The sequence below is a fragment of the Ostrea edulis genome, chromosome 5 (assembly GCF_947568905.1).
Source record: "Ostrea edulis chromosome 5, xbOstEdul1.1, whole genome shotgun sequence".
NCBI lineage: Eukaryota > Metazoa > Mollusca > Bivalvia > Ostreida > Ostreidae > Ostrea > Ostrea edulis.
Window position 1 is genome coordinate 84,483,398 of NC_079168.1, and position 65,623 is coordinate 84,549,020.

At 35.8% G+C, this 65,623-nt stretch overlaps 3 protein-coding genes across 7 annotated transcripts in view; 2 read left to right on the top strand and 1 right to left on the bottom strand.

Moving 5' to 3' along the window:
* Positions 1 to 1,039: 1,039 nt before the first annotated feature.
* On the bottom strand, positions 1,040 to 10,547 carry LOC125651609 (testis-expressed protein 45-like). Of its 2 annotated transcripts, XM_048880292.2 has the most exons (8): positions 10,387 to 10,547; positions 8,869 to 9,431; positions 8,655 to 8,761; positions 8,020 to 8,251; positions 6,104 to 6,222; positions 4,080 to 4,281; positions 3,909 to 3,997; positions 1,040 to 2,219 (listed from the first exon to the last, which is right to left on the bottom strand). In XM_048880292.2, the coding sequence occupies exons 2-8, from the start codon at positions 9,425 to 9,427 to the stop codon at positions 2,061 to 2,063; spliced, it is 1,467 nt and encodes a 488-aa protein (XP_048736249.2). In that variant the 5' UTR covers positions 9,428 to 9,431; positions 10,387 to 10,547; the 3' UTR covers positions 1,040 to 2,060. The 2 variants fall into 2 exon arrangements, with proteins under 2 accessions (XP_048736249.2, XP_056022547.1); XM_056166572.1 differs by lacking the exon at positions 10,387 to 10,547 and having other exon boundaries at positions 8,869 to 9,759.
* Positions 10,548 to 10,679: 132 nt separating this feature from the next.
* On the top strand, positions 10,680 to 37,539 carry LOC125651618 (vesicle transport protein USE1-like). 3 transcript variants are annotated; one of them, XM_048880304.2, is made up of 6 exons: positions 10,680 to 10,815; positions 20,278 to 20,330; positions 20,590 to 20,668; positions 23,415 to 23,538; positions 35,115 to 35,281; positions 35,675 to 37,539. In XM_048880304.2, the coding sequence occupies exons 1-6, from the start codon at positions 10,720 to 10,722 to the stop codon at positions 35,855 to 35,857; spliced, it is 702 nt and encodes a 233-aa protein (XP_048736261.1). In that variant the 5' UTR covers positions 10,680 to 10,719; the 3' UTR covers positions 35,858 to 37,539. The 3 variants fall into 3 exon arrangements, with proteins under 3 accessions (XP_048736261.1, XP_048736260.1, XP_048736262.2); XM_048880303.2 differs by having other exon boundaries at positions 10,681 to 10,815; positions 23,412 to 23,538; XM_048880305.2 differs by lacking the exon at positions 10,680 to 10,815 and adding an exon at positions 15,904 to 15,936 and having other exon boundaries at positions 23,412 to 23,538.
* An 11,050-nt stretch (positions 37,540 to 48,589) lies between these two features.
* LOC125651601 (zinc finger protein 608-like) overlaps positions 48,590 to 65,623 on the top strand; it is a 19,535-nt gene continuing 2,501 nt past the window's right edge. For both annotated transcript variants that reach the window (XR_007361287.2, XM_048880275.2), the window contains exons 1-5: positions 48,590 to 48,771; positions 56,751 to 57,308; positions 58,284 to 58,434; positions 59,751 to 59,838; positions 62,496 to 65,623. The exon at positions 62,496 to 65,623 is cut by the window's right edge and continues 57 nt beyond it. Coding sequence is in view for 1 of the 2 variants with exons in the window: in XM_048880275.2 (XP_048736232.2) it covers positions 56,856 to 57,308; positions 58,284 to 58,434; positions 59,751 to 59,838; positions 62,496 to 65,623 (3,820 nt within the window). In the remaining variant the exon portion in view is untranslated. The remainder of the gene's footprint in view (positions 48,772 to 56,750; positions 57,309 to 58,283; positions 58,435 to 59,750; positions 59,839 to 62,495) is intronic.

Here is a 65,623-nt window from a genome sequence, read left to right on the forward strand (position 1 = left end):
GTTACTGGGGTAGTGAGAAACCAAATATGTAATCTAGAGAAACCTTTGCATGGTGGAAAAGTGACAGTTTGGGGTGCTTTAACGGGGGTGATCGGATCTTCTTTGAAACAAAGATGACAATACACTGACAGTGAACAGCATTCGTTACCGTGAAGTTCTAAAGAAAAAATTCCTTCCGATTTTAATCAGAAAAGGCATACGTCCAAAGGAAATCTGGTTTCAACAGAATGGATCAAACATTTGATGAAAACTGCATTTCTTTCAAAACCCCAAATATATGGCACCCTCAATCGCCTGACCTGAACCCTCTAGATTTCTTTTATAAAACTATCTGAAAGATCGAATATACAATCCACAGTCAGACACTGTAGCAGAACTCAAATTTTCAATCCGGAAAGATATGCAGAGGATTTCAGCTGAGACGCGCCCTGCTATTGTCCGGAATTTCACACACCGACTGGACATTGTTACTGCTAAAAAAAAGGGCGACATTGTTACTGCTAAAAAAGGGCGACATTGTTGCTGCTAAAAAAGGGCGACATTGTTACTGCTCAAAATAGGGCGACATTGTTACTGCTCAAAAAAGGGCGACATTATTACTGCTCAAAAAAGGACGACATTGTTACTGCTCAAAAAGGGCGACATTATTACTGCTCAAAAAAGGGCGACATTGTTACTGGTCAAAAAGGGCGACATTGTTACTGCTCAAAAAAGGGCAACATTGTTACTGCTCAAAAAAGGGCGACATTTAGAGCATATTCTGTGAATTGGATAAGATTTTTAAAATATCGCTGACTCTGTAATTAACACATGTATGTTTTTGAGTTTTTCTATGCATAAAATTTACATTATATAAATTCATAAAAATGTATTTATTTTGCTGTTTGGAAAACCTATTCAAAAGTTAATCAAAAAGAGGAAATGGTATAAGATATCTGGGACATCCTGCACATTCAGAAGGGATTCAATCTGACAGTTGTGGATCAGGACTGACTGATAATCTGAAACACTGGTTCCTCTGAAGAGACAAGACAAAGACGTCAATGAAATATAATTTAATTAATTATATACGCTTAACGCCAAGGTGAACACGCAACAAACATATTGTATAACAATTAACAGCTCAGGACAATATTTCAAATTGGTAAAGGCAAGGTAAAAAAAAAAAAATTGAGACTTTAAAAATCTATGCCAAACGATTAAAGGAAAGATCAAAATGTTTCTTATCACAAGCTCATTACATTTCAATTGTATGTATATTTTGCGTGGAAGAAAAAAATAAACAAAACAAAAAAAATTCACAGAAATCAGCAACAACACACGGCACTTTTTTTTATTCATTAAACAAATAACAATCTTCCATAATACTGCTACGGTTTATATTATGCATATATATAATTTCAGCAATAATGATACAATGTCATTTGACAGTTTTAGCACGTATATGTTAAAAATCATAATTAATACTGATATTTTACGAATAAAATTGTGGTGTCAAATATGTTGTCTGGCAAGAGGTCTGTCTGTAATACTGTGGTGGGTAAATAGTCATATAGAAAATATGCAACATAAATGAACGTACCGCGTTTTATTTTTTTTAATTAAACTTGTAGGTCAAAACATTCAACTTCTATTCAATTTCAATTTATTACAACAATAATTGTAATGTTGATAGATAGGCTACGGAATTTCGAGTGCTATACAGAAAAGATCATATCCATTAGCCTAGTCGATAAAAGAAAAATCAAAGAATGTTTTTTAGTATACTTAATTTGCTTAAATCTTGCTATATTTGATTTCAATTAGATAAGAATTTTATGAATACATACTTTAAAATTTCAATAAACATCTAACATTAATTTTTTGAGAAGCGGCGTTTCATCGGATAAATGGGTGAATATTTTTTCCTCGCTATTTTTAACAAGATAGATAATATGCAAGTGTTAATCAAATAAATCTGAAGGTGTAAATGCTCAATTTTTCGACTTAATGCTAGATCATATACATCTGACAGCTGACATTTGTAGACTCGTCTACAAATTCACAAAGATAGACAACTCCTAGACAATTTTCATCGTTCCCAGGGGCACGGAACTCTTCTGAAGCCTTTGAGGGTCGTAAACATATTTTTCTGACGTCTTTGGAGTAAACATCACCTGGTGGGTGGTATTGTGGAGTTGAGACCCTCCGAGAGGGGGTAGAATGTGGGACATCTTTAACTGAAATTAGAACTTGTCACATCACTCAATGTAAACCCCCAAAAAGGTATTCATGCTATTCCCATTGGTTAATCCCACCATTTTAAACACTAAGTAAAGGGAAATTTCATTTTTGAAAAGGCATGAACTGGCGTGAAGTGTTGCTGTTCATACTTTTATGTATTTTCAGAGATGAAATTTATTATTTACATCTCACTTTCATTTCTGTTGGAATATTCCTACCCGTAAAAATTGTGGTACTACATTTATCAAGATTCATACGCATATTGAACACATCCACCAGAAAATGGTTGTCATTTCAATTGGTAAAGATATCTAAAGTTAAAACATGGGAAATGTAAATATTCTTGGATATCGACGTCGAAATAAAAAACAAGAGGCCCATGGGCCACATCGCTCACCTGAGTAACCTTGGTCCATATCAGAAGACTTTCCATATATATTTGCATGTAAAACCGTAGTCCCTATTATGGCCCAACCTACCCCTGGAGACCATGGTTTTTGCAAACTTGAATCTACACTATGTCAGAAAGCTTTCATGTAAATGTGAACTTCTTTGGCCCAATGGTTCTTGAGAACAAGATTTTTAAAGATTTTTCCTATATATTTGTATGTAAAACTTTGATCCCCCTTGTAGCCCCATCCTACCCCCAGGGGTTTGATTTTGATTTGAACAAACTTGAATCTACACTATGTCAGAAAGCTTTCATGCAAATATCAGCTTTTCTGGCTCAGTGGTTCTTGAGAAGAAGATTTTTAAAGATTTTCCCTATATATTTGTATGTAAAACTTTGATCCCCTATTGTGGCCCCATCCGACCCCCGGGGGCCATCGTTTTAACAAACTTGAATCTGCACTATATCAGGAAGCTTTCATGTAAATATCAGCTTTTCTGGCTCAGTGGTACTTGAGAAGAAGATTTTAAAAGATTTTCCCTATATATTTGTATGTAAAACTTTGATCCCCCTTGTGGCCCCATCCGACCCCCGGGGGCCATGATTTTAACAAACTTGAATCTGCACTATGTCAGAAAGCTTTCATGTAAATCTCAGCTTTTCTGGCTCAGTGGTTCTTGAGAAGAAGATTTTTAAAGATTTTCCCTATATATTTGTATGTAAAACTTTGATCCCCTATTGTGGCCCCATCCGACCCCGGGGGCCAGGATTTTAACAATTTAGAATTTGCACTATATCAGGAAGCTTTCATATAAATATCAGCTTTTCTGGCTCAGTGGTTCTTGAGAAGAAGATTTTTAAAGATTTTTCCTGTATATTTGTATGTAAAACTTTGATCCCCTATTGTGGCCCCATCCGACCCCCGGGGGCCATGATTTTAACAATTTAGAATCTGCACTACCTAATAAAGCTTATCTATAAATTTAATCTTTCTGGCCTAGTGGTTCTTGAGAAGAAGATTTTTTAATGACCCTACTCTATTTTTACCTTTTCTTGATTATCTCCCCTTGGAAGGTGGCCTGGCCCTTTATTTTAACAATTTAGAATTCCCTTTACCTAAGGATGCTTTGAGCCAACTTTGGTTGAAATTGGCCCAGTGGTTTTTGAGAAGAAGTCAAAAATGTTAAAAGTTTACAGACGGACGGACGCCGGAATACGGGTGATCAGAAAAGCTCACTTGAGCATTTAGCTCAGGTGAGCTAAAAAATGTTTCAAGATATAAGTGTGATCTTACATTTTCCAAAGCGGGTTTGTGCATGTTTATTCTCCCGATACGGGGGTCTTTGTAGTCAGAAAAGGATGACGTGTGTTTCACCTCGTTCTCTGAAATAAACAGCGAATTTTATTGAAAGGATCTATGAAAACACGAAAACCATCAAGTGACAGTCTCTTCAATGATACCCACTGTCGTAATAATCCATAGGTATATTGGTCTCCGTGTGGAACTTGGTCCGATCATACGTGTAGGGGACGTCCGCGGGCTGGTACGTGCTGTGAGTGGTAGCATTGTAGAACGTTTTTGTCAATGGTGGCTCCTCAAACTGGACGTTGCTCTTTGTCCTTAAATTGGCGCCCGAGATAATCCTATTGTGAAGCCCCAAGGGTGGCTGAAGTTACAAAATTGAAAATACTTACTACGCCCCCATATTTAAACGGAATATCCATATGAATTGTCAAAATATATCAACTGCGTTGATATTGAAGATTGTTTATGCAAAACACTCAGGAACAAACATCATTGGTAACTGCGGAGAATAGTTGCTTTAGGCTTAAATGTCAGTCGATGTTATTCAGTCAAACACACCTATGGCGAAGTGCTGGGGAGGAACAGTTCTTATTCGTTATTATAAACGTAATTCGTTATTTCCAATAAGTTCATAACATGTTATAAAACTACAGGGAATAAAAATCACTTCGCTGTAAGCGTCAATTCATTATAAGCGTGTTCGTTGTAACCGTGTTTTACTGTATATGCATTCTATTCTACAATTACACTATCTACTTGCTATAGCCCTTAACCATTACAAAATTGCAATGTTTAATTAACAAAAAAGAAATGAACACGAACTGGTTCAAAATGATGCATGAACCGACAATAAAATACAGTGTTAGTAAATTTTTTAACATAGAGAATAGAGGAACTCCTTCATCGGGATCGGAGTACAACTATCATCTGTCAGGACCGTATATCACACAAATAGAATTGTAGGAAGGGACACTCTGATTGGTTGCAACCAAACTCCAACATCGCACTTTTATTACTTTGATTCTTTGATCTTACACCTATTTTTTGATACCTAACTAATTAGGTGATTATTTTCAATGTGCATATATATATATATATATATATATATATATATATATATATATATATATATTCACAAACATGACTAAGTAACATTTGCTTTGTTCTTTGTACTCCGATATGATTGAATAATTCCTCAATTCTGAAAAGAAATCACAGCTAAACTAAAAATAGAAGTCTGCATACTTGCCATTCATAAGTACAGTCCTCTAGCACAATACTTGAAGCATATATATATATTTGATATTCTTTCTATAAGATAACCTGTCCTCGATTGAGCCCCTGGGTTGCAGACTCAAGTACTCGATGACAAATCAGAGTGGGACTTCCCACCATGTCTAAATCTATGGTAAGTAATGGAACTAGTGAACTATAAGATACAGTTTTCTAGGTGAAAGAGGTACTTACGGCATGAGGTGATGACATGCTGTAATACATTATTCAATGAACAAAATATATCAATTAAAGCAATCTACACGCCGGTAAGCTTGCCTGAAAATGAATAGATTTGTTTCCTCGCAAATTCTCTGCATTCTTCAAATTGACACGAAGATGTTCAGTCAATGGGTATAGACATGGAATGACATATACGGTGTGATTATAGGTTGCAGATAAATCAATTGTTATAAAAGGAGTCAAAATCATTGACTGAGAATGTTAAAAACTGTAAGTACTTGTATATACTTGAAAAACCATCCCAACAAAAATACATGTACATGTAGTAAAGAAAGGCCGGTTGACGCATATTGGGTTATGATGAAGAAGACGAGTTTGAGTTTACTCAGATTAACTGAACTACTACATGTGTAAAATGATTATAGGTACTTAGTAATCAAGTTACTCTTTGCTCAACGGGAATTTAGCTATAAACCATAGACATATTCATACTGGTAGAATACTGAGTACCTTAATCTTCACGTTTTGTTTGATTGTAAAAAACATTACTCCGCAACACAGTTTAACGTACATTCTTATTTCTAATATTTTTTTTCTTCTCAATTTTGTTTTACCAAATACCAGTAAAATTTGCCGAAGATAGCAAAATATTGCAGATCACACCATTCTTTCAGCCACATCAGACAAAGCATGCAATATATCCTATATCCTGCCATCTCTGTACTTACGTTGCCATGGTAAAATCGCGACGTCGTCATGTTGACCCGATCTGTGACCCTGGATTCATCCAAGTCACCCTCTGGGAAATCGCTGTGGTTACGATGTTTTCCTGGACGGAATTTCTCAACTGCATTGTATGAATAAAAATTGTTTATGAAGAACTATTTAATGAATAAACAGTCCGCTTTCAATAATTTCTTATAGACACAAAGTATATAATGTATAGTATACACTCAAAAATGGAGGTTTCTACATTGACCGTGTACAATAGTTTGCATGGGGTATCCCCCTACATGCATTGTATATCTTATTTCAGCTTAATCTTACAATGACACATCTGAATGTAAAATCCAAGGGAAAAAACAACAGCAGTAAATTTATTGGATTGTAATGTCTTGATCTTCCGTGTAACCATTATTATTTACGTGCACTCCGTTTTCCCTTACTAACTGAAAATAAATTTCAAAAGTTTTTGTGCCGTATCAAATAGTATTTTGTTTAATGTTAAAAACTAGACCAGTATAATAAACTATAAAAAAAATAATACGATTTGACAATTTCGACAAATTATATACGGGTATCAAAGGAATACTGGTCTACTGAATGTAAGGAGAAAATTTTCTAGTGCATATTCATGAAGGAGTAACGTTTATGGTGGCTATGCGAATGCGCGTGAGAAAAATATTATTAGAAACATCATGGGAGTTACGGTATATAATCGTAGTGAATAGTGATTTCATGTTAAACATAAAATCTAACTCCCATTTTATTTATCTTTGTGGTTTTCTCTACCCTGTTTAATTCCCTCTGACTGTCTGTATCGCTAAATGTGTCCCGTCAACAGCCTGCAGGCCGCACATTTTTTCACGTTGTCGTGTAAATATTTACTTTCGAAATTCTGCGAACAACGATACGTGATCATAAATATTTCGAAAAAATTCCTCATTGTCGCCAGCATTGTAGGGAAATTCATTGTCGCCAGCATTGTAGGGAAATTCATTGTCGCCAGCATTGTAGGGAAATTCATTGTCGCCAGCATTGTAGGAAAATTCATTGTCGCCAGCATTGTAGGAATATTCATTGTCGCCAGCATTGTAGGAAAATCGAAGGACACCTATACGTGATCATTCGCTAATACATTTTCCAGAAAATTTACAGTCAAATTTATTTATTTTCTTATTTTGGACTTTTCAAAAATTTTATTTACTTTTTTATACTTAAAACAGCAAATAGATATTTTAGATCTAAGAAAATTGACACCTACACCTGTCGTTTTCTACACGTTCGTCCGACCGGATATAAACGGGAAACTTCACTACATAGTGGATATTAAGGGGAAATAAATATGTTGAATTTAAATATGATATCATAGTTTGATATGTATTTATACACATAGTTGAATTCCGATATCTCGAACACCATGGATATGTCGAAGTGAGTTGGAAATCCCATTGCTACAACATTTTCTTTACGTATTTTAAGAATCATATCTATAACTGTCGGATATCTCGAAGTTTTTATCGACCCCATTGAGATTGAGATCTATATGGTTTGACTGTATATGTCATTTTTGTTTTCATTTTATTTCCTCATATTAATATTGATATTAGTCTATCGTTCTCAAAATTGTGTTGTTGGTCATGTGTATACATGATGTCATCCGAGTTTGTTTTTATCTTTATTGTATATTTTTTAAAAATATCACATCAATCATATTTTTTACTTATATTTTTAGTATGTATATCATTGTTCGTTTTTATTTGTTTTGTTTTAAAATATGATATCAAAATTATTCTCTTGTTTGTATATACATACATTGGTTGGGGAAGGGGGCGGGGCTCTCAAATCTACATAATTGGAATACTTCTACATGTTTGGCAAACAACACTACTATACTATTCATCAAAGTACTGAGAATACTCACACGTGGTTGACCCTGGCTGGAATGAAACACTAGCAGTACTCAGGTAGTCATTGTACTTTCCATGTCCGTCCTTCTCTTTGAAGTTGGTTTTACCTAGGTAAGCGCTGACCGCGGATTTGGAATACGGCTTGACGTCACTCTTGTCGCTGATATAGGGGAAGGTAGCCTGCATGGTGGTGTTGTTAATTGTCACTTTGTCGGGATCCCCCACAGGTATATTGTATCCGTATGGCTGCAATAAGGTTCAGAACTACATGTACTACAATATCACAATTTACCAAAATAAAATAAAAACTATTATCACGGCAAAATTTGATTATCAAGATGCATGTAGACATTTAGTGGTAGCATAAAAGAAAGCTGAATTTAAATGTCATCGGGTTCGAAGAATGACCCTAAATGCATCTCTTGGTAATGGGTGCTTTCTTTAAATCAAAATTAAAGTAAACTGGCTCAAGTAAATATCGATATGTGATATCTTTAACACTTTAAAATGAAAAAGTGAAGAAAAAAATAAATGGGAAAAAAAGTTTGAAGTGGGGGTATTTTTATCGAGTCCGTCGAATAGGTGAAAAAACATTTCTACTTAGGCATAATACTTAAGTCATTAACTTAAGCAAACCAACAATACCCACAGCTGGCAATGTCTGCACCGGCTTCTCCCATGTCCCCTGGAACTGATCGCCGTGAGAAGTGTTAAAGTTTGTCAAGCGATCGTCTCCCTTTACTGTGGGCGGCCCACCTACAAAATAAAGTTACTCCTGGAATATTGAAGATGTTTATGACGGCCATATGATCTTAGGTTTTAATTAACCCTAGTTCTAAAATGGGGGGGTTGCAAAAACTGACCTTCATGCATTGATGGTGCTCTGCGTGTCACGTGTATTGATGTATCGTGACCCATAAACCTGTCGCGGTAGTCGGAACACGGCTCGTGTGCTTTCTGGGGATCTCCCTGCGGAATATGACTGACAGATGTGGTTGTCGCCGGTTCCACACGCTGGAAGGAGGGGGTTATCTTGGGTTTGAAATATGAGGTGTGCATGGTCTCAAAAACATTTACTTTGTTCACATCAGTGTCCATCTTGAAGTTAGTTGATCGTAATTTTTGATGGATGTCATCTAAAGCAACCGGTTTCGGTAGATAGCGGTACTCAAATGCTCGCACTGTTTCAGAGGCTTTATCACTGAAGAATTTATCGTCCCTCGTCATTACCTCGCCCAGTTTCGGTCGTTCGGACTCTTTCTCGCGGCCATAGTGTGGATAGGACGGATAGTCTCTCTTGAAGATACTCTGCATTGATTCATCCAATACCGACATGTCCTGGGCCACTTTAAAGTTAGTGGAGGCCAGAAAATCTGTCCCCGTTTTGGGGTTTGTCAAGGGAGTCGCAACGGCCTGCGACATGTTTCTGAAATGCAACAATATGCATTTGAACATCATCCACATAAGGCTCCTTTTCCGATTTTGTCAGGGAATAGACTTGAAGATATATTGTATTTGTGTAATTATAATTATTCGAGGACTGTATGTAAACCGATTTCAAACACTGGATTGATAAATACGTTCCAAGTGATTGAAACAAGAGGGTTTAGGATTTATCATACATGATAATATACAATTTATTCATGAATAGTAAAAATACGCTTTCAATTTAATCAAAATTAGATCTTTTGATTGCAGCGGAACAAAAGATCTAATTTAAATTGCCCTTGATTTGAAACTTCAAAAAAAAAAAAAAAAAAAAAAAAAAAAAAGACTACATATAATTTTGTAAGGATGTCAGGATGAATACCAACTTTTCATTGCTGAATGTAAGAGCAGTCCTAACTGTAAATCTAAGTAATTAAGAAAAATTCAAAAAAGCTTTCACGCATTAGAATAAATTTATCGAATTTACTTTTAAAATCGATGGCATAGAGGGAAACGTGTATACATAATTAAATTAATAAAGCCCTATAAGATGAGAAGACAGGTGGGACACCCCCCCCCCAAACACACACACTTTCTATGACTATAAATATTCTATCCATGTCGTCATAAGATGTAAGCATAGGTTTCAAGTTTCACACTGACTTGTGAAGCAACAACAACAACAACAACAAAAAAATACTGCGAGATAAAGTACAATAGATGAATAATACAATGTTTCATAGTTTAATTCAGATCTCTATCTTGTCCAAAATATCTTACATATTCTTGTCTGCTTTCATGTTTTGAATGATTTTATTTTAGAGCACCGACTTGACTGTGATTAGAAAAAACGATAAAATTTAAGTGCAAATAAACGTTTTACAGTTCGATTCATGTTGGCCACATTCAAATATTGATTTTGTTCTTGTAGAATTTGTAAACAAAACTTTTACCTTTTAAATCTCTCTCTCAATAAACGGACATATTCAGGAGAGGATCTATGGCAAGTGGGAGTTTTTGTATATAATTTCCATAGCTACATTCTACTTCCGGAGAGTCGATCATAGACAGTGCTTTCGAGAATTCCTTTCTCTGCAATGACTAATGTTCGAATTCAGCTTTTTATCAAGAAAAACGATTTTTTGGAATTTTATCAGGAAATGCACTAGATTATAAAATCATTCATAGAAGGCAGAAGCTGTCGAGTAGCTATAGAATTCTACGTACGATTTACTACCGTAAAGCTGGGTAACTCTTTTGCATTGAAAAGCACAAAATTTTCCAATATGGCGTCAAGAACTGAATTAAATTTTAAGAAATTGTTAATTAGGTGCGAAACGATGGCAAAAGACAGAAGTTCTGGGGATTGGAGGTTTGAGAAGGTAGATATATATATACTTCTGAGAAAGGGTTTGTTTATCCTTGATTTATTTATGGTATATCCGTAAATTTCTTTATGAGTACCGTGGCATATGTTCTACAGGATGGGAACACTTCCCTATAGCGAGCTTTTCACGACAAAACGCGATTATCTCTCTTTACTTATGCCTATGCTCGGCGCTTACGGCCTTTGAGCAAGGAAGGATTTTTATCGTGCTACAGCTGCTGTGACACGGGGCCTCGGTTTTTGTGGTCTCTGACAGGTCCAGTCCAAAGACTATTTCTACCTACGTAGCTACTTATAGCTACCTAGGTATTTAAACCTACTCCAAGTAGTTATTTTTACCTACTTTTTCCTTAACTTGCATTTCGTGCCCAAACGCAGGGACGGCACAATATAGTGTGTACCAAATTTCTTGATTCACTTACACCGACGATGAATACCACAAAAATATTGGACAAAAAAATGATTACTTTCTAACCTTTCAAATTTTCATCAATAACTACACCCAGTCCCATTTTCTAGGAGCCTAGGATCAAAGCTATGTGATAAGAAGTCTAGAATATCTTACAAATCTGTTTTAATGTTAAAGTTTACCTTCATGCATTTTTACATGATACATAAAACGACTGACCTGTTTATAAGATGCGCCTTAATTATGATTTATTTATATTTTTAAAAACAGGTAAAAGTAGCTACTTTAAGTAGGTTTATATACCTAGGTAGCTATTAATAGCTACGTAGGTAGAAATAGTCTTTGGACTGGACCTGTCTGACTTTCATCTGAAGGACCGCACCATTTAATTGCCTCTTATAACAAGCAAGGGGTATTGAGGACCTATTCTAACCCAGATCCCCATATGACATATATCTCTTTTATGTACTGTCCAGGGTCGCTAAATGCGAGTAAAATTTTGTGTGGGCACCAAAATTTGCTGTTTCGCTCGCCCACATGGCGAGTGATTTCTATGAACAGGAATCAATAATTGTATCAGGTTCAGTAATCAGTATATCTTTAGCAACCAGACGCTTGCACGAATTTTACCCAAGTCGATTGGCAAGATCACTGATGCCAAAAGAGCAGAAGTTTTTGAGCTTGCTGGAAAAAAAGAACATGATTGCAGTCTTCATGACGATTATGACATAGAGATATGAAAAATTAAAAAGCTACTGTTAGTACAAAGAAAGCAGCGTTGTTGTCAGAACAAATGGAAACAAATATTGGAGTTGGAATTTACAAATAATTTAATAATGAATGTTTTTGTGGTAGAGTATATTTATGCATTGTAGCGGTCAGCCGGGTTTGATCGCCGGTGGCCATTTAGCTCACTCAGTTGGTAGAGCATCTGACTAGAGATTCAGGGGGCCCGGGTTCGAATCCCAGTCTGGTCCATTGCATTTTCTCCCTTCCTGTTACATTTGGTGCCATGACTAGCCCCTGGAACTGACAGGTGAAAATGCCTGCCAGGGGATAAAGATCCTGGGTTGATGTCTTCAGGTGTGAAGACATTTAAGGAGGAAGGGGTGTAGCAGTCAGCCGGGTTCGATCACTGGTGGCCAGTAAGCTCAGTTGGTAGAGCACCTGACTAGAGATTCAAGGGGCCTGGTTTCGAATCTCTTCCTGTTACAGCGTATTATATGAAATAAAAAAGTTTGGAAACCTATTATCAACTCCTCGAAATATTACTAATATTACTATGCATTCAAATGGTATAATGAAACAAACGAGCACAAAATACATGATCCATTAACATGTCTCATGGATTCCTTGCATTTTATTCATCAGATGTGGGCTAGCATGTTTTGTTGTGGGCTCCCAGAAATAACATTTCAGGAGCCCACTTGGCTCCTGGACATTTTAGTTAAGTTTCAACTCTGCTGTAACATCACAAGCCAGGGCATTAAAAAAAACACCTGGTGCTTGTATCATTTCTGTTAGTAGTGTAACAGGAAGGGAAAAAATGCAGTTTAAATGTGCATTGAACGGTAACCCAAGGCAACAACGGGAGATTCTTACATATGATTTTCGAGTTCAACCATTGTGCCAATGTGGAATCCATTTACATAGGTAATAAAAATATTCTAAGTACCTGAAGCGGGCAGGGGGTGTTTAAGACATGGTAGATGTCATTCCTTGGGATGTTGATAGTATATCTATATTAATATATGGGACAAGTCCCTATGTATGAACTGTAGTATTTTGGATGATTCGGTACTAAGACATTTTGGCACCTGGTAGGACATTTCAGCCTTAAAGACAGTTTGGCATTATGGATGTTTCGGCACCTATTGTTAGATATATTTCAACACCTGTTTTTTTAACGTAGGTCGCGGGTTCACCTTTTTTCTCACTCGAAAAACCCACCTGAAAATTTGACCGATGTATCTTGACAATGTATATACTAGTTTGTGAAAATTGTTTTTCATTCAACAGCACAGCTGTTTTTAGTAATTACATCTTCAACATATCATTGCTTTAACAGTAGCGACACTGTTTTCCATTGAATTATATAGAAAATTATAGTGATTAACTTAGTTTATTCATTGCATAATTCAACAAAATAGACAGAATTTGGTGCTGTTCATCTTGATAATATTGATATCAAAGCGAAACAAAACATTTTGAAAAATATTTATGAAAAAAAATTATGGGGTAATCGAGTTCGTTTTTTAAAGAAAAAGATGTCAAGGTTTGATAAAAACCATCAACGCAGCAGTTTTTAACAAATAACGTTGCAAATATTAGCAACGTCATTCAACAACGTTATTCATTTATTTTTTAATATGCATCACTTCAAAAAGAACTCAAAATAAAGCTATTGATTCCTGGTTTTGAAGGGGAAATCAAATATTTATGGGCAAAATAATCAATTATTTACAATATATATTGCAAAATTTCTTAATACAGTATATATAAACATGTACATTTATTGCTATATATCTTAATCATGTTGCACAACTAATAATTGAAATTCTTTTCTTCTTTTGCTATCACATGATTGCAGTAACAATGAATAAACTAATATAATAATAGTATAGTTGTATTTTTTTAATCCCATTAAGGTTAAATTCTTTTTTTCATATAGTTTAATTATGTCTTAAAGCTGTATGACCCGTTCATGTTCATGTATTATATTTGTACATAATTACTTTAAAGCAGATTAATTACTTTACAAAGTTATCAACTTTCCCTTAATTACATGCTTGAAAACATCTGCATGTAAAAGAAAACAGTGAGAATATTATTTAGAAAGTAAATATAGTGTGGTACATATATAAATCATCCGGAAAACCTCAGGCCTTTCACCCAAAGCAAGGTGTATTCAATGAAAGACCCAAGGTGTTCCGGATAACGCATAAATTATACAGTGTTAGACGTCTATAAATAGCCCCACGCACGTCAGGGGAATCCCAACAAGATGTATTAATTAGCTCAGACGCAAATGTCTAGTTTTAAGGCTGAAAGAGGGTAAAGCAACGAATTACCAAGATGTATTTGATATTTTTATTTCTATTAAACTTATGGCACGGTACTGTTGTAACAAAATACACAGCTTTACACAGATAAGACCACCTATGATCTGAACGTTTGAACTGCACATGTGACTGTCATTTGAAATGGCAGAGTGACGCAGTGGTTTGTAAACACCGATTTAGAATTAAATAATTTTGGTTAAAACAGGTGAAATAATGTATGACATGTCATACAGCATCATAACTACATACCTGCGATGATTTAATAGTGTTTTTACGAGATGGAAAAAAAATGTTGTAATTCGGACCATACAACTTTAATATTCTAACCAGAAAAACATTAAAAAGTTGTTTCTATTTTATAATATATTTATGTTTATTTAACACCCCTCCCTCCCTCACAAACACGTAGAAATGCTCACTTTCCCAAGCCAAATAACCCCTCGAAAACATCTACGTGGTTTAAAACTATGATTATTTTTAACTTGTATTGCTGATTCACCTAAAACGTCTGCTACTTTATTTAATTTTCGACCAACTTCACTCTCTTGTTCATTTTAGATTTAGAGTCTTTAGCCCATTACAGGGTTTGAAATAACCACGCGCCTGACTGCCCGAGACGATAAATTTTGCCACGGGCAAATAAATTTTTTGGCATAGAGGTCCGACGGGATGTGATGAAATATCCTCTAAATAAAATTTTGATGAATCAAATTCATTATTGTACCTGTAACAAAGTGGACAGACCTCGTCAATTTAGTACATTTTACTGCATATTCTACCACAATTCAATGAAATATAATGAACTAGTCTAACGAATTAGATCAATCGTACTTCATTAGAAGATTGATACATGTACTAGTAATACATGTAAAAGTAATTTCCTTAGGGCTAGTAGGTCTTTGGCAGGGCTAGCAACTTTTACAAGCAGTCAGCCCTGCATGTCTAGCTAATTTTACAGCAAGTTTCAAACACTCAAAGAAGTTCAACTTTGCTAGAATACATGTAGGGTCTATTTTTTACTTGCTGTTCCCCAGGAAGACATAAACAAAATTAAGCGATTTGGAGTAAATTCTACTTTGATAATAACTATTGGTAATATCTGTGATATCGGTAAAGTGTATTACGTTCTTTATATTCAGTCAGTGACCCATGTATACTTTATTCAGACAACTGTTACGTCACAATTGAATGTGCACGTAAAAGGACGTTGAGTCATAGGATTTGCATACCCGAAAAGCAAACCCATGACCTACGTTAAAGTGCATTCATTGGAATTGGATGTTTGTATGACAGTTTTTCGAAATTAGTTTGAATGGTTGCATACATGTGATATATCCCAGATTGATTTAAGGCTTCTGAAATTGAGCAGGCATAACATGTTTCCTGTTAGGAGAATCTTCGGGATTAAAACTGCAATTCAAAATGATGAAAATAAAGTCATTCTCTTGGAAACTGACCCCAGTGTTATTTCTGATGAAAGCAATTTCCACATAGATACATGTAAATCTTTAACATAATTTTCCTTGTTTTCAGTTCCAAAAGTGAAAATTGGGGTTGAAAATGGCTTTATTTGTCAAAAAAAAATGTCATTAAAAAATCTCCAATAAATGACCCCCAATCTCCTAGAATGGATCCAACACTGCATGTATGTAATTGTTTGTAGATCGTGAAACTTGTTTATAAAATGCTCGTTCGTTCTGTTGCTATACCTTGCTTCATATAACAGAGGATAATATTCAAACTCCAAACATGTTTTTATACAGCTTTTTCCAATAATTAGAATGATTCCTGCAGATATCCTAATCCTTTAAGAATTTTGTTTCTCTGAATTTAAGGTAACTCACTGCATGTTGAAAGAGTTTCAAATCAGCACAAAATGTTTTAATCATGAAAGATATGATGATATGTAATAAGTACATATCGTATGTCAAAAAGGCAGAAAATATGCAATTCTGGATAACTAATTAACATGATTTTCAATAATTCATTTAAATTAATTTGAACAAAAGACTCGGGGGGCATTTGAACTCGGGATCTGCAGACCCTAACCTGGTACTTTATCCACTAAGCTACAATGATAGACAAATAAATCAGTTAATACAAATAATTTAACAAAACATTTAAATTCCCATCTTGTGACATAGTGTCATAAAAGGTTTGCATCATTGTATATAATGAGCTACCTTAATCGGGTTTTTTTTTTCAAGGGTATAAATTTTAAATTTACATCATACTGATATCATTAAAAATATGTCCGCCTTCAAGTGGAATTTTCATGAACACTGAACAATATTGCATATATTGTTATTACTGAGCCATTAACATGCAAACAAATATTAAGTAAGACACATGTTTTGTAGAATCTAATATCTTATACACATGTAATCAGTTCTTTGAATTCATTATTTTATGGACCCTTCTTATCTGAAATGTTGGCATGGGGTGTTATCCATTTATTTTTAACATTCTCTTGGATGGAAAAGTTTATAATGTCCATTCAAATACAAATTAAATTCCTGAAAATTCATATCATTCCTTACACACAACACTAGAAATGTTGAAGGTAATTGATTCTATAGTTATAATTTTGCAATGCATCAATCCATAATCATAAAATTTTGATGTTTACATCTGCATGTTTTTTTGATGTTACATAACATTTTTCATCATTTATTTTGGTGGCTGATTTTAAATTACATTTATTTCACAAGATTGTGCTATATATACCTCTATCTTGACATCATAAACATGATAAATCATGTACATAAAAACGTGATTGATCTCCCAGCAATTATCTACATGGGTCACTTATTATGTTATGTAATGTTGCATGCTTTGCTCACTCCAGGTGATATTTTTCACACATAGAGATAACAATGTGACATAAAAGCCATATACATGTATATAGAGCCACACTCTGTCATACCATGATCAGTTTTATTCATTGTATTAAACATCAATCCCAAGCACCATCTTGAATGTTGCATTTTTATTCAAATTGATGGCAAATTCTAGATTAAGCTGTGATGTGTAAGAAATTTTAGAAATACCATAATGTTTCATTTTAATATTAATTATGATACAGAATGTTCTATGTGCTAAAACATTTTAAATCAGGTGCAGAAACATCTTAAATCAGGTGCTGAAACATCTTAAATCAGGTGCAGATCGAAGCATCTAAAATCAGGTGCAGAAACATCTAAAATCAGGTGCAGAAACATCTTAAATCAGGTGCAGAAACATCTTAAATCAGGTGCAGATCGAAGCATCTAAAATCAGGTGCAGAAACATCTAAAATCAGGTGCAGAAACATCTTAAAGGGACTGATATTTTGTTTTTCATTTTTATTAAATTATCAAAATCTACTGTCTAATGCATTTGAAAGGGCTTACAAAAACATTGAGGTTAGTTCAATTTAGAGAGTTTATTATTTGTTTTGTAAACAAAGACTGCAGTATGTTATTGTTTACGAAGATTTCAAAAGAAATGAAAATCAATCTGAGTTTATTATGTCTATCACATTTCAAGTAATCTTTAGGGAAAATGTGTCGTCTAAAAGTTAAATTGGTAACCGTGTAAAATTAAGATGCTTTAAATTACAAAATTAACATCTCAATGGTTGTTTGTAAACATAAAAAGATTCCAGTCTTTGTTTACATAACACATAGTTTAGGCTAAAATATTACTCTTATCCTTGTATTCAGAAGGTCACAACTTTGGTCAACATTAAATGGGTTATATTTTTGATATTTAACATCAAAACTGAAAAATATTTTGTTAAAAAAATCGTGAACCAGTCCGTTTAAATCAGATGCAGAAAATCTAAGTGTTGATCGAAGCATATCTTAATGCTGAAATGTCCTGTGTTCCATTAGTGCTGAAAGGTTGTGCACCTGAACTGTAAACTAGCATTTGAAGGATCCGGACTACTAAAGAATTGTTGACTTTCAAATACGCTCTAACATTTCCCATACATTACTTGTGTATACTAGGAAGGATAGACAAAAATGTGCTCAGTTTGTGTTGGAACACTATCCAATGTAATTGTACAGTAAATAATCAAGATTATGTGTGTCATTTTGGTTTTCAGGTTTCATGTACTGGTATAAGAAATGTGGCATATCGTTAAAAAAAAAATTATAAGTTCAAAGAATGAATTGTTTTTGTACATTATATTCCCATATGACTATTATTTATAAAAAAAACAACCCTGGTATTTGGAGATATTTTATCTGGATGCTGAGAACATGTGAATTTTAGAAAAAGGTCACATGGGATAAACAAAGTTTATGTAATTTATATTTGCTGCTGAGCACTCAAAATTTCCTCTCCATGCACATATTTGTCAGTGGAGGTTACTTTGCAAGCCCTCCATTGAGTTAAAAATGTGCTCACTGTAAGTGACAAAGCATTTGATATTGTAAACACATGATAAACAAATAACATTGTCTTTGCTGAACAATATGGTATACTCACATTGTTATCTGTTTTCAAACTTCCTTTTTTTTTTTGATAAAGCTAATACAAGCATTGTCAGACATTGAATTGAAATCAGCTTTCTATCAGACCTAGCCAGAAGGCAGTTGACAGGAAAGAGGAGTTGATAACTATAGAAGTAGCATTCAGAGACGGCCTATTGCTAGGGTGATTATTAATTGACTTAAGAACCAATAAACCAATTTCTCAATTATTCACTTGCTTATAAATGATCAATACAGTATCTATGGATGTTGTATTAGTTACAAGTAATGTGAAACTTGAATCATCCACATGGTTGTACAGTTACAATTTTGTGAGTTTGGGTCACATATCTACAAATATTTATATTTCCAATGTTTGTGCCTTCAGTATATCTTTACAAATTGTAATCATATGATAGTTATTTCCTCATGAACGTGCTGTGAATGTAAACAATCTACGTATGAATCAGGATAAATATAGTACATCTATTTCAACGGTTGGGAATTCCGACAGAAATGAAAGTAGAATATAAAAAATATATATTGTTAATGAATGTGATACAGATGTGAATAATGTGTGTATGAATTTCGATTATCGTACTATTTTAGAAGCTGGTAATTCTGACAGAATTAAGATTGTATTGTAAATATAAAAAAATAAACTTCATTTTTGAAAGTACATGAGGGTATGAGCTGCGACACTTCACGTCAGCGTACTTTTTGTGAGTTAACGATTCACGATTCATGAGGTATGTACCAGCTGTGAAATCTTGCAGTTCATAATGTATTTTCAGAAATGAGATTTATTTCTTATATGTACGACATTTAGGGACTAACTATTATCTCATTTGTTATTTGTGACCATATATTAAAGCTCACTGAATAGTTGTGAACTTGAGCTTCACCGGTGACTGTGTCAGTAGAGTCAGTAAAATGGAGGTTTGCGATTGTTCACTCTGCATTAAGAGTCGTAAATAACAAATCTGATGATGGTTATTCCCTTTCTAAAGCAATTTCACAGTTTGCTTGATGTTTACATTTTATTTGTTAAGTTTTTCCTTTTTATATCTTAAATACGTACATTACAAATTATTTATGTTTGCCATTATATTTTTGCGTCATTCTATTATGACATCACAATGGAAAGCTTTCAATCTGTCTTGTTAGTGATCATATAACTGCCTTAAACATCAGTGCATTAGCCAATCAGAATGCAAATTACTATGCAAACAGTTTCATTAGCATTTATCTTTAAAAAGTAATTCGTAATAAAAATCGTAAAAAAAAAAAAAAAAAGTTACGTGTAATCATGCGGTGACAGTTGACCAAGAGATTCACTGCTGTGGAATGCGTTTATGCTTGTGAAACAGACAGAGTGTGTTAGCAAACTGAGAAATTTTTGACCCAAAAAACCTGTTTTACCTGTGAATGAATTAATCCTTGAAAACATTTTTGTAAGTCTCTATGATGAATAGAATAAATTAAATGTCTTCTGTTTTAAAATGCATAATGCTTTGTTTTTTCAGTATGTGGAAACTCTGCAAGATTTATTAGGTGAAATGAAAAGGTCTCGTGTCAGGTATGGAACTGAAAGTGAAGATTTCATCTCAACAAAGTGCAGAAAAACTGGATTAATCATGTTTTTTATAATTGTTTTATGTTGATTTTTTTGTGTTGATATGATTGTACAATGTACCAAACAGTATGAAATTAGTATGACAGACATAGATGTATCTTTAGTCAAAAACAAATGAATAGTATGGTCCAATTTCTCATGATATGCTTTAAGAATTTCAACAATGTCATCTGATTTGATGATAATCATTTCAAACTTTTAGTCGTCCTCCTCAGGAAAGTTTAGATGAGTACAGCGAGAAAGTGAAAAATCTGAGGGAGATGATGGAGTCTGACAAAGGGGTAGGTCCATTAGTCATCTGTTTACCAGACATTGTACTAAAGCAGTATTGTAGAACCAAGAATTATCTGTTTACCAGACATTGTACTAAAGCAGTATTGTAGAACCAAGAATTATGTTTACCAGACATTGAACTAAACCAGCATTGTAGAACTAGGATCTGTTTTTAAATCATTGTTTATATTTATATAAAGTAATAGATGAAATTAAATGATGAGTGATTTATTTTGGGATTGCAGACGATTCCCCGTACATAGTTTATTGAGACAGACATGCTATAGTATCACAGTTGGAGAACTCTGTGACATGTATTCCTTTTTCAAGTTAAAAAAAGATTCAGTTGACTGAAATGTTATTAATCCAAACTGCCGAGAATGTTAAAATCTCATGTAATACTGTAGATTCCTAAATATACGCGAGGACTTTATTATTGCATAACTTCACGAGAGGCATCACTCGCTTAATAAGATTATTCACTTTTATTTTTCTGATGTTAAAATATATATGTAAGAGCTCTTGATTAACAGGCCAAATGGAAATTCATTTTCATGCAATTTGATGTTTACAAGTCATTTTGCCATATTAAGTCCTTGTGTAAAATTATGAATCTACAGCATACATCTGATGTACATGTAATACACTTAATTACTGCCCTGATGTACATGTAATACACTTAATTACTGCCCTGATGTACATGTAATACACTTAATTACTGCCCTGATGTACATGTAATACACTTAATTACTGCCCTGATGTACATGTAATACACTTAATTACTGCCCTGATGTACATGTAATACACTTAATTACTGCCCTGATGTACATGTAATACATTTAATTACTGCCCTGATGTACATGTAAATACACTTAATTACTGCCCTGATGTACATGTAATACACTTAATGCCCTGATGTACATGTAATACACTTAATTACTGCCCTGATGTACATGTAATACACTTAATTACTGCCCTGATGTACATGTAATACACTTAATTAATGCCGTGATGTACATGTAATACACTTAATTAATGCCCTGATGTACATGTAATACACTTAATGCCCTGATAAACATGTAATACACTTAATTACTGCCCTGATGTACATGTAATACACTTAATTAATGTCCTGATGTACATGTAATACACTTAATTACTGCCCTGATGTACATGTAATACACTTAATTAATGTCCTGATATACATGTAATACACTTAATTAATGCCCTGATGTACATGTAATACACTTAATTAATGCCCTGATGTACATGAAATACACTTAATTAATGCCCTGATGTACATGTAATATACTTAATTAATGCCCTGATGTACATGTAATACACTTAATTACTGCCCTGATGTACATGTAATACACTTAATTAATGCCCTGATGTACATGTAATACACTTAATTAATGCCCTGATGTACATGTAATACACTTAATTAATGCCCTGATATACACATAATATAGTTAATTAATGTCCTGGTGTACATGTAATACACTTAATTAGTGCCCTGATGTACATGTAATACACTTAATTACTGCCCTGATGTACATGTAATACACTTAATTAATGTCCTGGTGTACATGTAATACACTTAATTAATGCCCTGATATACACATAATATAGTTAATTACTGCCCTGATGTACATGTAATACACTTAATTACTGCCCTGATGCAGGGTTCGAAATTAACTTTTTCAAGCACTAGTCCGTACGGACTAGTCACTGTTGATGTTCACTAGTCCGCAAAGCATTTCACTTGTCCGTCCAGTACATCATATTAAATGATCTTCATTTTATTCAACAATATTTAATGAAACCAAACACATCACAGTTGCAATCAATTTAATTTCTGACATGTACAGAAGAAAGAGACCACCATATTTTATTTCGCATTCAAGATCTTCAAAAGCATACAATATTAACCTCCGAGTTAATCCTTTTATAAACATCCATAAGTGCGTTCGGGATCGACATTCCTGTTGTTTTCGTGCTCAGATCTTAGAGCCACAGGAGTTCGAAATTTTATCAATAAAGTCAATAAAATTCACTCGATTGACCAAGTCATGAGCTATAGTGTTGTGAACTACTGTGTTAGAGTCGCGAATGACGAGAACATGTGCGCACAAACGTGCATGTTCTCAGACCACACTACTTGCAATTCTTGCACCTAGAATATGTTCTTTTGATGTGTACTCGGCGTTCGGAATCGGCAGGAATTTGACAATTTGTGCACGTTCGAAGAACGGCGGTCTCGAATGCACTCCATGTGTTTGGAAGCTCAGGATGTCATAGTCACACAAACACTTAACCTTGCAGGTAATTAATCGACCATAAGTTCAAACATCTAAGAGACTCTGACAAATCTTGCTAAAAATCTTTACCATATTCAAGATTGATTTCCGGATTTCACTAGTCCGTACGGACTAGTGCTATAGAGAGTTCACTAGTCCGACACGTTTTTTTACTAGTCTCGGACTTACGGACATGAGTTAATTTCGAACCCTGTGATGTACATGTAATACACTTAATTAGTGCCCTGATGTACATGTAATACACTTAATTAGTGCCCTGATGTACATGTAATACACTTAATTAATGCCCTGATATACATGTAATACACTTAATTAGTGCCCTGATGTACATGTAATACACTTAATTAATGCCCTGATATACATGTAATACACTTAATTAGTGCCCTGATGTACATGTAATACAGTTAATTAATGCCACATTTTTCTTCAGAAGACTTTAGCCATGGATAAAAAGTTGCCAGAGGAACGACAAAGTAACTCCCGACTGTCGCTTGTCCAAGACCAGGCACGGTACCACCGCGACGAAAGGGAAGAACTCTTGGGAGGAAAACAAATGGGTAATTATCATAATATTCATCTCTATACACAACCTGTAGTTGGTTAATGCTGACATTGTACGTTTGTAAATGGATAATAGGAACTATCATATTGTAAAGGGATAATGCTAATCATGTTCATCAGTGAAATACAGACAGTGTGACAACTGACAACTATGACATCAGTGAAATACAGACAGTGTGACAACTGACAACTGTGACATCAGTGAAATACAGTGTGACAACTGTGACATCAGTGAAATACAGACTGACAACTGTGACATCAGTGAAATACAGATAGTGTGACATCAGTGAAATACAGACAGTGTGACAACTGTGACATCAGTGAAATACAGTGTGACAACTGACAACTGTGACATCAATGAAATACAGATAATGTGACATCAGTGAAATACAGACAGTGTGACAACTGTGACATCAGTGAAATACAGACAATGTGACAATTGACAACTGTGACATTATTATACCCCCCGCAACAAGTTGTGGGGGGGGTATACTGGAATCAGGTTGTACGTCTGTCTGTCCGTCCGTCCGTCTGTAGACGCAATGGTTTCCGGGCTCTAAAGCATTATCCTTTCCACCTACCGTCACCATATCATACATATGGACTACCCATGGGATGAAGATGTTCCCTATCGATTTTGGAGTCAAAAGGTCAAAGGTCATGCGCACTGGACATCGAAGTAGCAATATGGTTTCCGGGCTCTAAAGCGTTATCCTTTCCACCTACCGTCACCATATCATACATATGGACTATCCATGGGATGAAGATGTTCCCTATCGATTTTGGGGTCAAAAGGTCAAAGGTCACGTGCACTGGACATCGAAGTAGCAATATGGTTTCCGGGCTCTAAAGCGTTATCCTTTCCACTTACAGTCACCATATCATACATATGGACTACCCATGGGATGAAGATGTTCCCTATCAATTTTGGGGTCAAAAGGTCAAAGGTCACGTGCACTGGACATCGAAGTAGCAATATGGTTTCCGGGCTCTAAAACGTTATCCTTTCCACCTACAGTCACCATATCATACATATGGACTACCCATGGGGTGAACATGTTCCCTATCAATTTTGGGGTCAAAAGGTCAAAGGTCACGCGCACTGGACATCGAAGTAGCAATATGGTTCGGTTTGTCATGCCATTTGTTTTTTACACTCAGAAAAGAGGTAGTTTATACCTATTACCAACACCCTTTGGGAGATTGGGGTAAGCGGGGGGTATTCTTAGTGAGCATTGCTCACAGTACCTCTTGTTTGGAAACTGTGATCACTTTGACGTGATAAGAAAACAGTCATATTACTGTGATGTTATGTGATTAAGTTTTTTAGACAATAATTTTAGGCATTGTGTTCACTGACTTACTGCGGCTTCTTCTGGTTCAGATTAACTTTCCTCTGTTCCCAATTGTATTATCAAGTTTTTCTATAAATTTTCGTTCTCGACTAGGTATTTAGATGTCGTACGACTTGATTTCCTTCTGTCTCAGATTGTCTTGATAAGTTGTCCTGTTATTTTCATACAAAAGATATATAAATATTTTTAGTTGCCGTATGATTTGACTCTTCCGTCTCTAATTGTGATAGGAGGTCGCTCTATCAAATTCCGTGCATGCCAAGATATTCAATAGTTGTATGATGTGTTTTGTCAGATCAACTGACCTACCTCTGAGAGGTCATACTAAAAATTTTCGCTTTAGAAGAGGAACAAAAGCTGGACGCAGGCTCATTAGACATATCCGTACAGTGTGTGCTGAGCGGTCTAAATGTGTGGGACACCAGCAATCTAGAGTTAACATGGATAACCTAGTTTATATCTCATGTGATACACCCAGCACTCACATATCAGCTGTAACAGTCTCTGATGAGCCTAGCGAGGTTGTCCCTATTCCAACTGTTGGCAACCAGTTTTCAAAACAGAAGGGAAAAGAGGTGAAAGTGTCTCTGGAGAGAAATGTAAACATCAAACAATTGAGTGGTTTAAATGAACATAACTTAGTGTATATACCTACCAAGAACAAACATGTGCACATTACAGACAGATCCATCAGTCTGCATCTGATTAATGCAAGATCTGTAACAGGAAAAGCTATATCCCTCTGTGAATATATCACTGATAAGTGTGTTGACATCTTGGCAATAACTGAAACCTGGTTGCGTGAAGGAGATGATTCACATATAAATGACCTCTGTCACTCCGGGTACAAATACATTGGTGTGCCCAGACCTCCATCCAAAGGGGCTAGAGGGGGAGGGGTTGGTTTCGTTATCAGGGCCAGCATGGATATCACATGTACCCCTCAACCTGAATTCAAGACATTTAAAACTTGCGCGGTCAGACTCAATGGCAACCATCCTGTCACTCTAGTGCTTGTGTATCATCCTCCCCACTCACAACAGAATGATCTCACAGTGATCCAATTTCTCCGGGAGTGGGAACAGTTCCTGTCACACGTGTGCACCCATTATGACGAACCGGACATGTCCAACACCAAACAGATGCAGAACGTAATGGCTGGATTAGACCTCAAACAACACGTAGATGTCCCCACACATGCAGCTGGACACACTCTGGACTTAGTGTTCACAAGGAATGACCCTATGTACTCACTAGTAAAGTCAATCTCTGTGATTGATATAGGGATATCAGACCATTCTACTGTTACATGCCAACTCCATGCCTGTCCATTAAACCTGGCAAACAAAACTCAGCTAGCTAGGCAATTGAATCGCATCCCTGTGGAAATATTGGCACAGCAGCTGGGAGAATCGCTGTCTTCCATCAAAGAGGGAAGCAATGTCAACGATCTGCTGTAAGATTTCGATTCCAAAACAAAAGAGGTTCTGGACAACATAGCACCCCTTCGAACCATCACCATCAAAGGCGACTCCCTCAAACCGTGGTACAATGACTCAATCCATGAAGCCAGGCAACGGAGAAGACAGTTGGAGCGTAAAGCCATGAGCTCAGGCCTGGAGGTGCATATACAGATGCTTGCGGAGCAGACCCGAGCTGTGGTGCATATGATCAACTCCTTAAGTCCAGCTTTTATCAGGAAAAGCTCAGCACTTTGATACCATTTGATACCATCGATCATACCCTCTTGCTGGAGAGACTACATGAGGAAGTTGGATTGATGGACACAGCACTCCGTTGGGTACAGTCTTACTTGAGTGGCCGCATCCAAGCGGTGAAGATCAACACCAGCGTGTCCTCAGATGTACCACTGTCCACCGAAGTGCCCCAAGGGTCTGTTCTCGGCCCCCTTTCTCTTCCTGGTGTACCTTCTCCCACTCAGGAGAGTTATCAACTAGTATGCCATAAACCGTCATGGATTCGCAGATGACACTCAACTTTACAGCCGTTTGAGTGTAAAAACACTGCCATGCATACCTATCAAGTCAACAATATGGAGGAGTGCATAGCGAGTGTCTGAATCTGGATGACTGTGAACAAACTCAAACTAAATGATGGAAAAACTAAGATAATGGTGGTTGCCAATGCCCACAACCAGTGCCGCGTGAAGGATATCCGTCTGAAGATTGGTGAGGCAATATTGACATCTAAGTCTACTGTTAAAAACCTCAGTGCTGCCCTGGACGCCACCTTATCAATAGAAATACAAGTCAACTCTGTGGTAAGGAAGATGTACTTCAACATCAGGAGAATCTCCAAGATGAAACACCATCTCACCCAGGAAGTGTGTGCAAAGGTCATCAATGCAACAGTCATATCCCACCTTGATTATCACAATGCCCTCCTGCTTGGCATAACCGATCGCCTCCTGCACCGACTACAGATGGCTCAGAACAACACTGCACGTTGTCTCACAAGAACATGCTAGACAACATATTTCACCGGTACTTCAATAACTACACTGGCTGTCTGTAAAGCAACGTCTTGTGTTTAAAGTGCTGACAACCATACATAAGTCACTACACTCTCAGCACCAGCATACATGAGAGAGCTATGTCCTGTTTACCAGCCACATAGGACCTTGAGATCATCATCCGACCAATGGAAACTGGTAGTGAAGAAATCATCAAACAAATACGGTGCAAGAGCCATAAAAACACTAGGTGCACAATTGTGGAATAAACTGCCATTGAAACTTCGAGAGCTTGAAGCACATGGAGCATTCCGCAAGAACTTTAAAACACTCTTGTTCAAGGGTGAATATGCCCTGTGAATGTAAATTCAGTGCAATATCAAGGATTCCATGTGCAATGTCTTGCAAATTGAACTTTGGTCCAGTATACAGTATCCGCAACGTTATTCTTGACATGATAAACGATAGAACACGATACACGCACGATAGGATAGGATACACGCACGATACGATAGGATACACGCACGATACGATAAGATACACGATAAACCTGATAAACGCAAAACCTGATAAACGATCTTCACGATAGAGCTGATAAACGCAAAACACGATAAACGATCTTCACGATAAACGGAAAACCTGATAGACATGTTGTAAATTTAGAAACGGTTTAGACGGAACAAAATTTTGATACCTACAACATAATTACATTATGTTTACATTATGTTGATAATAATATTGAAGGATTTCAATGTTCATTATATACCTACATTACGGACAACGCGGATTTCTTGTTTCCCGCGTTCTCGCGATGGGAAAAAATCTAACGCGGTAATCTATAGGTAACTCCGCATAAAACCGCATTCTCATCGTGGGATGACTATCAGCTACCTGTCCCCGTCGCGGTAACATTTGTTTAAAACATTGATCGGTTTTGTACCATATAATTTCTTTAATCCATGGTCGTATGTTTTTTGGGGTTTTTTTTCTAATGCCATCACAGCTAAAAATTTTAAAAAATAATAAAATATATACGGCATTGAATTCATTATTTGATATCTATATGAATTTTATCAGCCAATGATTCTAAAACTTATATTGTCACCTAATGTTTAATATATAGATTATACAGGGAATTAACTAAATGTAATATAATGTAGTGATATCATGCTTCAGTAGCTCTCTTATGCTAATGTATATTACCTTGAGTATGAAATAAAACCAAGTAATATTGTGTGTGTAGCGAGGAGGGGGTTATTTTGCATCAAGCTCTAAGTTCACGGCTCATTCAACATCTCAAGTTATTTTCATAACGACCCCTTTAAAAAAAAATCAACCGCACTACACCTGTTAGATATTTTTACACTATGATTGATAATTGATAGTCATAAGTAATTGGAACATATTTATTTGAATTGATATTTTGTTAACAAAACATAAATAAACTGTTTAAAAAACATAAACAAAACCAGGCTTGTTTTAAATTCGCAATTTTGAAACGCTTAGTGTGTAAAAAAAATTCAAGTAATCATCAAAACCAACATAAATTTCCAGTATCTAACCGTACGAGTATTGGTACATGTGTACATGTACAAGGTATAAAAAAAAAAAAAAAACAACGATGACAGCGGAATCGTGCCCAGTTGAGCAGAATTTTGGGGGATGCAACACTCTTGCCCCCTTTTAAAACTTAATCTTCTAAATGTGTGAAATACAATGTCCCTGAGAATGTTAGCTGTCAAAACACGGGTGGTACACAAAATCAGATATAAGGACGCGCACAAGTTCAGCAGTTGCTATATAAGTAGCATACACGTGAAGAAGAAAAATCGGAAGAAAAAGAACCATTATTAAAATATACATGTATGTGATAAACAATGTAATTTACTGATTTTTCCTTTCAAATCGGAACTCCCTATTTTTCTGTTAGTGTTAATTACAAATAACTGTTTCTAGACAAACAAATGTTTATGAACTTCAGAAGAAGGAGCTTTCAGATTTACTGTGCTCGGTTTACTGTCCTACTTTCCAGACTACTTAGAATTAAATTGTGATAAATTTTCACTCTCTCTGGACAGACAAATAGCTCTTCTTCTGCCTTAAAATCGACAACTTTATGTTCTCCTTCAAATATACCGTCTTTCCTCAATTCCTAAAAAATAGCTTCTTTAACAAAACGAATAAAGGTTTCGGAAAGTATCGTACTTTTTCATTAGATTTTATATACGATCCCGATAATTTCCGAAGCTACACGATAAACGATTTTCACGATAAACGGAAAACCTGATACACGCAAAACACGATACACGATAGACCTGATAAACGCAAAACACGATAGAAAACGGAAAACCTGATACACGATAGGATAGGATATACACACACGATACGATAGGATACACGCACGATACGATAGGATACACGCACGATAGGAATGTCAAGAATAACGTTGCGGGTACTGTACGAATGCAACACGCCAGTTTCGAGATATGAACTCTTCTGTGTAGGAGGTGCATTTAGTGGAACTTTGAATGACTAAGTGGGACAGAGTGGACCTACAGTCAGCGAGGAAGATGATGAAATGTATTAAAAGCATTTTTTCTTTTGATATGTAAATGTGGGAAATACAAAATACTATCGATAGAAATGTTTTACTAAAGTGAAAACATAAAAACAATGTCAAATTTGCTAGTAATATCTTAGATATGGTACTTATGACCAACAAAATAATGTGATGTGATAAGAATTCTATGTATTTAATTACTCCCTAAATACTTATAACTTACTTAGTTTGTGTATCAGTCGAATTCGGGTGATCAAACAGTGTATGAGAAACTTACTGAGTACATTCACTTACGCAGTGATGAATATTAGTCCCACTCTCGTGTGTAAACAAATTGTTTCGCGCTTCACTATATACGAGAGTTCTCCAAAGGGAAATAATTCGGGTTTATCTCGAAATCAGCGTATTACCTGTGTGCCAGTTGTATCTTGTCTAGTCAAAGTCAACCACCTTGTCATTTTACTACCATGTTTTATTTAAAGTCTTTCTATTGTTTTATAGCTCTTGCAGGTCTTTTATTGGTATATTATCATTGATTATTAGCACAAACATTGTACAGGGTATAGAAACTATTATGTAATTTTGCGCTTTATAAATGAACAAAATAATAATAACTGTGACAGTATGTGGTAACTGTGAGACTCTCACAGTGAGAGTATGTGGTAACTGTGACAGTATGTGGTAACTGTGAGACTCTCACAGTGAGAGTATGTGGTAACTGTGAGACTCTCACAGTGAGAGTATTTGCTAACTGTGAGTGTATGTGGTAACTGGTCATTATGTGGTAACTGTGAGACTCTCACAGTGACAGTATGTGGTAACTGTGAGACTCTCACAGTGACAGTATGTGGTAACTGTGAGACTCTCACAGTGACAGTATGTGGTAACTGTGAGACTCTCACAGTGACAGTATGTGGTAACTGTGAGACTCTCACAGTGAGAGTATTTGCTAACTGTGAGTGTATGTGGTAACTGGTCATTATGTGGTAACTGTGACAGTATGTGGTAACTGTGACAGTATGTGGTAACTGTGACAGTATGTGGTAACTGTGATGTTATGTGGTAATTGTGACAGTATGTGGTAACTGTGACAGTATGTGGTAACTGTGACAGTATGTGGTAACTGTGATGTTATGTGGTAATTGTGACAGTATGTGGTAACTGTGACAGTATGTGGTAACTGAAATTATGTGGTAACTGGTCATTATGTGGTAACTGTGACAGTATGTGGTTACTGTGACATTATGTGGTAATTAGTCATTATGTGGTAACTGTGACAGTATGTGGTAACTGAAATTATGTGGTAACTGGTCATTATGTGGTAACTGTGACAATATGTGGTAACTGTGACAATATGTGGTAACTGTGACAGTATGTGGTAACTGTGAAAGTATGTGGTAACTGAAATTATGTGGTAACTGGTCATTATGTAGTAACTGTGACTTTATGTGGTAACTGTGACAGTATGTGGTAACTATGTGGTAACTGTGACAGTATGTGGTAACTATGTGGTAACTGTGACAGTATGTGGTAACTGTGACAGTATGTGGTAACTGTGACAGTATGTGGTAACTGTGACAGTATGTGGTAACTGACATGTGATAAATGTGACATCATTTGCTAACTGCGACATTTAAACAATAGAATACTTTCTTTGTTGTTTCATTGGGTGATGAAGGTAGCAAACATTGCTAAAAAATGCATATGTTAATTTATTTTGGCAATGATTGCTACCTTCATCACCCAATGAAACAACAAAGAAAGACATTTTATTGTTTATATTTGTATTTTTATGTATCTTTTAAAAATATAAACTAGATTTAGTACAAAAATACCTTATGGTTGACCCATTTGTCACGTTAAACAGAACAGCCAATGCACTCTTTGACCTTGATGATGCTCCACATTTGGTAATGATTACACAGACAGGTGGTACTAAAATCCAGATCAAACTAGTCTGCAACAAACATGCATTCATTGTTTATGATGAAAGCAATGTCAATTTCAAAAGAAATATAAGAGAACAGATTCAGTGAATGTAAATATTATGTGGTGAGGAAACTGACATAATTTATTTTTATTCTACTGTTGTATACACAGTGAGCTTGCTTGCTATAAAAATAAAAATTTGTCAGTCAGAAATGTGTAGCATTAATGACAATGGTCGGGATGTTCTTCATTCATTATTTGTACTGAAAATGATTTGATTTTTGATTTAACATCAAAGGATGCATCTGAAAGTTGTGATTTTAATGATACCAATCGTGGCATTTGTATTTATCAATTAGGGAACAAATTATATTTTAAGAAGTGGTGTTATTAAAACTGTTACTTACTACTTGTAAGAATTCTGCCAGGAACTCTGTCAGTAGGGATGTAAGAACTCTGTCAGTAAGGATCGAATGTAAGAACTCTGTCAGGAACTCTGTCAGTAGGGATGTAAGAAGTCTGTCAGTAAGGAATGTAAGAACTCTGTCAGGAACTCTGTCAGTAGGGATGTAAGAACTCTGTCAGTAAGGAATGTAAGAACTCTGTCAGTAAGAATATAAGTACTCTGCCAGGAACTCTGTCAATAAGAACTCTGTCAGGAACTGTCAATAAGAACTCGGTCAGTAAGAATGTAAGAACTCTGTCAGTAAGAATGTAAGAACTCTGTCAGTAAGAATATAAGTACTCTGCCAGGAACTCTGTCAATAAGAACTCTGTCAGGAACTGTCAATAAGAACTCGGTCAGTAAGAATGTAAGAACTCTGTCAGTAAGGATGTAAGAACTCTGTCAGTAAGAATGTAAGAACTCTGTCAGTAAGAATTTAAGAACTCTCAGTAAGGATGTAAGTAGTCTGTCAGTAAGAATGTAAGAACTCTGTCAGTAAGAATATAAGTACTCTGCCAGGAACTCTGTCAATAAGAACTCTGTCAGTAAGTATGTAAGAACTCTGTCGAAATGCGCATCTGGTGCATCAAAATTGGTACCGTATAAGTTTTACATGTAAGTAGTCTGTCGGTAAGAATGTAAGAACTCTGTCAGTAAGAATATAAGTACTCTTCCAGGAACTGTCAATAAGAACTCGGTCAGTAAGAATGTAAGAACTCTGTCAGGAACTGTCAATAAGAACTCGGTCAGTAAGAATGTAAGAACTCTGTCAGGAACTCTGTTAGTAAGGATGTAAGAACTCTGCCAGGAACTGTCAGTAAGAACTCTGAGAGGAACTGTGTCAGTAAAATCTCTGTCAGGAAGAACTCAACTGTCTGTAAGAACTCTGTCAGGAACTGTCGTCAGTAAGGATGTAAAAACTCTGCCAGGAACTCTGTCAGTAAGGATGTAAGAACTCTGTCAATAAGAACTCTGTCAGGAACTGTCAATAAGAACTCGGTCAGTAAGAATGTAAGAACTCTGTCAGGAACTCGGTCAGTAAGGATGTAAGAACTTGGTCAGTAAGGATGTAAGAACTCTGTCAATAAGAACTCTGTCAGGAACTGTCAATAAGAACTCTGTCAGTAAGGATGTAAGAACTCTGTCAATAAGAACTCTGTCAGGAACTGTCAATAAGAACTCGGTCAGTAAGAATGTAAGAACTCTGTCAGTAATGATGTAAGAACTCTGTCAGGAACTGTCAGTAAGAACTCTGTCAGTAAGAATATAAGTACTCTGCCAGGAACTCTGTCAATAAGAACTCTGTCGGTAAGAATGTAAGAACTCTGTCAGTAAGAATATAAGTACTCTATCAGGAACTGTCAGTAAGAAATCTGTCAGTAAGGATGTAAGAATTCTGTCAGTAATGATGTAAGAACTCTGTCAGTAAGAATATAAGTACTCTGTCAGTAAGAAATATGTCGGTAAGAAATCTGTCAGTAAGAACTCTGTCAGGAACTGTCAATAAGAACTCTGCCAGTAAGGATGTAAGAACTCGGTTAGTAATGACGTAAGAACTCTGTCAGGAACTGTCAGTAAGAAATCTGTCAGTAGGGATGTAAGAATTCTGCCAGTAAGGATGTAAGTACTCTGTCAGTAAGAATGTAACTACTCTGTCAGTAAGAATGTAAGTACTCTGCCAAGAACTCTTTCAATAAGAACTCTGTCAGGAACTGTCATTAAGAACTCGGTCAGTAATGATGTAAGAACTCTGTCAGGAACTGTCAGTAAGAAATCTGTCAGTAGGGATGTAAGAACTCTGTCAGGAACTGTCAGTAAGAATTCTGTCAGTAAGAATGTAAGAACTCTGTCAGAAACTGTATATAGTATAAGAACTCTGTCAGGAACTGTATATAAGAATTCTGTCAGTAAAGATTAAGAACTCTGCCAGGAACTCTGTCAGTAAGAAATATGTCAGTAAGAACTCTGTCAGGAACTGTCTATAAGAACTCTGTCAGTAAAGAATAAGAATTCTCTCGGTAAGGATGCAAACATACATGCTTCAGTTGCTGTAAATGACTAATTTTCGTAGTCACAATGTTAGTGAAAGTGTTTTCTGGAAGTCCAGTTACCTGTAACCTGTTGTTACTTGTTACCTGTAACCTGTTTTTACTTGTTACCTGTAACCTGTTGTTACTTGTTACCTGTAACCTGTTGTTACTTGTTACCTGTAACCTGTTGTTACTTGTTACCTGTAACCTGTTGTTACTTGTTACCTGTAACCTGTTGTTACTTGTTACCTGTAACCTGTTGTAACCTGTTACCTGTAACCTGTTGCTTGCCTTGGTAGAAACTTGTATTGGTGATCCATTTTAGAATATGTAATTTTGGATGGGTATCTGCACGCCTGTAAAACCTGTACAGTAACGTGAACGAGGAATTCTATAATGTTACTTCAGTTCATTAACAATGTTCTATACAGTAAAACATGCCTATAGCAAAGTTCTGGGGACTAACAATTCAGATTCGTTATATACGTAATTTGTTATATCCAAGTTCAGATGTTTTTTAAAACTATTGGGAATGAAATTCGCAATAAGCATAAATTCATTATAAGTGTGTTTGCTGTAACCATGTTTTACTGTAAGCATGAATTCATTATAAGTGTGTTTGCTGTAACCATGTTTTACTGTAAGCATGAATTCATTATTACTGTAGTCTGGTTTTACTAGTATGACAATTCATTCAGCTGATTTCATCATGCTTGCATTCAGAGTGTCATCAAACCTTACTGCCTGTATCGTTTTCAAACTGATGTACTTGATCCACAGATTCTGAATTACGACACCGCAACGTAACAAACAGCAGCGATACAGAAACAATGATCCGGCACCAGCGAGGAATGCACGAGAAATTGACAGAACAGATGTTGAATTTGACACGGAGTCTCAAAGAGAGCGTGAGGGATTCTGGTAAAATTGTCCAGGAAGACAACAAGGTACGTATACAATGGTATGGATTGGAACGCTTTTCATGCTAATTTTTGTTGATGACATTTCACTATTTTGCAAATTTTGCAGATTCATTATAATACATTTGGAGATAAATATCATACTTAAAACAAATTCAACTTACCAATTACTATTGCAAGTGTGAGAAAGCCGACTCTTTGTGCTGTGCATGTAACACAACCATTTAAAAAAGTCAATTTCACACATTTTAGTTAGTAAAAACTGTAAGAATTATTATGCACATGCATGCTTTTAAATTTGATCAATAACAACAATTAATATGTATGCACTACAGACAAATCTTCTGGTTTGAAGAGAAAGATGTAATAAAAATTTAAGAAAAAAATTTCCTTTTAGCAACCATTTTTGACAAATTTCAGACTTTAGAAACAAGTATGAAGTTAGCAGACTCGAACACAAAAAGACTCAAAGTAGAGAGCGACCGTCTTGAGCAGCATACCAAGACCTGCTCGTGGTGGATCTGGGTCATGCTTGTGTTTGTCACTCTTACATTCCTATCTATGATCGTCTTCATGCGCATGTTTGGCAAGAAAGCGTCTTGATATCCTGTTGAAGGTAGCTTGCGTAATTGTGATCGAATGTTTATGCTTACTAAGAGTCCATGATGGTGCTTGTTCATTTCTCTAGTGTGGGATAATGGATGGACTCTGTGTTTATGGCATGTGGGTAACTGTGATAGGAACTTGACGTGAAGGTGTTTCATATAATGAAAAAAAAATGTAATTTATTATGTGTGATTTAGTTTTAAAATGAATGGTTATGGTACAGTTTGACTGACGCTGATGTAGATTGTTATTTTATGTATGCAAATTGAATTTACATTTCATTTGAAAGGGACTGATTCACAATTTTCCCCCAAAATTTTGTTTTTCACTTTTAATGATCAAAATTTATTGTCTAATGTGTTTAAAAGATTTCACATACAAATTAAGGCCATACATCATCACAGAAGCACCGCCGCGGTGGCCAAGAGGTTAGAGCATTCGCCCCGCATGCGGTAGGCTTGGAGTTTGAATTCCAGCCGCAACAGACCTAAGTCGTTAAAACAGGTAGTGACAGTTCCATATTACAAAATTAACATTTCATTGGTTTGTTTGTATACATGAAAAGACTCAAGTCTTTGTTTACATAACACAGATTTAAGGCTACAATATTGCTTTTATTCTTGCGTTCAGAAATTCAAAATTTTGGCTGTCAACATTAAATCAGTTATATTTTTAATGTTTAACATCAAAAATGAAAAAAAAAAAATTCAAAAATCATGAACCAGTCCCTTTAAGTTGTATTTATGATTGTGTGTAAGCACCCGATAATCTGATCTATGTTAACTTTAATTTCACAATGAAACTTGTCTAATCTGACATGCACTGGGAGATATTTTATGTTAAAGATTGAAAATTAGATTTGGGGTCAGAATATGTAGTGCAATGGATAATTCAGGTATCTGATAAGACAGGTTTAACTGTACATGAAGATACTGAGCGTCTTCCAGTATAAGCAGTATTTACAAATGCATATTCAGGTATGCAGTAGTTAGTACACAATTTCAGATCTACTTCAAAGTTAATTCAGCACAACAATGAGAGCACTAATTGATATCAGGGTGGCGTAATCTATGGAGTACACTAAACATACCCCTACAAGTTAACTTATTTAAAAGTCTTTGTGTTTCTTGTTTTTTTTATACTGGCTATTGATGTTGTAGTGTATTTTCTGAAAATGTACACCCCTTTTAATTCTCTGCATTCAAGTAAAATGTAATTCACATTCGATTATTACCATACAGTTTTTCAAAGAAAATCTCTATCAAAGAATTTTTTTTTATCGTCATATTTATTTAACTTAGATTTGCCATGAAATGGTAGTGCATGAAAAATGCCACTCTGTGTTCTAATCTGTCAAAGGAAATTGTATAAATAATGTCTAGCGTTTGCTGAACATGGACTTTATTAAGAGAGAAGGTGTCTATATTTTTATGTTAACGAATAGCCTATGTGATGTTAGTTTTTATATCTGAAATGTGATAGAATGTTCCAAATTATTTGATTTCAAACTAGTTGTGTCTATCTTATTAGCTCTCAGTTTGAGCTCCAGTTTGCAAAATGATACCAAATAAAAATGTTTATGTTTTCAATGAAATCGCCAGTGGCAGTATTGGAGGTATAGATTATTGGAGGTGTCCCCCTGCTGCAATGTTAGTATGAATAAATGATGTAACACTGTGTGTTTGTGTGTCCTACTTAATGCTGATGTGAAGGGAGGCCCTACTATGCTGTGGTATTAATACCTGTATTCCAGAGGAATGTCGTATTTGTATTTTCTCATATCATTCCTATTTTGTAACTGATTATGGTGTAATTAATTTAAATATTATAAAAGTAGATGTACACTGCAATGAATAAAATGATAAAAAACTTAACATATCACTTATGACCCAGGAACCATTTTTCCTTGACCTTTTGACCCCAGAATCGATAGAGATCATCCTCATTCATGGTGAAGTGTAATATAATTTGACTGTAATGGTTTATATGAGAAAAGCTGTGCTACCTACCTGGTTACATGTACAATGAAATAAGGTTATAGCAAACCCCCAGAGTCAGCGAAAAACAGCTAGTTCATTATAACCAAACTTCATTATACAGTAAAACATGGTTATAGTGAACCTCCAGAGCCAGCAAAAATCAGCTAGTTCATTATAACCAAACTTCATTATACAATAAAACACGGTTTAGTGACCCTCTAGGGCCAGCAAAAATCAGTTTGTTATAACCAAACTTCATTATACAGTAAAACACGGTTATAGCGAACCTCCAGAGCCAGCAAAAAGCAGCTAGTTCATTATAACCAAACTTCATTATACAGTAAAACACTGTTTTAGTGACCCTCCAGGGCCAGCAAAAATCATTTTGTTTTAACCAAACTTCATTATACTGTAAAATACGGCTATAGCGAACCTCCAGAGCCAGCCAAAATCAGCTAGTTCATTATAACCAAACTTCCATTATACTGTAAAATACGGCTATAGCGAACCTCCAGAGCCAGCCAAAATCAGCTAGTTCATTATAACCAAACTTCATTATACTGTAAAATACGGCTATAGCGAACCTCCAGGGCCAGCAAAAATCAGCTAGTTCATTATAACCAAACTTCATTATACAGTAAAACACGGCTATTTGATTGATTTGATTTTTTATGTTTTCCGCCACACTCAACAATTTTTCAGTTATCTGGTGGCGCCCAGTTTTTGTTGGTGGAAGAGAGAACCCAGATACAATGCACCTGGGAAGAGACCACCGACCTTCCGAAAGTAAACTGGGAAACTTTCTCACTTACCGGCGCGAACAGGATTCGAACCCGCGCCGACAGAGGTGAGAGGCCGTGTGATTTTGAGCGCGATGCTCTAACCACTCGTCCACGGAGGCCCCTTAAAACACGGTTATAACGAACCTCCAGATCCAGCAAAAATCAGCTAGTTCATTATAATCAAACTTCATTATACAGTAAAACACTGTTTTAGTGACCCTCCAGGGCCAGCAAAAATCAGTTTGTTTTAACCAAACTTCATTATACTGTAAAATACGGCTATAGCGAACCTCCAGGGCCAGCAGAAAACAGTTTGTGATAACCAAACTTCTTTATTATTCATATCATAATTTTTTTTCTTCCATGGGGAAATAAATATAACTTTACAATAAGTGTGAATTCATTATAAATGTGTTCACTATAAGTGTATTTTACTGTGTCTTGTTTAGTGTCAATGGGAATGCCCTGTGAAGCACTAAGTCAGTTTGTAATGTGTTGAATTCCTACTAGTCTGACAAAATTTTAATGAGAGATGTAACTAAATTTCTATACAAAAGAAATTTCCATCCAACGCCCCCCCCCCCTTTTTTTTTTTTTTTTTGCCTGTAAGCTTGTACAGGAACGAAGGTCTTTATGCAAGGTAGTTTTGTAGATGTGGGTTAAATTTTGTACTCGGGACTGAACCAACAATTAATGGGCAAGTTACTAATTCTCTCTAGGCATAATAAAGATAACCGTGAAACCTGCACTGCGATACCATTTTTTGTCGGAATACACATGCGGAAGGCCGGGGTTCGAATCCCGGCCGCAACAGACCTAAGTCGCTAAAACAGGTAGTGACAGTTCCATTGCCAAACGCTCGACATTAGGTGTAAATGTCACGGGTCCTCGGAGTTGACCTTAAAAACGGATGCCCCTTGTCACAGTAGGTGTGGCACGCTAAAGAGCCCTCTCTACTCAATAGCCGAGCAAAAGGCCTAAATTTGAAGCCTTTCACCGGTCTTGGTGACGTCTCCATATGGGTGAAAAATTCTCGAGACAGAGAGAGACGTTAAACAAAATACAATCAATCAATCACAGTGTGTCGGAATAAACAGTGTAAAAAAATTAAATAGGGAATGAAAATAAGTATGGGAATGCCCATCTTCCCAAATCACGGGTTTCTGATCCGCTCCTCTACTCACAAAGATCTTCCCAAGTCACGGGTTTCTGATCCACTCCTCCTCACAAACATCTTTCCAAGTCACGGGTTTCTGATCCTCTCCTCTCCTCACAATGTAAAACTTATACGGTACCAATTTTGATGCACCAGATGCACATCTCGACAAATAATGTCTCTTCAGTGATGCTCAACCGAAATGTTTGAAATCCGAAATAACTATGAAGTTTTAGAGAACATCTTCCCAAGTCAAGGGTTTCTGATCCGCTCCTCTCCTCACAAACATCTTCCCAAGTCAAGGGTTTCTAATCCTAGGGAGAGGAGCGGATCAGAAACCCTTCACTTGGGTTTGTGAGGAGCGGATTAGAAACCCTTCACTTGGTTTGTGAGGAGCGGATCAGAAACCCTTGACTTGGGTTTGTGAGGATCGGATCAGAAAACTTTGACTTGGGTTTGTGAGGAACAGATCAGAAACCCTTGACTTGGGTTTGTGAGGAGCGGATCAGAAACCCTTGACTTGGGTTTGAGAGGAACAGATCAGAAACCCTTGACTTGGGTTTGTGAGGAGCGGATCAGAAACCCTTGACTTGGGTTTGTGAGGAGCGGATCAGAAACCCTTGACTTGGGTTTGTGAGGAACAGATCAGAAACCCTTGACTTGGGTTTGTGAGGAGCGGATCAGAAACCCTTGACTTGGGTTTGTGAGGAGTGGATCAGAAACCCTTGACTTGGGTTTGTGAGGAACAGATCAGAAACCCTTGACTTGGGTTTGTGAGGAGCGGATCAGAAACCCTTGACTTGGGTTTGTGAGGAGCAGATCAGAAACCCTTGACTTGGGTTTGTGAGGAGCGGATCAGAAACCCTTGACTTGGGTTTGTGAGGAGCGGATCAGAAACCCTTGACTTGGGTTTGTGAGGAGCAGATCAGAAACCCTTGACTTGGGAAGATGGGGAATGCCCAGTGAAAAAAAATGCACAGGTGTCAGATTAAGCAGTTTTCACTGTATACGTGCAGATGATAAACGGTATACATTATGAATATCCATATGTATCTACAGTGAATTTGTCTGTGCTGTATAGTAAATATTTCTACATATAAGGCATCATGTTTATTTTAATACTCCAATATAATAATTTCTGCTGTATAAAATATTTCAAATGCTGTGTACAACTGGTTATATACCGAAGTGACACTAATCTTATATGATCCTCTTTTAGGTCAAGTGACTGTTTCCCATTTCCACTCTCAATAACCAAAAATACAGTTAATTTTTCTGTGCTTTATATTACATGTAAATAATTCCAATGTTATTTAATACAATTATTTTGATTGGACAAAAACAAATCTAAACGAAAATTTACACATCAATAAATCCCAAAACACTATGTATACATACGCAACTGAAAACAAGTAACATAGTGCAGAAAAACTATTCCAATGTTTGAAATTGATAATACAGGGGGACGGATTGGAATTATAAGAATCAAACATTCTTTTTGAAGAATTCATCGATGTGTAAACTCTGGACATTTTACTCACAAACTGAATAAAAGTGCCAACCACTTTTATGTTAAGTTTGTGAGTAAATTGTCCAGAGTTTACACATCGATAAATTCTTCAAAAAGAATACTTAACCCTACAATATTTCTTCACTTAATGCAGTTATGTCTATTTAAAAGTTCATTGCAATGTCGGCGCTTTCTATAAAAACAAGAATATCAGTAAAACTGATGGATGCTCCCTAAAACGCATCTAACCAATGAACTACTTCATATGACAAATGACTTACACAATGATCAATAACTGTTGAAATGAAGGTTTCTTTCTTTTTTATGGGGTATGTTGAGTGACAATGACCTTTAAAAAATGACCTTGAGTAACCTTTGTCTGAAAGCCATTTCCCTATTAGTGTGATATATAATCAATACCAGTTCAAAAAAAACTGTCGAAATAAGGCACTTTTTCTTTTTATAAGATATATGTCCTACGTGACCTTGACATTTCCAAAATGACCTTGAGAGACCTTGGTCTAATAGATCAATAACTATTGATATATTGTTGAAATGATGTATTTTTTTTTTTCAAAAGAGGTATATGTTCTGAGTGACCTTAAAATTGCAAAATGACCTTGAGGAAAAATAGGGAACTTGAAACAATGGATTGTTCATTCTAACATGACGAGTTCTGTACGAAGAGTATAATAATGGCGATATTAAGGATGTTCGATAAATTGCACACCGCAAATACAGAGGAGTTTTCGCCGATATGAGTGATCTGTACACGTTTTTATAGTGTTTGACTTTTAAATGCATAGTAGCCACTAGGTCTACATACTAATATACGCAGTGGTAGTCAACAGTGGCAGATTCTGGAGGAGGGGGTACAGGGGTAAAATTTTACAGTGGTAGATTCTGGAGGAGGGGGTACAGGGGTAAAATTTTCTTGTTTGGGATGGAAAAAGTACCATTTTATGTTGCACCCCCTTAAGAATTTTCTGGATCCGCCCCTGGTCAAGAGTTAAAGTTACCAACCAGAGATCAGTAGACCTAATGTTAAAGAGTTTTTAATATTTGTTATAGTGGCTTCGAAACCTATCGGAGACTTATTTCTTTCCTCTTCTATTTGGCAAAATCTGATTTTACAAAGTTTTTATACTCGAAAACCAGCATGGGTACCCTATCTCAGTGGCGGATTTAAGGGGGGGGGGGACGCAGCCGGCGTGCGCCCCCACGAAAATTTTCAAATTTAAGGTAAATCTTGTTTAGAAAAGTGTTCTCGACGACAAAAGAAGCAATAATTTCTTCTACTCCCGGAGAAATAAATGACAAAATCTTTTGATTTCTTGAATTAATTTATTGGGAGAACTTAGTTTTTTTTCAAAAACCCTTAAAATTTGCATCATTTTATTAATTTCACCTTATTAAAACTGATAGAAAATAGTACAAATGACTAAATAGGAGACATGTTTCAAGCCCTATAAAATCTGTAAAGTCCAGGAGCCTCAGACTCCCTGTCTCACAAAGTGGTGCCCCCCGTAACCGCAATTCCTGGATCCGCCCCTGTATCTGCAGTCCCTTATCTCGCTATATAGCGATATGTCGAGCGTTAATTTACCCCCCCCCCCCCCCCCAACTAAAAAAAACATTTTCGGTTAGTGTATAGGGTCTCCTTAAAGTTCACTGATGCTACTTTATTTCAAACCTAAAACAACAAACGCTCGGCGTTTTAACTTTAGAAGTAAGAATCACGGGTCTTTCGGACGGAGATCCTGTGTGGCGGCAGGCGTTGGCACGTTAAAGAACCCCCACTGTTACGGTCCTGGACAGCACTAAGCATAGGTCTAAATTTGTGGTACTTCGTCTACAACTGCTGACGTGTCAATATGAGTGAAAAAAAAAATTCTCAATGGGACGTAGAACAAACAATCGTAAAGGCAGGGTATGTTGGCATATTTCTGTCTCACCAGCTACAAGCAGAAATAAATTATATCAACTTGTGAGCATGCAAGTTACGTATCTTTATAGAGAATCTGATTTTAACGCTGGTAAACTTACTTATTAGGGCTAGTGTCGGTCATCGTATATGTAAGATGCAATTTATCTATGTTGACATGTTATTCATTTATGTCGACATGCGACTTATTTATGTTAACATGCGAGTATTGTGGACATATGCGACTTATTTATGTCAGCATGCAAGATAATTATTTTGACATGCGACTTATTTATGTCAGCATGCAAGATAATTATTTTGACATGCGACTTAATGCGATACGTTATGATCAAATGATAATCGGCCAATTTGATCTCAACATAATATTACCTCGTATGTTGACATAGATATTTTGCATGTCCACGTAAGTATAAGTCGCATGTCATTAATATGTTGCATGTTAATCGACTCGCAACATAATTATTTGGCATGTTCACGTAGATAAGTCGCATGTCAGCATGATTATGTTAATTAATTGCATCTCGCATGCACGATGACAGATACTGGAGATAGTAAGTAAATTTACCAATACTAACATTATAAAAGTAACGTGCATGTCAACATCACAGGGGCTTGTCTTACGGGTTGTGGAAAATAAAAAAACAACAACAGATCTTATGAATCCTCTTTAAATCACCACTGAAGTCGTTTTGATGAAGATACCGACACATTTTGGTAATTAACACATCGTTTAAATTACACCCCCTACAAGTATTATCATATCAACACGGGGTAATTTAAACGATGTATCAATTACCAAAGATCAAAACTGCTTTAAAGGTGATTTTAAAGAGGATTCATATTTTTTATATTTTCCACAATCCGGAAAACAAGCCCCTATATGGTCAACATATAATTATCTTGCATATTGACATAAATTATCTTGCATGTTGACACAAAATATCTTGCATGTAGGGGTTAGAAATATGCCACGATAGGCGAGGGACTCTTTCAACAGGTGAAGTTTTATTGCTACATTGTAAATAGCTCAAATAATATTTGAAGTATCGCTCGAAAACTAATATTATTTGAAGTATCGCTCGAAAACCGTTTCTTAATTATGTGAAACAATAGATTCCATGGAACGACATTTTATTGCCAAAACTCAAATGTGATCCGGTGATCTTGACCTATACATATGTAGTATACGACTGTTTAGAGGGATAATCTACAATGAACAATTTGTCATTCACGGTATTTAAACTATCGTTTACTACTAATCACGGCCTGTTAATTAGCGACTTTATTAAGACGCTGGTACAAATCAAGCAGCGATTTCCAATCGTATGAATACATAATACCATCATCGGTTGATTCAATCGACCAATGGCATTTTACGTCATAATACGAAGAGTGTTTGTAACTGTATTTATTGCACAGAGACAGGATTAAGTACAGGATTGAAATCGTATTTTGCAAAACATGTTTCCAGGTGAAATTGATGCCTACGTATCATATTGTGTTTGATGTTGAATATCGAAATCCGTAGTGACATCATTTGTCAGATTACTCATTCGAGTTCTCCACGTTACATAATTCTACTTTTATTATCATTTAAATTTGTTGACGTCACTGTAGTAATTGATACACAGCCAGCTCACTAACGTTACATGTATTTTACTTAAACACCATTACTAACTTGCAGTCACGGCTAAGATATATATCACTTTACAGTACATGTATATCTTTCAGAGTGTACGTTTTGATTCCTGTATATTAAATATTCTTTAAATAGTAACACATTAAAAACCTTCCGGATCATTCACTTCTCTTATTGGGTCAGCTCCACGGTATAATTGGTCATTAAATATATCGTCATATTAAAATCGAAGTCTATCCATTTGCAATAGATAGAGGAAGGACATACACGACGAGGTATCAATGGTTTATAAAATACCATTCTGTTTCAATCAATAATGAGTGAACAAAATTTCCTAATTTTCTTAGATGTGATCGGTCGCACTTTCCCCATAGAAATTAAGCAATCATAATCTTGGTTTAAATTTCTTCTGCAGAGATTGTGTTTTCCAGAGATAATATTTACAAGTAGGTTCTTATGAGAGATGTTTAAGGAAGTTTAGTTTTTATTGAAGAGTAAAAAGTCTAGCTTGTCATGAGAAGCTGTCGTTAAGGGCGCACTGTAATTATGATTGGGTGTTAATTCCATTTCTCGCAGTCCGAGGTGCCCATCATAACGTACACTAGTAGAGTGGAAAGTTCCACGCCAGTTGCCAAATATCGTGCTTTGTGTTGTGTAAACCAAAACTCACCGTGGTCCAAATTCATAATCATGGCATGACTACTAGTACTAGTACCGATTCACTGCTATTAGTTTGATAGGGGCTGGATTAAAAAAAAATAACTTGGGGGTTAAAGAATGAGGGAGGGGAACTTATTTTGAAAATGACACTTGGAAGCAGACATGCAAAAATATTGTAGGTTGCTTGACGAGGGCACGCTCTAATCATAAAACAGCAGACGATACCACATGTTCTGTATCATTCATTTTGACATCGCCTTGCTCCGTCCCTCGGTATCAATGACGTGTGTAAAATTTATGGTCAGTACGGCGATAGCGCTCTTTGAAAATCTAATGGTTAACTAATCATTTCCTGTTTCTATGAATTCCTGTAAAACCAGTGTCAAAACAATTTTTTCTGATGTAGCAATTTTCTCCTGATGCAGCAATTTTCTCCTGATGCAGCTATAAAATACGAAAGCCGATTATGATAGAAATATTAAACTCCCTGCGAAATCTACCGATCGGGATCTGGTTTAGAATAGGTCCTTAGTACCCCTTGCTTGTCGTAAGAGACCGAGGCCCGTGTCACAGCAGATGTGGCACGATGAAGATTCGATCATCCCTGCTCAAAGGCTGTAAGCACCGAACATAAGCCTATATTTTGCAGCCTTCACTGTCTATGGTGACGTCTCCATATGAGTGAAATATTCTCGAGAGGGATGTTAAACAATATAAAAATCAATCTACCGATCGGCCGTTACATGTAAAGTGGCTAGATAATGAAGCCGAGAGTCGTTCTACATGTATAACCCAGGTACCCCCTTAAGTTACTGATACATGTATATATTTTTCCAGCATTTATGGTTGGAAAGGAAGTCGGCCAGTATGTAGTGTTTTGTTTGAATTCCCTAAATGTAGGTGGCTCAAAGAATAATTAAGATTCCGGTTCCACACTCGTCGACCAGTCACTGCGAGGCACATGGACTCGTGCCTGTTATAAGAATTAAAGGGAATGCATTACCTCTAAACAAAAGAGCACTAGCGTGACTTGCTATAAGCTGGTCAAAGTTATAATCTGTGGATGGAGTCACAATTAGGATATTTAAAAAATCACTTAATTGTCTAAACCTCTATGCATTGAGTGGACGATATCAATTATTACAGCACTGCAAAATTTCAAAACCTTTTCCCATCATACACTTTAAAAAGGACAAAGACTAACATATTGTTTGATAACTACATGGACATTTATCACATGTTTACTCCTTTATTCAATGGTAATCACTGATTACATAACTTTTAATTAAAAAATTACACTATATGTTTTCCTACGCCGTTTGTGACGTCACAAACAAACGTAAATTTTACGTACAGTTTTTTTATACGAAATATCAGGAAGTGAAATTCTCAACAATAAACTAACATAAATGAATAATTGGGGTTGGGAGGTGGGGGGAGGGGGGTAACATGTGATAAAACTCGTGTGTTTTCTATCCCCTCCTCGCCAAGGCTCGGGGATAGAAAATGTACAACTCGTTGAATATAAATCATATCAAACCACAAACCACGAGAGATCCTGTATTTTCCTAACCATCAATCTGATTATAATATCGGTATAGCGATTAATGTGACCATATTCACAATTCTACTTCATTTCATTTCCAATATAAGTCTTGTATTTTAGTCAAATAAAAACCATAACATTGCTATTCTTTGTATATTCCTAACATTATTTACCTATCCAATGATGTAATCAATATGGTAAATCAAGCAGCAATTTCTTGTGAAAACCACAGGCAATGAACGTACATAATGCAATCTTCATAATTCATTTTCAATATCTATAAATCCATGTGTACTTAGAACAGCTCACAGTTCTTAAGCTCGAATATCATTAAAAACATCGGGTTGATATATTGCTTCAATTCATTGATAGCGAAACGTAAACTTGCAATGAAGCTACTGAAACCGGTCTCCTTCATTTGACCCCCTCTCCTATTTCTGCCTAGATCTAGAATATAAACCAGAGTTCAGAGATGCACATTTCTGGATTTACGAGAAGTTTGATCTAGGAATAGGCCTATATATATATATTAAACATGATTTAAAAACAGACCAAGGGTAATAATAATAATAATTCTTTTTTTTTTTTTTATGCCCTAAATATCCTACATGCTCCATATACTGGTAATATTTAACTATTTTTCGAGTGAAAGTTGACTCTGGTGTTTCTGAAGGACCGGGCAACATGGATACAATCGGAGTATTATCACTGGGTATAAATAGGTATATATATAGCCTTTATCAAACCATATAGGTGAGCTTCAGGGACAGTCACCCCCACTCCCACCCCCGCCCCCAAGCTCACAACACGTACGCGTTATCAAATAGCTTGGACCTTCAAACAATAAGCTTGATAGGGGGGGGGGGGGGGGGGGGATCACACACATCCTGAAATAGTACTGAATTTTTCGCCATGGAGTTCCGACGTAGTTCTATGTACAGTGCATAAATTAATCCATGTTAATTTCTAGAATCCAGAAAGGATTCACAAAAACGCATTTCTCGTAATTTTAGAGTAGACAATGTGGAGTAACCCAAATATTTCCTGTTTATTTTTGGGGTTGTTATCAATAATACTGCGACGTCCACTTTAGCCACAAACAAAGCCCCGGGGTGAATGTTAAAATCAATATATTTATAGGGAGATCTTTATTCGCTATATATCACTGTATCACATGCGGCACATCAGTGTATGTATACCGGTAGGATTAGGAGCAAGTGAAGATCTAAGATTACTAAATATATATATGCAATAGGCCTATGTAAATCTATATAAATCTTGCTATTTTATACATCTTGAAACCAATAATCCTTTTATTTCGATAATAACACACTAACTTTATAGTTAACTTCATGATAGAGTACGTCTTTTTATTACATCATATAAAAAAAAACTGTAATAATTAATTTCTTGTATTTTTTAAAAAGTGCCCAGTAGCGATAAACATTGATAAACGAAAAATAAATATACAATCGCCTTAATAGCTCTGAACACAAAATTCGTGATTTGATTGGCTGAGGAAAATTCCTCTCAGCCATTCAGCACGCTGAACCTTACACTCTAGTTTAGACAGTAGGACTAGAGACGAACAAAGAAGGCCTGGTTAAGAATTGTCATCTGTCGAAATGTAGATCAATTTTGGATTAAATCCAACTCATTTCTAATAAGGGACATCCTTTATCTTCCTAAAAACAGTAAGTATATTTTGAAAATTGGCTGTATATATGTGTAATTTCGGTAAAGAACTCGGAATGGTCGAACGTTTCCCGGCCATATCGGTGTGTGAAGTGTTAAGAGTGCACATTGCACGTCCGATAGCTGTTCATGTTCACAACGCAGAAATGTATAAAACAGAGAGATATTCGAGACTCACGGAAGGGTAGTACCATGTTGGGAATATTTAGACCCTGTCTATAAATGCAATTGGCATAAAATTAGCCTATCAAGTGTTTTTATATTAGGCCAAGCGAATGTAAAGTTGTGGAGAATTCGTCAGGTAACGGAGTGCGTTGTGGTACAAGTCAGCATTGCGGCCATTCAATAGAAACCCAGTTTTGCTTAAAGGAAAACTAGGATTTTTCTGTGATTATGCTGAAAAAATTGCTGATTGTTTAATGGAAGATGAACTAAAAATAAAGATAGTTACTCACATAAAAACAAACTATGCATTCACTATCATGTTTAAATACTGAATTACTCATCCTTCACGAAAGAATGTGTTGCATGCCAGGGTCGCCTAACCATGACCAGGTACTGTACATTAGCGTGGAATACTCAGCTTTTAAAAAGGTGGTATTTAATCTTTAAAAAGTTACGCTATAATTTACACTGTGAACAAGAAGCATTCAGGACGGAGCACCGCTTTATAACTTATATCCTAGATAATTATTTGCGTGTTTGGCAGCCAAGCGTAGGCTGTTAGCTGTATTTCACATTTGATTGCAGGTGTTGTGCTCTTAAAGTGACTATGTAAGAGAAACTTTTTGTCATTTTCCTATTGCATTGATATATCCTGTCCCCCAGTTTTTGGGGTGAGAGATTTAGTTCAATATTCATAATTATCCTAGTAAGTCAGGACATTAAATCCATGAATTATTAATGAATATATATATATATGTTTAAAGAAAATGAGAAGAAGATTGTCAATTAATTCTTCTATGGAACTAACAACAGATTTCTGGTGCCATAATTAAAAAGGCCTGCATGTGAACTAAAATTACATGAATTTATGCAAATGATTTTAATTATGATTTGTTCAATATTAATCATGCCTGCACAAGGAATAAAATTTTCAGGATTCGGCAAAAACATTGCTCTGAAATAGTTATTCCTTCTCTCTTTCCCTCTGTCTTTCTCTTTCTCTCTCAAAAGTGTTGTAAATAAATTTAGTATTAAATGTGTATGACAAATCAGGGGAGCACGAATCCATGTTAGCTCCCCAAAATGGGGGGGGGGGGGGGGGGGGGTGTTAAACAGATTGATATAACCCTGTGTAAGTTTTCATTTCACATTGACAGGAACAAGGTCATTAAAGGCAGGTCTCGAGTTATCGCCAGATGTAAAAGTTGATAATTTTACATCCCCTTGTATAAAGTTAGCAGTTTTCCTTCTCTGTTTTTAACATGAATATGACTTATCTTTGATAGAATATTCTTCAGATATATATATGACAGTTTGCATACAATTGTCATGTACATGTATTATATTTTTTAATCTATCATTGACATATGAGTCGTAATATAATTTAAAATAGATTGTGGCGGTGTGCTCATTAAGAAGACACAGAATAATGTGGTAGGAATTAATGACTCAAAAATATTAATTCATGACTTGAATTTTGAAATAATTCTTCATATCTCTCTCTCTCTCTCTCATAAAAACTACATTTCTTTGTCACAATAACCCACGGTCACAAACTATATTAATTTCTATCCCATACATAGTACGAGCAGATGTCAACAGATGTATGCACAGTCATACTTAATGATTAATATTATTGCACACATTTTAACTCTGTCATATACCTGCCACACACATAATATATAATATAGGAAGTATTTAAACTAATACAATCACTAGATAAACACAGATTGTAAACAATCTAATTAATGTTTAAAATGTGTAGACATACTGTTGGGCTGTCATGTTGATATGCTAACTCATGATCTTGAGGGCTGTAAGCAAAAACAGGGCATCTAGACTATTGTATGCCCTCTGTAACTGGATATTCTGGGGCAAATAATTTTTGGTCTGTCTGTATGTCTGCAATAACTTTAACCTTGGGCCTAACTTTTGAATGGTTAGTTCTAGGTCACATGTCTACTCCTTGTGATAATTTAATTAAGACCTTTCTTTTCCTACTGGTCAAAATTTTTGTCCTCATGACCTTGATCTTAGACTTGGGTCTTATATCAGTGTTTCACAAACATCTGTTTTAGGGTATGGTCATATAAGTTTCTGGAGCATTACCTGATATACTTTACCCACCTCTGATGGTTTTTTTAGTGAGATGTTGACTATTGATTGGTTTATGTCGGTCACATAATACGAGGGTATTGCTTATACCCTCTCAGTAGAAATTCGATACACAGTCAGTGCCTGATGTCATGAGTTTTCATTGTAATGCAAGCAAAAAACAAAAATACCTGTCAGCAATTTGAATTATTATAAAACCTCATATGATCTGTATGTGGCCACTAGTGGAGTACATTGGTTACATAGTCATTTTATTGACTAGAAGTATGGTGTGATACCTACTTAGTACATTTCACACCCAGGAACTAACCTTGGGTTCAATGAAGTTGCATGTTATTTGGTTAAATGTAGGAAAAGCAGTCTAAGATGTGTCCTGATTGAAAAATTGAAAGGAAACAAGTGGACAACATTGCTATAGGCTAAGGATAGTGTTTGGGTTCATTGTAACATTCTTTGTATATCATATATAGTAAGTTGTGTTTTCATTAACAACGATGTGTAAGAAAGATAAAATGTTAACACAGAGTATTTTTATGTGGCACTTGTACATGAGTAAATGAAATGTACGGGGTTGTAATTCTTGTGTAGTTATGCGGCTACTTTGCTGTTTGCTTAGTACTAACATTCGTGTACTCCGTACAAGCCTAATATTCAAGTATTAAGTTACCTGGAAACATGGTTTAGGAGGTTACCTCCAGTTATGAAATATATTAAATGTTATCTCATCTTCATTTTCCTTATGACATTTATCTCATGACAACTGTGATCATCGTATGCCTTGGAGATATAAAAGATTATTTTTTATTTCAATATGAATTTAAAAAAAAAAACACCATTGAAACTACTTGCTTTGGCAAAGTAAATTTAGTTTTAAATTTCAATATAAATATTTACAGAAGTTTCTCTTGAATTTACTGTGTAGATTTAACAGTGTCTAAATTATACACACCTTTCTATCTCAAAATATAAAAAAATTGTGAATGAAAGAAAAACAGAAACGGACAAAGAGACATGTTTTAGAGTACAAATAGATAGCGTCACAAGGATATAAAAACTTGAAAAAATGTCAGTTATACTTTCACTTGTAACATTTTACACGATCATAAGTATGTTAATATTTAACTAATGCCAAAATGTAAATGTGATAGTTTTATGTATATAGCTTTGCTAGTAAGCATTCCTTGACCTACTGTGTACGCTAAATTTTCACTACGCTAAATCACGTACACATGACTTGACAGCAAGAGTGCCTAGTTATTCAGTAGCCTCTTTAAGTATTCAGTACCTGTATTATTCTGAGGCTGATAAGACATTGATTTTTCTGTGTTAAATGATTGTAAATGCAGCTTAAGGACCAAGGAAGGAAACCAGGACTGCACAGTCTGCCTCTGCTCTAGGAAACACATTAAATTCCATACAGTTAGACAGCGCCCGCTTTATTAAGACACAGATAATAGATGTTGTCTGCTGTGAGGTCTTGTTCTTGCACCTTTAGGATTAAATCCAGGTTCTCTCTGAGTTGCTGCTAATCTGATGTAATATGATGTTATCAGATTTTCTATGCTCAGGTATATATAACCCCTGTGGGTTATACTTACAAGGTGATTGTACAGATTGTCCCTGTAGTTTGTGTGGAATAATCAACTAATCATTCTGTTATTTCCTCGTCTACAGGACGTGTTTGCCTGCGCATGTAATTGTATGATGAACAGCTGATTTCTGTAATCGTAGTAAATTTTTAACTTTGTACTGTGTACACATGTGGCAGATGTACTGTTTGGACAAACTGGTATTAGTACGTGCATGTTCAACTACATCTTCAGGTTAAACGATCTCATTAAAGCAACGATGTGATAGACAGTGGGTATTAAAGTAAACTTTTAATACCCATATTTACTACTTGTTTGACATTTCTTCCGTGCTGATATTTAATTTTGTTTCAATATTTCGTTTTACTTATACGTTTATCATTTATTTGGTTTTTGTTCTCATAAAATTCTGACATGCAAATTACCATGTATTCAACGAGGTTATTTTGTATTATGAGGGATATAAAAACAAGTGTGGATTAATTTCAGCAAATTTGTCCATGCTTCCATCTTTTTTATATCCTCGAAATACACACTGAAATACACAATGTTTTTATACCCTTATAATACACAATAATCAGAATGTGAAATACACAATGTTTTTATACCCTTATAGTACACAATAATCAGAATGTGAAATACACAATGTTTTTATACCCTTATAATACACAATTATCAGAATGTGAAATACACAATGTTTTTATACCCTTATACTACAGAATGTGAAATACACAATGTTTTTATACCCTTATACTACACAATAATCAGAATGTGAAATACACAATGTTTTTATACCCTTATACTACACAATTATCAGAATGTGAAATACACAATGTTTTTATACCCTTATACTACACAATAATCAGAATGTGAAATACACAATGTTTTTATACCCTTATACTACAGAATTATCAGAATGTGAAATACTCAATGTTTTTATACCCTTATAATACACAATTATCAGAATGTGAAATACACAATGTTTTTATACCCTTATACTACAGAATGTGAAATACACAATGTTTTTATACCCTTATACTACACAATAATCAGAATGTGAAATACACAATGTTTTTATACCCTTATAGTACACAATAATCAGAATGTGAAATACACAATGTTTTTATACCCTTATAATACACAATTATCAGAATGTGAAATACACAATGTTTTTATACCCTTATACTACAGAATGTGAAATACACACAGTTTTTATACCCTTATACTACACAATAATCAGAATGTGAAATACACAATGTTTTTATACCCTTATAATACACAATTATCAGAATGTGAAATACACAATGTTTTTATACCCTTATACTACAGAATGTGAAATACACAATGTTTTTATACCCTTATACTACACAATAATCAGAATGTGAAATACACAATGTTTTTATACCCTTATACTACACAATAATCAGAATGTGAAATACACAATGTTTTTATACCCTTATACTACACAATAATCAGAATGTGAAATACACAATGTTTTTATACCCTTATACTACAGAATTATCAGAATGTGAAATACTCAATGTTTTTATACCCTTATAATACACAATTATCAGAATGTGAAATACACAATGTTTTTATACCCTTATACTACAGAATGTGAAATACACAATGTTTTTATACCCTTATACTACACAATAATCAGAATGTGAAATACACAATGTTTTTATACCCTTATACTACACAATTATCAGAATGTGAAAATACACAATGTTTTTTATACCCTTATAGTACACAATAATCAGAATGTGAAATACACAATGTTTTTATACCCTTTTACTACACAATAATCAGAATGTGAAATACACAATGTTTTTATACCCTTATACTACACAATAATCAGAATGTGAAATACACAATGTTTTTATACCCTTATACTACACAATAATCAGAATGTGAAATACACAATGTTTTTATACCCTTGTACTACACAATAATCAGAATGTGAAATACACAATGTTTTTATACCCTTATAATACACAATAATCAGAATGTGAAATACACAATGTTTTTATTCCCTTATACTACACAATAATCAGAATGTGAAATACACAATGTTTTTATACCCTTATAATACACAATAATCAGAATGTGAAATACACAATGTTTTTATACCCTTATAATACACAATAATCAGAATGTGAAATACACAATGTTTTTATACCCTTATAATTCACAATTATCAGAATGTGAAATACACAATGTTTTTATACCCTTATACTACACAATTATCAGAATGTGAAATACACAATGTTTTTATACCCTTATAATACACAATTATCAGAATGTGAAAATACACAATGTTTTTATACCCTTATACTACACAATTATCAGAATGTGAAATACACAATGTTTTTATTCCCTTATACTACACAATTATCAGAATGTGAAAATACACAATGTTTTTATACCCTTATACTACAGAATTATCAGAATGTGAAATACACAATGTTTTTATACCCTTATACTACACAATAATCAGAATGTGAAATACACAATGTTTTTATACCCTTATACTACAGAATTATCAGAATGTGAAATACTCAATGTTTTTATACCCTTATAATACACAATTATCAGAATGTGAAATACACAATGTTTTTATACCCTTATACTACAGAATGTGAAATACACAATGTTTTTATACCCTTATACTACACAATAATCAGAATGTGAAATACACAATGTTTTTATACCCTTATACTACACAATTATCAGAATGTGAAAATACACAATGTTTTTTATACCCTTATAGTACACAATAATCAGAATGTGAAATACACAATGTTTTTATACCCTTTTACTACACAATAATCAGAATGTGAAATACACAATGTTTTTATACCCTTATACTACACAATAATCAGAATGTGAAATACACAATGTTTTTATACCCTTATACTACACAATAATCAGAATGTGAAATACACAATGTTTTTATACCCTTGTACTACACAATAATCAGAATGTGAAATACACAATGTTTTTATACCCTTATAATACACAATAATCAGAATGTGAAATACACAATGTTTTTATTCCCTTATACTACACAATAATCAGAATGTGAAATACACAATGTTTTTATACCCTTATAATACACAATAATCAGAATGTGAAATACACAATGTTTTTATACCCTTATAATACACAATAATCAGAATGTGAAATACACAATGTTTTTATACCCTTATAATTCACAATTATCAGAATGTGAAATACACAATGTTTTTATACCCTTATACTACACAATTATCAGAATGTGAAATACACAATGTTTTTATACCCTTATAATACACAATTATCAGAATGTGAAAATACACAATGTTTTTATACCCTTATACTACACAATTATCAGAATGTGAAATACACAATGTTTTTATTCCCTTATACTACACAATTATCAGAATGTGAAAATACACAATGTTTTTATACCCTTATACTACAGAATTATCAGAATGTGAAATACACAATGTTTTTATACCCTTATACTACACAATAATCAGAATGTGAAATACACAATGTTTTTATACCCTTATACTACACAATAATCAGAATGTGAAATACACAATGTTTTTATACCCTTATACTACACAATTATCAGAATGTGAAATACACAATGTGCTAGGAGCCTGAAATGAAACACAGTGCTTAATTTACACATGTACAAATCAATATCTGTTTGAAGGAAATGGTTTGTGATGTGATATTGATGCCATACATTATCAATGCACATTAAAATCTTCCTTTATTAATTTTGGACCCAGTCGTTTGTATCATATGTTACAATGCTAAATAAGGAACAGACAACTCTGATTGTTGTTATAGAGTACATAATTCTTGATAACATCTAACATACAGATATGATATATAGATAATAGTTTGAAGTGGAGGTAACTTATTTTAAGATTTGATGTAACATTATATGTTGACATGATTCATAGTTTGCTGTTTTGACCTGTACGTTGGAGTAAACTCGACTTGTTCCCCATCAATTTACACCAGCTTCGTATTGTGACATTAAATGTAAAAAATTTTACATCCAGTGACGCAAGTGTTGTTAACAGAAAATCCATGTTTTTCTTTTGTAGGTGTAACTTGGGTAGTGGAAACCGAGCTGATCCTAGATGGATGAGAAACTTTACAGGCACAGTTATAGCCAGGCTTCTTTGGGACGTTAACTCCCGACGAGAACAATGAGTGCGGAGCACCAAGCCACAGTTGATAAAGGCTTGAGAATGAAAATCACCAAACGCACAAACAAAAACTCGGCAGCCATGAAAAATGAAAGTAAAAATGACTCCCAGAAAGCCAGCGATCAGAAAAACTCGCAGAGTGAAAAAGAGGGAGGATCGAGCGGAAGCACAGCCAATGGTGGCTCGGGTAAATCAAACACTACTGGTGAGAAATCACCCAAAGTCAAAGCCATTCATAAAAAGGACAGAGGAAAAGAGTCCAAGGGAGGTAAATCTAGCGATGGGGGAAACACGGGTTTGGCCTCGGTCAGTGCGTCACTGGACAATGCTTTCTCACAGGTGTCCCTAGAACCAAAGCTCGGAGAAACGGCTGACCCCTACGAGTTCAATGCCAAAGTGGAAGATGGCATTAGTATTCCAGTGAAAAGCAAGGGAAAAGGAGAAAAAGAAAGGGTAAGGCTTGGTAACAGTTAAAACGTCTCGGTAACGGTATATTCTGTGTTGTCGGCTATCCTTGGCAGATGCATACAGACGGATTACTTTGTGTGGCAACTGTCTGTTGGGGTGAAGTCACACTTGCATACAGATTATCAGAGCTTTATGTCTCAAGTTTTGTATGAAGCATCATGGGTATCTTTATCACAGTGAAAAGGTAACATCCTTGTGCAATGTCATTGCAAATGACACCTGTTCATTGAGAACTCTTTTTAAGTGTAAATCTTTGATTTAATCCGAAGATAAAATCACTAAAATAAGTGAATTTTTGTCATGGTGTTTTATTGTATATGGTAATACTTTCCATTTTGAGCTCACCTGAGTCAAAGGCTGAAGTGAGCTTTTCTGATTGAAATTTATCTGGCGACTGTTGTCATTACCTTTTCACAATTTCATCTTTTTCTCCAGAACCACTGGACCAATTTCAATCAAACTTGGCACAAATCATCCTTAGGCAAAGAGGATTCAAGTTGTTTAAGTGAAAGGTCATACATAGTGTAGATTCAAGTTTGTTCAAATTGTGGTTCTGGAAAAAAAGATGAAAATATTAACCTAAGCAAAATCTTCTAAATTGTTTAAGGTAGGGCTTTCACATGATGTATATAGACTCCTTATGGCAAGACCTTACATTTCATACCAAGATATTTGACCTTGTTACTAGTTACTGGTTTTGTCTAGACCCTTTGGGGCAAGGTTGGGGTCACAATATGGAGTAAAAATGTTTCATGGGAATAAAGACTGATAAATATCTTTTTTAAGAATCCCAACAGCTGAATGACAGCAGGGCCATACTAAGGTGAGCGATGTGGCCCATGAACGTCTTGTTATGATAAGTCTTCAGAGTCCGGACTATCTGTATTAATAGATAATGTGATAAACAGGCTATACTTATAGCTCGGCACTGGTTGTAGATACTTTATGGAATCTTTACAGGGAGAAGGAAGTAGTGATGGTGTCTCCGATCAGTGTGTTGGCACGGATACATGTTCTGTTGCCACGGAGACAGAACCAGATTGTTTGGGACCGTGTGAACCAGGCACCCACGTCAATCTGGATGGCATTGTGTGGCAGGAGACAGAAAATGGTCAGTATGCATTTGTAAGCTTTTATCACGAGAATGAAAATTTTGTACCTGGCTGTAATACAGGATTCATATGATAATATACAGTATGTATTGTGTATTTAAGATGTATACCCTTTTCCATAAATTGTTTAATGTACCTTTAGTGAAGAAAGTTCCCCATAAAGGGCTTTATTCGACCCTGTGAATTTAAGAAAAATGAAACAAAAATGATTGTGACACAATTTTTTCATTAGACTGTATGACACTGAGTATGTCATGAAAGCCATTTGTCAAACTTCATTAAACTAGCTGAATCTATAGGAAGCACCGCCTGTGATTTAATATTTATATGCACATTAATAAAGATTTATAGATAGAACTGTTATTGATACTAAATACAGATCATTTATTTATTTTATTTTTTGATAAAAGAACTCTATTGAAGAAATACTTGATAGCAAATAAATGTGCCTAAAATTAGGCGCAAGCAGGCACATGTTTGAAATGGAAATAATAGTGCCATTTTATGCCCCTTTATTTTATCACAATATTTCTGTTCTAAGCCCTTTTCATGCAGTTTTAAATTAATGGATTTTATGTCCATTCAATCTATGCTACTATATATATATTGAGTTATGTCCACGAGAATCTGAAATACCATCAGACACAGGCCGCTACTCAGATATCAGTTTTGATGCTTTTTAAATTTAACGGCATTTGCTACAATTTTTTTTTTTTCAAAAATAAAAATGAAAACTAAATTTATGTTTTTATAAGTAAAATGAAAACAATTTCCCATACGAAATGTAATTATTCATTTTGAGGTCACATGGTCAAAGGTCAAGGGTCAAACTGGACATAGGAATATACTGTCTACTCAATATCTTGAGAACCCTTTGCTTCACAGGCATCAAACTTGGTACACTGGTACATTTTAAGGAGTAGATGACCCCTATTGATTTTTAGGTCACATAGTCAATCCACTTTGGACATAGGAAGATATTGTCTGCTCAATATTTTGAAATGGTTTTACACTACTGTGATGCATGTGTTTAACTCTTTTTAATTTTGCACCAATGGGGGGGGGGGGGGGGGGGGGGCATAGATATTTTACAAATACATCTTGTTACTTTAGAATAGCAATTTAACTGAAGCTTTGAAAATGATTGTTCCTTTGCCATCTATAATTTTAGTTTAGATTAAAAAAAATTTGAACAGAAGTTATGCCCCTTATCATTAGATAATGAAACTCTGAAATAATACTTGGATATAATGATATATATACCATGATGTTTTGATATTCTTTTTATTAACAAATTTATTTATAATTGTTTCAGGTGTATTAGTTGTAAATGTTACCTGGAGAGGCAAAACTTATGTAGGGACACTTCTGGATGCCACCAAGCATGACTGGGCACCACCAAGGTATCACATTTTGTTTTTCTTTTTATTGAATTGTAAAAGATAGTCCAGTTTTCTGAGTTTATACACAATGTAATTCAGGAAAAACAATTATGGTGAAAAACAATAAAAACAATTGTATGAAGTAAAAGCTGCATGTTTCATTATTATTAGAGTCCTGCATCAAAGTTATGGGAACCCTAGAATTATCACTGTCCATTGGTCTGTCTTTGCCATTATGATAGACTTTTTTTGGTGAATTAATATTTGCAGTATTTTTCAACTTTTGGAGTTTATGTTTAGTTTATAAATGGACAATGTTCAGAAAAAGAAGCTATGGGTCAAAGGTTATGATCACGAGGAGATACTGTATAGCAGGGAAATAAGTCGTGGAGGAAATTTTCTGCTACATTCGTGGAAATTAAAGTTCTGCAAATTCAACATCCAGTGAATAAGTGTTTAAAATCTATGAAGATAAATTGAAGCATTACCATTATCTGCACTGAGATACAATATCTTCTACAGCCACTGCATTTCTGTTCAAAATACATGTATATATTTAAAATATATTTCTAGGATAAAGTTTTTCTTAGTCTGACATTTTTTCTTAAGGTGAAAGTTAATTCCAAATCAATACTATCAACCACAGTGAGTGCCTTCCTCGCAATCCCCCATTGTTGATTCAAAATGACAACAGGTGATAATTAGGGACAGTTACACTGACGCACACATTAAACAAGAATAGATAGGTATTATAGTGAGCACAGCCAGCTCTAATGATAACACATGCATAAGAGAGAATTCATTATTAATTCAAAGTTTGGGCTACATTGTTTACCCTCATGTTCTTTGTTTGAGTCACATGACGTCTGCTAGACATCGCTGTGATACGTCTGCTAGACTTCACTGTAATACGTCTGCTAGACGTCACTGTGATACGTCTGCTAGATGTCGCTGTAATACGTCTGCTAGACGTCGCTGTGATACGCCTGCTAGAATTCACTGTAATACGTCTGCTAGACGTCGCTGTGATACGTCTGCTAGACGTCGCTTTGATACGTCTGCTATAATTCACTGTAATACGTCTGCTAGACGTCGCTGTAATACGCCTGCTAGACGTCGCTGTGATATGTCTGGTAGACGTCACTGTGATACGTCTGCTAGACTTCACTGTAATACGTCTGCTAGACTTCACTGTGATACGCCTGCTAGAATTCACTGTAATACGTCTGCTTTCCAACACATCGAAAACATTACAGAATTACACACTGTTAAATGAATTTAAATATCTAGCTGACTTCAAGCTGCTACAGACTGATGTTAAAATGCAAAATATTTCAGTATCAACTTAACTTTCTATTTCCGGAGTAAAAACATTAGCAACATGAAATACGATATACCAATTCTTTCATAATTCAATAATAAATGAATATTGACTATGTGTGGCAGCTACGTCAGTACTTTTCTTTCAAACATTGCATGATTAGGCAAAAAATGTAAACATCTATGACATCAATATAAAAAATTCCTTTTGGATACAAGTGGATTGTTTTCTACCAATACATTTGGGGAAACCCAAACTATTCAAATGCTCATGTTGAAAAAAAAACATCATAACAGTAACAACTATATCATTGAATTTTATTCTGTTCAGAATCAGTTATATTGAACACGCTTAGTTGGAGATGGATCTATTTTGCTTGACACCTCCTACGTTTTGTTGTTGTTGACAAAGCTAAATATGACATCATAATGCATTGTTAACATCAACTACGTTACATTTCCCACATTAAATGAAGAGGCAGATCAAAATGTCTAAAGTTGTGTCACGGAATGTTAAGATGTTTCGACAGCTGTCCATACACGTCTGGATAAAGTCGGAATTTTCTGCTTCTACGTGCCTGTCATGGATAAATCTATACATCAATGTAAACACTGGTGGCGCTTGCCTCAACGGTAGCACCGTAAACGTATTAGGGATGTACATATGTTCTTATTAGAATCTAAAATTAAAAAAAGCACCACAGTTTAAAGTAAGTGAACAAAAAGTGATGTGTGCTGTAGAGTTCATTCATACACATTATCAGTGTAAATTGGATCAGTATTCCGTCAGATATAATCAGGTTCAGAATCCGGTGGATTTGGTAATGATAAATAGAAATTACACAGATAGGTTTTCATACGACTGAATTGCTTCAACGTGTTAGAAAATCATGATCTTTTCTGACCGGGATTTTAACCTGCTATACAGTAATGGGATTGTGTTACATATTTCGATGGACAGACTTAAAGATTTACGTGTAGGCAGATGACTTCATTTCAAGGTCACTGTTAATGTTACAAGGAAAAACCACTCAACTTTTGTCCTTAATTCTGCAAACTTTGTATTTGGTGCAAGTCACATGTATATGTAGTTGAATGTTGGAAGAAGACACTTTTACATTTTGGGGCACTAGGTCAAAGGTCTACACTAAAATGGCACTTGTTTTTAACAGCAGTTTGCAGCTGGGTCCTAAATGTCTTGTGTTGGATTTCTTTTTACTGATTATGAAAGATTCTTTGAATGTCACATGTATATTTGTGAATTTCAATCCAAAAATTCAAACAATAGTACATATGTATTACAGCGTACTTTCAGGAAAAAAGATTTTTAACATTCTTTTCTTTTGAAATATTTTCAGACCTAATTGTGAATCCCCGGTAAGTGACTTTGAGACGAGAACTCCAAAAGGAAGAGGTGCCAAAAGGGGACGTGGAAGCTCCACAGGGACACCTGTGAATGACAAACTATTGGAAGGGAGGAAACTGCGGAAGGGCAGGCGGGGAAGTACCTTCACAGCGCCACCTAGCCCTGCAAAATCGGATATCATTACTCCCAGCTCAGGCTTGAAACGTAAGGGACGCCCAACAGACATAGATTTATCGGGTGAAAAGTCCAACAAGAGGAGCAGGTCTTGTTCCCGTGGAAATTCCGGAGAGGTGGAGAGTCCCCTGTCTGGATTACTGGAGTGTCCCGAGCCATCATGTAATAAGAAATACCGAAATCCAAATGGTTTGCGATATCACCAGTCTCACGCTCACTCCGCCGTTGGAAGTGGTGTGGACATGGATGATGAGTCGAGGGACATGATGGATAACGAGGATTCTAATTTAGATGATCTGGACCTTGGTGATACTAACTGTGATGTGAATTCTAGTGCTATAAATAATGACCTTAATCCACTGGAAATGGAGGAGGAGAGTAACTCCAGTGTGAAAAAATCAGATGAGGATTTGTCCCATGATGGTGCTGCAAGCAAAACTGAAAGTGAGGAAACTGATAGTGCTACTGTGTCTCAAGTTCCCATTAAACCAATCAAAAAGGACATCATAAGCGTGGCTCCACATATACAGCCTACCCCAACGGTTGCAGTGGCTACAGCCACTCCGTTCCATGTTGCATCTACACAACAGGTGTCACCAAGTTTTGGAAACACTCTCTCGCAATCAAAATCGGTGACCACTGGATTAGTAACCCCGATATCTGCTACCATAGTAACAGCTGCTCCTATACAGGCTTCCTTGCCATTAAGTGACCAATCAACAAAGCCGCTGATAAGACCAAAAACAGGAACTGGTCACCCCCGTCCAATTATGCCTTCAAATTTCATTGCCTTGACAACCAATGCGGCTCACAATAATTTGACACCAGTGACTACACATGTCCCAAATACCACCCAGCTGAAGCCGATTCAACCAAAGCCGACGGTCATGGGAGAAACACCACCTGCTAGTGCTGTTCTTCTGGGACTTAAAGAAAGAAAGCAGAAGCCAAAGAAGAAACCTAAGGATTCTGTGCCGTCACCAATATCCTCCACATCGACATTATCATCTTCAACTACATCTACCTCGTTATCACCTTTTGGGTCAAGCCACAAAAAGTCTATTGTGAAATTAGATGGAGGCAAACATGAACCACAGGGTGTTATAAAAGTCGCTCCCATTGTTGCTAAGCCCCTGGAGACAAAATTGGACAAAAATGAACCTGAGCCCATTCGACCTCTTGGTGCTAATGTAGGAATTATTCAAGCTCAGGTCCATCCAATGAAAGGGATTGACTTGTCCTCCCGAAGTGAATCATCCCCTAGTGTATTAAAAGTGACACCTTCTCTACATGTACCAGAAAGCAATAAAAATATGTCAGAGAATGTGCAAAGTCCAGCATATTCAGATATCTCTGATGCAAATGATGCCAGTTCTCCCGACCCTCCTCCTGCTAGTGAAAGTCCACAAATCAGGATGGAGGAACAAGTGCCAATCAACAAACCTAAAGACCTATCAACTGATGGAAGTTCTGCCTATGGTATGTATGGGCAGTACTACTCCCAATCAAACTACATGCTACAAAATCTCTCGCCATCATCTCACAGCCCATCTAGCTCACAAAAACAGTCAGGTTCTGGAATGAACAAAGATCACTCAGCAGATTCTATGCAGCCCTCTAGTTCTGATGCTGCAAGGAAAATTAAAGAAGAACCAAAAGATGAGAAGAGAGAAGGTGGCGAGTCCGGAAAGATGGAAGCCGTTCGGCCATTTTCTCAGTCGGATTACCATCAAATCCAGCATCAAAAGTGGATGCAACAAATGTATTACCTTCAAAGCTTGCCTCATCCTCAACAGTATCAGTACCTGCATGGCTATGGATCTATGATGGAGCATGGGCATATGATGCAGTCCGATCCCATGTATAGACAGAACTTTGAAAAAATGTTGGAGGACCCTCGTCGAATGGCCGAGTACATGAACGGTGCAGATTACAAACTAAAGTGTGATGATGGAGGAGGACCAAGATCTTCCTCTGCAGGACCATCCAGTTCTGAAGGTCACAAGACAATGGCAGACGGCAGAGAGGACAATTCAGAGGACAGGTCAGCACGAGAAAAACAGAACGAGAACCATCTGATAATGAGAGAAAACCATGATCTCAAGACACAAATGGACAGAGGTAGAGGCGAGTCTGCCTCAGGTAGTGATCGGGACAGGGGTCATTCACGATTGACTGAAGAACAACAGCGAAGGCATTACATGTTTCAACAACAAAAGCATATTGAACACCAGAAACGTGAAGAACAGAGACGATCAGAGGTCAAGTCTGAAAAAGTGATGGACTCCAAACGAGATGAAACAACCAAGAGAGAAAGTGAATCAAAATCAAAACTGGACAGTTCTCGTGGATTTGATGACAAAAGCAGGGGACAATCATCAGGGGATAAATCGAGAGTTACAGACACTCCCAAATCAAAATTAGGAATTGTGTGTAAAGATTCCAGTCCTCACACCCCATCTTCATCCCAGCCCACCTCGGTGGCCCCCTCCCCCTCAGCCGGTTACTCTCCCTATAGCCTGTACCACAATCAGTTCATGCAGTCTCCTCCCTATGGACATGTTCAGTTTGATACCTCCCATCCAATGTACCAGAGAGGCATTAACCCCAATATGATGTACCCCACAGGGGGATACATTCATCACCCCTCACAGCTTGGATACAGGATGGGCGAAGATTCCCTGGAGAAAGAGCCAGCAAAACCCAAAGTGCCGATAGAAACTGAGGTCAAAGTCCCACCAGACACTTCCCATAATGCTTTGTATCATTCAGGAAGTAGCCATAAAATTCATGAACTTCAGGAGAAGGGGAGGAGAAGTCCTCACCGAGCCTCTCCAGTGCTGGGGAAGACGGAGAATGCTGTTTCAGGGCCCCCTGTGACACACGCAGGATCTATAGAGAAAGGTCGGGAATTTAGCAAGTCACCCCCAACACAGAGACATGTTC

Coding starts and splice junctions, on each gene's coding strand:
- LOC125651609 (XM_056166572.1), bottom strand. CDS start 9,469: ATGTGGATGATGTTCAAATGCATATTGTTGCATTTCAGAAACATGTCG. Junction 8,762..8,868: donor AGCACCATCAATGCATGAAG/GTCAGTTTTTGC, acceptor TTTATTTTGTAG/GTGGGCCGCCCACAGTAAAG. Junction 8,252..8,654: donor CGGTGCAGACATTGCCAGCT/GTGGGTATTGTT, acceptor ACCTTATTGCAG/CCATACGGATACAATATACC.
- LOC125651618 (XM_048880303.2), top strand. CDS start 10,720: ATGGCGTCAAGAACTGAATTAAATTTTAAGAAATTGTTAATTAGGTGC. Junction 20,331..20,589: donor ATGAAAAGGTCTCGTGTCAG/GTATGGAACTGA, acceptor TCAAACTTTTAG/TCGTCCTCCTCAGGAAAGTT. Junction 20,669..23,411: donor TGATGGAGTCTGACAAAGGG/GTAGGTCCATTA, acceptor ATTTTTCTTCAG/AAGACTTTAGCCATGGATAA.